General features: G+C 32.0%; 1 protein-coding gene and 2 long non-coding RNA genes across 4 annotated transcripts; 1 reads left to right on the top strand and 2 right to left on the bottom strand.

Annotated features, from left to right (window-relative positions):
• Window positions 1–31,074: 31,074 nt before the first annotated feature.
• LOC141720485 (uncharacterized) lies at window positions 31,075–33,305 on the bottom strand. 2 transcript variants are annotated; one of them, XR_012574394.1, is made up of 4 exons: window positions 33,057–33,305; window positions 32,318–32,484; window positions 31,414–31,797; window positions 31,075–31,303 (listed from the first exon to the last, which is right to left on the bottom strand). It is a non-coding gene; the product is annotated as an uncharacterized LOC141720485 (long non-coding RNA). The 2 variants fall into 2 exon arrangements; XR_012574393.1 differs by having other exon boundaries at window positions 32,318–33,305.
• Window positions 33,306–33,553: 248 nt separating this feature from the next.
• LOC141666070 (uncharacterized) lies at window positions 33,554–37,173 on the bottom strand. Its single transcript, XR_012552175.1, has 3 exons — window positions 36,389–37,173; window positions 35,127–35,608; window positions 33,554–34,918 (listed from the first exon to the last, which is right to left on the bottom strand). It is a non-coding gene; the product is annotated as an uncharacterized LOC141666070 (long non-coding RNA).
• Window positions 37,174–48,847: 11,674 nt separating this feature from the next.
• Window positions 48,848–50,696, top strand: LOC141702675 (uncharacterized). The gene is made up of 2 exons (XM_074506329.1): window positions 48,848–50,586; window positions 50,690–50,696. Exons 1-2 carry the CDS (start codon window positions 48,848–48,850, stop codon window positions 50,694–50,696), a joined length of 1,746 nt encoding a protein of 581 aa, XP_074362430.1.
• The last annotated feature ends 21,393 nt before the right edge of the window (window positions 50,697–72,089 follow it).

The raw sequence follows: 72,089 nt of genomic DNA, 5'->3' as shown, positions 1-72,089 counted from the left end.
GAACTTAAAATAAACAGTAACCTATTGGAACCATCAAAAAATTGATTTCTGGAGCTCCAAATACGATCTCTACTATTCAAAATTTAGATACTGATGCAAAGAAGGCGTGGTTACAATTTCAAGATAATCCAACGGTTGAAACTCCGACAATTATAAAAACAAGTTGGCTGGTCTGAGCAGAATATTTCCTGGGAATTTTCAAGAAACTTTTGTTGTTATAACGTAACTCTATATGTTTAATGATTCAACTAAACTTCCACGATCATCCTTAAATTTGATAATCAAATCACTCCAAAACTACATTTTGAATTATGTTAAGTATCCGGTCTATCTAAAACCTTAAGGCGTTAGAGGAAGGCCCGAACATGATATTATACTCTTTAACACTCTCCCCAATCGTACGATACTTTTCCCTATGATTGACAACGACAAACACAACCAATACCAATATCAAAACCAACACCAAATATTAAAATTAAAAAAATGGGGGTGGGAGGAATCTAAATAAAGTCCCTCCCTAAACCGAGGGGTGGGAGGACTCGAAACTGAGTCCTTCCCTAAACCGAGCTCTAAAACCATAATAGCTTTAGAGATATAATACGAACGTAAAACTTTATTACAATCAACTTAGAATTTATAATACGTGTCTGACCTTATATAGAAAATCCATATAAGCTAAATATCGAAAATAACCTAATATTTATAGTATAAATATATATTCTAACAAGTACAATTGTATTTGACTATGTTGTCTGTAAAATTGTGCTCGAACAAATCTTTGTAACATGAACTAATTACGGTGAACTTGTATTAAGATATTGTAAAATGTATACGTAAAAAGAGTTGGTGAAATTAGAATGTAATAGATTAAATCAATGTTATATATGTACTTTTGTAAACCAAAACTGATTCACTTTATTGAATTTTAAGTATAACAGTTACGCATGACTAAGCTCAAGTATTGCATGAAGAATGTTTGTTATATAATCTCTAAATTAAATTAATAAAGGTCAAGAAAAATGGGTTTGATACGACTTAATTTATTTACACGCTAAGTTTTGATTAAAAACTTTTTTTGTAATGATAAATTGTATCACGTCTCGAGATTGGTTACTTCAAAAATCATACAACTAAGCTTGATTACACACGAATAAAAAATAATCCATCTACTTAATACATGCTCTCTAGTCATACGAAGATATGCCAAATGAATTTTTATGTGCTAGTATCCTTAGAAAAATGAACATGAATATACATAAGAAAATCCTCTTATAGATGATCCCAAGTTACAACATATGATTAAAGATAAATACTTTTTCCATGATATATAATGCATAATTATTTTTGTCTATCTCCCAAATAAAAGGGAAGAGAATTTAGACCCCCATTTCAAATTTTAAATTTTGCTAAATAATTTTTGCTTCTGTATCTTTTTTTTTCAAATCTAACAAAACCCTTTTTGCATGATTTATTCTAGGAGGAGAATCAAGTATTAGTCCTTCAAATGTATGTGCAAAAATATTGTTAAAAAATTCATGCATACATTACGGGAGCACGCTGGAAAATTTAAATTTTAAGTTTGTTTGGCACATAGAAAAAAGGGTAAGATTGAAAAAAGATCTTCGATATATTATTTATTTTGGTAATTTTACGATTAAACAAAAAATTTAAATACATGTAGATGCTCTCCACCTAAATTTAATTGATCGAAACCAAAGTCAAATGGTGGAGAAAGGAATACAACATAAATATTCTTTGGAGGTCTCGTGCTATGTCAAAAATATTAATATTCATATTTCGAATATTAATATTCATTTTATAACCCACTCCATGTATGCTTTAAGTAATGTTTTCTCATTTCGTAAATTTACATTTCTCAGAGAAAATTATTCAAAAATACTCAGAAAAATTTATCATCGTCCAAATACATTTTATGTATTAGGAAATATATTTTAAAACTTTATTGAAGTCAAAACTTTGGTCAAATTTTATTTTAAGACAAACAGTATTATACTCTGTAGCGTAAGTTTACATAACCATTTTAAATCTAGATAAAAATACTTCCACATGCTAAAATGACTTTAAATTTGGTATCATTTCATTTTCTATGTATTGTAAAAGTTTCATAACGTTTCCAAAAAATTTGTCCGGGCACAAAAATCGAGGTAGTTTGTCCCGCAGTTGACCATGTTTGACCCAGTTACCATTGACCAAGGTTAGCCAAAACTTGCACGACACCATCTTATAATATTTAGATATTTATCATAGTTTTTATGGTATTTAATTAAGAGTTTTTAAAGTAGTCATATTTAATGGTGCTTAATGCTTAATTAAGCAATTATTTAATGATTAAAAAAAATATTAAATAAAATTAGGTGAGTTTTGGGAGATCCATAAAATATTTTGTCTTATATGGCAAGTGGTACAGAAACACAACCAGAACACCATGTCATCAATCCATGCAACTTCCATCATACACCATCCATTCTCTTTTAATCTCCACCATTCAAATTACCTATTTTCTCCTATAAATAAACCCCCACCCAACCCATTTTTGACAAGCTAAGAGCCACAAAGTTGTTGGGATTTTCAAGAAGTATACTCCCTTCATCTTTCTCAAATTTCTAAACACATATTTCTTTTAAAAAATCTTCTCTCTTTTAGATATATTATCATACGTACAAGATTTTTGATATACAAGTTTAGCTTTATTCAACAAAGATTTTTTCCACTAGATGAAATCATCCACTATCACTCTCCGGCCTCTCGAAGGGCTTTCAAATTTCGTCCAAAGTGCTAAAATCTGGCCGAGCCTCGGATAAATTTTCCCAGCAAACTTTTTCGGTGAACTTTTTCAATCATTTTGCAAAAGTGGTAACTATTAGCTTCTTATTTGAGTTTTGTACTTAATTTCTCTACTTCATCTTAAGCTCTAATATAAGATCTCCTATAAAGAAAGTTCTCAAAAGAAAAAGGAACAAAGATTCGAACTGAGATTCAAACAAGTACTTGATCTTCGAAAAGAAACATATAAAAAAAAGATCCATACATCAAAGTACTTAATCTCTATAACTTCATGAGATTGAAATTATATTTGACGAAACAAAATCACGAGTTGGACAATTACTTGCACTTTACTTATCTCGATCTTGGCCAACATATATCGTGTCTATAAAATTATTATGAAAAGTATCGTATATTCCCCACTAACATCTTTAGTGTTCCATGGAATTATAAACTGATAAATAGAAAACTTTATAATTTGTCAAATATCAGGAAAGAATAAATTTCACGAGTTGGCCAATTACCTGCACTTTATTTATCTTGATTATGGCCAATCAGTAAATAGCAAACTTCGTAATTCTCCATCAAACTTGAAAAGCATAAATCTAAAAGAACCTATAAATTATGCACAAAGTTAAAAGTATACTTTGACTTTATAGTTGTCAAAATACAAGTATATATCAAATCCTTAAGCCTGCGAATTCAAAGGTTAAATACACATTTTGAGATTTTATTCGAAGTGTGTCTGTAAATACATTTCAAAAGAGGAAGATTACAAGAGAAATCAGAAGCTACATCACTTTATATAAAAAACTTCTCAAATTACTCCAGTAAAACTTATATCCTATAAAGAAGAAGTAATCAAAAGTATACTTGAATTATTATTCAATATCTTAAGTCAAGTATACTTGTTTAATTTTAATATTCATTTTTTTAATATTATACTATCTTGTGAGCTAGTACCGTTACATACTACTTCAAATTATCTTTTCTCTACAAGGTTTATTTCGTACATTGTCTTAGTAGTTATTTAATGAAGTAAAGTGATGTGATTCACGTTCTAAGACCCAAGTACTAGATGTACTAATGTGGAATTAGTAGTCTTTATATGGTGAAGAAGAGAGAAGACCCAAGATCGAATCACTAAGATCGAAGACTGATAAAAGCTAAGGAAGCCAAGTCGACACTGGGGTTCTACATCAACTTTGAACAAATAGCAGAGAGTCATTATCTAAGATAAGTTATGTAGGTATTACATTTATTTTGAGTTAATATTCCAGTTTTCGCACCATGATAATTACTTGTAAGGTTGTAAAGGTTGCTCTGCGTGCTAAAGGAGCAAGTTTATTATAAAGGAAAATCTCGAGTCTAGGAGAGGAGTTTAGCGACGAGACATAGGGGGTGAGCGAATCTATTAGAGGTTGCACCATCATGAACTAGGATAAAATCACTGTATGATATTTTTTTCCTTGCACTTTATTTCCATACATTTAAACTCTATAACTACTCGATAAAGTTTTAAAAAAGATAAGTTATTTTAAAATACTATAATAATCTTAAATTGATAATTAAGCTATTCAACCCCCTTCTAGCTTAATATAGCCCACTTACAAGACCTAACACATTCTAAGCTTATTTTTCATAAAATAAACAAATTCATAAATATATCTCCTAAATTTTCCCCCTGCTCTACAGTGCAGTAGTTCCTAAATTTTGTATTGTACACGTTCTCAAATAAATTGATATTTAATTTTGATGTACTTACTTGAACTGTGAGACAATAGATTTTTTTTAGAAAAATAGAAAAAATTCAATATCCCTGTAAATCGTTACAGGGAAATTCTTTATGAGATCTAAGTCACCCAAAATATAGCCTAGCCCTACACCTAGACATATGCATACTGCTATTGCGATCTATTTTGTGTGACATGTTAAGGGAGAGACTGTTTGATGCTTCTTCTGTAACACTCCCAAATCCCGAGTCAGTAATCTGGGTCGTCATACAATCTTTCAATCATGTACAACTTGTATTACCTAAATAATCCAATTATTCCATATCACAGACCTCCAATCTCTCTCTGTCTCCCTTTCACACACACACGCACACACAAGTTGTTGCCTTAGAAATGGTGTACGTCAAGTACCATTTGCTATTACAACTTAAATGTACTTTACAGGATCTCAAACAATTATTTGTAACCTCTACATAAAGTTACAATAATTACTACTCATATCTTAAACCTATTTGAATGATATAGTCCACATTAAACTAAGCTTTCAGTAGCTACAGAAAGTCTTTGCATCTTTCATGCTTCTTCACCAACATATTAGTTATCAGTTGTGTTGTGACATTTAAAAGAAAGAAAGAGTGAGCAATAACGCTCAACAATAATATAAAATAGTTGAAATTGACTGTTTAATCTAACTGTATTTTCTACTATAATATTATATACTTAGGAGAATAACATTCTTGGTGATATACACCTATTTCAAAAACCATATTTCATTTTCTCAATTATTTTGCAAATACTTTCAGTAAACCCAGCACATAGGCTTGAGTAATAGTATTGTATAACAATTCTAATTGGAAATTTATTAGGACATTCATCGGAGCCCATACTATACGATGTTCATTCATATAGTAAAATGTTATTATTGTTTTCTACTAGTAGAGGGACGACTTCCTTGCTTCTGATTGTCACCCTGGCCGCATTCGGGCATTCTATGCTTCCTCTTTCTCCCGGGTATATTTTGCATACTTCACATGTCCATCGGTATTCATGCTACCTTCTCATGCGGTAATAATTAGTACTCTTCCCCGTACATAAAGTACTCGAGTCTACCCCTTCTTGTTCTTAAAGAATCCTATCATATATCTGGAATTTAATTTGTTCTCCAAGCATAATGCTTGTTGCTAGGTATAAACCGATATAAATATATACATACTTCCGGGAAACGTTGGAGGAAATATTACGATAATTTGAGTTGACTGTTGTCAACAGATAAATATTTAAGGGGGGTTCTTTTTCAAAATATAGTCAAAATATTTAAAAAAGGTGAAATAATATTTTTCGATGATTTGAAAGTACTTGCATGATTTTCTGAAATTCAGAAAATATTTAAAAATATGATTTATGATTTTTAATCTTAGAAAACCTAAAATAAATATTTAATAATACTCAATTATTATTAAATAAATTAAACCTTGAATAATTCTCTTTAAAATGAATATTGGAAATAACATTCATCAACTAAATAATATTTAAGTTGAATAAATAAGATTCTTGGAAATCGTTTGATAAAATTTCGAGGTATTTGATAAACTATGAGGGAACATCGAGTCCCTTGGAATATTTACTTTAATATCAAGTAGAAAATAATTGTTTCAATCGTCTCCGAAATATTTTTGAGTTTTTAATAATTATATATATCGACCGACCCTCGGTCTATAATATAACTTACCACGCTCCTTATTAGCGTTAATAATCTTAGAAACACCTACAAAATGCTTCTGGGTTTTTATCAACTTATACTGACCGATTCTTAGTCTAAATACACATCTCATATATAATACGCTACTCTCGAGTGTTATCAATTGAACTCCGGTAATATACTTATACCAAAATCATCAACATATTAGATGATATTTATATATCACAATTCGTAAAATATTGTAGTACAACATCATGTATATATCACAGTGATTGAAATTATTAACAACCCAACAGTTCATAAAGGTAGGGTTTGAAAACTTGCCTAGAGTTTAAGATACATTTTCTAACTTCCACTTGTTCCGGGTTTTCTAATAAAAAATATCATAATCTTAATTAGTATTCCTAATTCCATCAACGACTTATTATACTAGTAAGTGTAATACTTTACAATTTTCCTTATTTGACCGACTTGAATAAATATCAACCCTTGGTCGTAATGGGCAGTCAAAGTATTCTCCTGGAATTGACTTTTCAGAATGTTACTCTTATGCGACTCACACTCTAATTTTTTTTAAAAATCTAATAATTAATATCTTAATATGAAACCACCTCGAAGATATTTATGAGTACCATTAATATTTATCATAAGAGTATTGGTTTCAAAAGCCGAATTTAATTAGGTGGAAATCATTTTAAAAGTTCGGTCAACTATAAAGTGATACTATTCATACCGCTTTCACTAAAACATCATTTTCTCTCAAACCGTTAACTCAATTGATGCACCATTTTGACATGATGATCTAGACCATATCTAGAACAATTTACTAAATAATTGTTTATCTAGGCAGAGTGAGCAATTTTTATGCAGTAGCTATGCAGTGGTTGTTTTCGGTGTTCTCACTTTGTGCAATCTTGGCCCCGACATTTTAACAAAATTGAAAAATTAACATCTTTATCTAAATTTTATAGAGGGATTTCTCACTGCATAAGTCAGCTACTGACCAAGTTTCGTAATTTTAAATAATATTTGAAGGCTTTATTTAGACTCTCAAAATCAGTTCAATGTAGCAGTTTTGGTTTCATCGCATACGCTCACTAAAACAGACTTTTCTCCTAAACCGTAAGTCGTCTCGAAGCAATCTTTATATGGTTGCAAATTAAAAAGCAAGACATTTATATTCATGTCTGGTGGTGTTTAAAAATATTAAAATTACAGTTCGTATTTCTTGTTTAAAATAGTCCTAAATTCAAACGGACATTACGACGACATATTAAAATTCTAGACATATAATATTAAAATAGTCCTAACACTCGTTTAATCATTTTGTTCCAAAATCTTGTTTTCTGGATTTCATTTTCTCCAAAAATATCAGCTTTGAAATCTTTCCAGATTTATTCCTTTGATTTTGGATTCTTTTCATATTCTTTTATTCTCACTGAGATGAACAACTCTAAATATAGGGGCCACAAGGTATACCTGTCTGTGTGATAGGAGTTGGATGTGATTCTATCACTTGTGTGTATTGTGAATATATGAAGGTTAACAACCATTAGTAGTGTCCTAGTTGGGCACGTAATACCAAGTTTGTTTGATCATATTGATCTCTCAGTTATTCTTTTATTTCAATAATACTTTTTCTCAAATTCAGATTTTGGTCTCGGTATGGTATCAAATTCTTTTCTTTTTGAAATTCCATGATTGTATCATTCCAAATATTCGAAGGTATGTTAATCAAGTTAAGCTCAGTTATCCTGGTCGAGTCAAAGTAATGCTATGTGATGGGATTACCAACAACAACAGTGGATTGCAATGTGATTAAAATATCAGTGGCATATACCGAAGTTGGTCTGTTTCTTTACTTCTCTCTGTTTATCTATCTCTCTCTTTCTTTTCTTTCTCTTTATTTTTCTCTCTGTTCTTCTTTCTCGCGATCAGTAAAAGTGATTCTATTGAGGAATTTGTCAAAGGATGTAGACAGAACAGTGGTATACAGTGAAGCTCCTGTAAAAGTTTTATTATACAAGGAATACAAGATTTGTTTGGGATTATGAAAAATTGAGGTTATTTGGAAATGGAAAGTTGCTTAGAAAACCCTTAGTGCTTTCTTCTGCTGATTCGAAGGACGGAATCCTTAAAAGGGGGGTAGATTGTACTATCCCATATTTTCAAATATTATTATTATTATTATTTGGAATTGTTTATGTCATTTTTATGTGAATTTTAGTGAATTATATGATAATTGTAATTGATGATTGGGTGTTTATATGTGATATTCTTTGAGTATTTTAATTATTATATGTCCAGAATAAAATATAGATAATTCTGATATTTTCCTGGTAATTTTTAGATTGTTATATGATTTTATAATGATTTATGAATTATTAATTATTTTCTGAATAATTACCAAAATTATTTTATAAAGCCGGGAATCGTCCAACTTCAACTGTTTTTACGTTTTTACAACCCGAAACTCTTCCGAAAACTCCTTCCTAACCCAATCTAGTAATTCCAGACATTTTTTGTGTTTTGGCTTTTTCGATCCGGATTACGGTTTGACCCGTGCGCGGCCCGACGCAAGATTTTCAATACGATAGTTATTTCGATAAATCAACAAAACCCGTACTATCGAAAGACGAGATATTATTACATTATTTCCGTATAAAGTATTTTATAAGAAGCCCAGTTTTGATAATTTTCCAAATCTGATACTAAATTGTATCGTTTTAATAGTTACTTAGCGGCTAAATAATCTATTTTCGGATCGAGTTGCAGTTACATAGCGGCTAAGCAACAAATTTATCGATCTAATATGATCCAATGCGTACCAATAATCAATAATTATAAATAGCTTTTTATTTATTAATAATTATTATTAAAAATCAGTTTTTATTTTTATTTTTCAGAAAATCAGATTTTTCTCTCAAGAATTAGGGTTAGGGTTTTGATTTGTTCCTGAAGATCAAAGCAAATTTGGGAATGATTCTGTGGTCCAAATCACAAGTTTGAATATCCGTTGTGAAGCTCTCAACATCCTCTTTCTGATTTCAGCATCAAAATCAACAAAGGATGGGTAATTTATAAAGTCGAATTTTAGGGTTTATATTTAAGCATTGGGGCTTTTGATTTTATGAGTTTTTGATTGTTTCCGATGATATAGTTAGCTTTATTATGATTAATATGATTTATTTGGACAGGTTTTATTGATGTTTTAGTTCAATATGTTAAAAACCAAGCTCTTGAGTTTATTAGATTTTTGAATTGAATTTGTGGATTACCTGGTTTTTGTTTGTTAGTTTTAAGATTGTGATTAGTTTGGATATGAATTCAGGATTATTTTGATACCAGGATTGTAAGTTTTTGTTGAGTATTGGCTGAATTTGATTTTCCGATGTATTCACCGGAGAATTCGACATTTTGGATCAGAAACGTCGACTCATGCAATGTTTTTGATTTCTGGGTTGGCGTATTTGTTCATAGCAGAATTTGGAATCGATTTGGTATTGAAATCGATCGAAACAAGGTTGATTGGATGCGTTCTGAGTGTTGACGGAGTTCCGCCGGGCTTACCGCGGTCACCGGAAAACCTCGTTGATTTCTGGGTTTTCGAGAAATTCGGCGGGTATTCTTGGCGATCCGGCCGGTTTCTTGAGGACCAGGATAAAACCCGACTTTGACCCGGTTTAGATCCTGTTTTCTCCTATTCCAAAATAAAAAACATGTTTATGCAATTTCTATTTTATTTTAAATCAAAATTCAGTTTCGTTTATTCTAAAAATTCATTTTTATTTTAAAAATCATTATTTTTAATTCTGAAAATTTATTTTAATTCAAAACTAAATCCAAATTACTTAGTTAATTAATTTTAGTTGATAATTAATTATTTAGTTATTCAATTGATTTAAATATTAATTGATTAATTAATTTAATTAGTTATTAAATAATTTTAATTCATATTTAATTAGATTTAATTATTTTAAATTGATTTAAAAATTCCGAAAAATAGTTCGAGCTTTAGAATATTATTTTAAATTATTTTCCAGTCTCTATAATTATTATAAAATTATTTTCAGGTGTTCGAGCCCTATTATTTAATTATTAAACGATTTGGAGACCTTGTTTTAATTCCGAAAAATGTTCAAAAATTCATAATAAATCAACCGTTCGTTCGTTTAATACGAAACGAACGCGTACGGACTCAGAAAAATATTCCACTTTCATTAAAAATACTTTCAAGATCCAAATTATTTTGTTTTGAAAGGTCGCTTGTTTTACGAATATTTCTGAGTCGATTTTTGATCGACAAATACTGTTATTGACTCGATTTCAGTTTTAAACGTATTGAGTCAAACCTTTTGAGGAACCAAGTCATATATGATATGAATTATGTGATACACGAGTTATGTGCTTATGTTCTATGTGAATTATGTGTGTATATGGATCAAGAGTCCTGTATTCATTTGTTATATTTATGTCTATCGTATGGGTAGACGATAGGGTGTTGACACGCAGTTCGTTGAGTAATTATCAATTAGATGATTAAAGTGTGATCTTTTAATTATAGATGCGGATCTCTTGAGTTGATCGGGATAAGACGATGGATAAATAGTAAGATGGAATGGCATTGGATACCTGGTTTCTAGCAATCGCAGGAGCAACATATCAGTAAAGTGTTGAAAAGCAGGACAGTGATGCTTTGAGACAGAATGTCAGAATAGATGTGTCTTTGCGAGTGTGACTAACTGCTAAAAACCCAAAGGCAAGTATCTCTATCATCACTTATTATTCAAGTGATATTTATTTTAAATCTTATCATGCAAGTATTGCTTTTCGTATTCTCAGTTCAGAATAGATAAATGTTTTATATATCACTGAATTAAATAATTCTGTTTATGCAAGTACCCTCTGCTATTCTATGTTCAGAATAGTTAAATGTTTTACTTATCAAATTACTGGATTTATAAATATGTTGGATTTTGAGAAAGATGATTTTGTTGGATGAATTCCTACCTAAGTGATTGGGGGAATAAAAATCATTTAGGATGTCAAAGGATTCGGCTCCTTTTTCAATAAAAAGGTTTTTAAGATTGGAATGGTTACTGGTTACTGGTTACAGCGTAGGTGATCGAGATATCGGTCCAGCTGTAATATCTTTCAAGGCTAATTATGCCTTTTCTGGCGCCCTATAGGTACCGTATGTCTTCGGGATATGGGTAGTACCTATATTTACGGTATGGTTGCGGGATACCGGTGTTGTTTCGCGACTGATTACCGGGAATAACATGAAATGTTATTGGTTCCAATCTAAATTGATATCTAAATTTCTTTATGGTTTTGATAATCATAGAATAAATGATTTATCAACTATTCTGTTTTGGATTAAAAGTGAATTGTGGATTTGATTCAGTTCTGATTGATGTGGATACTTAGTTTATTGTTAAATATCAAAGGTGGTATTAGTATAGATGATTGATGTTGACTTCAATATGGAATATTGTGAGCATTAAAGGTCGTATTGATATCTAATTTGATATGACAACAAAATAAGTATTATCGTCAAGAGTTCGGTTTTGAGTAAAGTTTATAATTCAATCTATAATCATTATTTCTTGTTATTGTTGTTTACGAAATATCCGTAAACACGGTTTTACGAGTTTTATTCTCGTCAAGATTCAAAGTATTGCTGAAGCATTTCGCTCGAAAATATGAAAAAGGGTTTTGAATACAGCGAGAAACAGTTATCCGATTCTTTAATAAATTTTTCGATTCAGCAATTATGATTTTAAATGTTCTGCTCTATTACGGATGTCGGTTTTTATATCAAAAGACTTTATATATGCTATAATGAACTTGCTGAGCATTTCTTTCGCTCATACTTGCCTGTTTTCAAATTTAACCTCCAGTGAGGATTAGCTTGCGTTGTTTAGCTGCGTAATTCAAGAAAGCAAGGAATAAGCCTTTGGAAGGTGGTTGTTCCAGGGTTTGCGGACTAGTGTAAGTTTTATTGTGTAAAGTGGTTTATATTATATTATATTATAGTTGTGTATATTATTTGGGCCTAGTATACTTCATTTCGAAGTTATACTAGTGGGTTTAGTTTTGAGTTGGAATTTATTGAAAAGAGTTTTAAAAGGAAGTGAAAATTTTATTTATGGAATTTGGATATCTTGTTTCTAGAACTGTAACCTTAAAAGATCTTGGATTAGTTTGGGGTCATAAATGATAAATATCTTCCGCTGGCATTTAGTTATTGATTAAACAAATTAATTTGGAATGAGATTTTATAGTGACGACCAAATCCTCTAACCCCGGATTTGGTCTGGATAAAATTAATAACATGGATATATTACAAGTCACTCTATTATGGTTCAAATATTTACTCGACCAAACTGTCTGATTTGTTATAGAGAACCAAATAACTACAACTTTTTTCTCATGATTAATTGTGAAAATGTAAGAATGGATGCTTGTAACTTCATAAACCTTTCCCGCAACATTTTTATCATACTTTAAACTCCTCTATTTTTTTCCGCACCTGGTCTAGCACTCTTGGTATTGGGAATCAAATCTCCACAATACCAACCAACAAAATCATTTGTTCTATTGTAAAAAACCTCATTACAAGTTACCCATACATTTATACAAATTTTCAAAGATGTTTTTGCTTAATTTTTGCCATCATATTATTGAAACTCTCTCAAATGTTGTTACTAATGTTGTTACTGAATGTTTGCAACAACTTTTAAGATCATATAAGGCCCTACACAGGTTCTTTGAATCCTCAACCATCAATTGCTCAAAATCTTTAATATTTTTCACCCTCATACTATCCATAATAGTCTCTAGTTAAAACATGTCCACTTAAAATTTATAATTATTGAGAAACTAGGAAAAATTGATGAAAAAGATTTAGAAACTTGACATAAATTTTTTAGAACCCAAATTTCAAAAATTTTTACCGAGACCATCAATATCCATGTTAAAGAGGCATTGATTGCTAGCAACACAAGTTTGAGTAGGATATCTCTTCAAAATAATTTTCAAAATCAATCATTATCATTATAACACTTTCACTTAATCGGTTAGCATTTTCAATTTAATTTGTTAGCCATTTGTATTAGTAGTGAACTTTTTAGGTGTTGCATATCTTTCTACATTACAAATCAAATGCATCTTCCCTCCATAATTATTTTGATAGATGTATAATGGGTGCAATAGCGAACTTAATGGAGGGGAATAAATATGTTAGAAACAACAAAGTGGTCGTTGATTGTAAATGATCACTTAACACCCTAATTGATATGGATACTCTAGTTATATGAGTTAAACATATTCTTAAATATTGAATAAAAGCTCATATATATATGCATAGTGATTTATTAGGTTGTGATATGTTACACCAAATTCCTATAACACATGATTTTATGCATGATAGTTGAAAATATATCAAAATGATTAACATGTATAGACTATAATAACACTCAAATTACAGTGTCTACTATAATAACACTCAAATTACAGTGTCTACTTGGACCATCAAACCATCAGCTAAAGTTTTTACATCTGAAATGTTAAACACCAGGTGTATGTTTGTTTCTCAAGTTATGACAAGTGAGGATAAGATTTTGATATAAAACTATGAAAACACACATACTATTTTTTAAGTTGTTAAATGATTATTATTTCAAAACCATAAAAAACCCACATAATTATTTTGATATTATCTTTGTTCAAAACGTCTCTGAACTAAATGTACTTACTTAGATGATAAAATTTCCAAGACAAGGAAAAACTCAAAGGCATCTATAAATGTATTTGGAAATAAAAGTAAGAAATATGGTAACAACACTCATCCCTTTTAACCTATCATTAATCATGTTATTTTCTTTTTGGAATTAGATTGCACTCTACTTTTATTTAAAAACAAATCATATTAAGAAAGAATATATACACAACATGTTACTATTAGTTGTTCAACTTGTATACACATTTTAATGTATATCGTAAATATAGTTAAAATAGATTAATTTATTTTTTCAATATGTACATAAATTTTTGTATTTATATATAACTATTAAAATTAACACAGTTTTTCAAAAATACGCGTATTGGAGAAAATAAACATTTGCACCGTGATATGCAACTTCAAGTAACCTCCTCGGCAATTTTTGCAACCTGTATGCAATTTGAAAAAACTTTCTCTACACCGAGGTATACAACATTAATAGTATTTTGATAAATAAGTTAAAAAAATGACTATTTTTGACATATTCCGTAAAATTAATTTTAATTACATCTTTACAATTTTACGAAGTAAAATAAAAATTTGAACTCTAAGTATTTACTATGCATTAATTATTGTACCAAAATGAAACTATGTTTTCTACCATTTTTGGTAATTATAAAATAGGGTAAAAGACCCAAATTCATTAATTTAGATTTATCACCAAAGAAAATTTTGAAGAGCCTAATTTTATTTTCTGCAATTATGTGTGACATGATTTAAATAATCATTTTCTAGTATAAACCTGAATCCTATACATGTTTTCCATACATAAAAAAAACATGGGAAATTGGGAGAAAAGATTTTTTATGTTGAGATATATATTAGAAATTGTTGACAAAAAGGTAGTCTGCTCTTTGTAGCTACACAATTCCATATTCCAAAACCTTAATGTGTGGTTCCCTAGTTTCTCAATCATTGCTTTGAATTAATGCTCCTCTATAAATAGCAGAGCTAGAATTACTAAATTTATCACCAATAGACTTAGAATTATGTAATTTAGAACCAAAATAAACACATAGACATGTATATATATTAACATTTTATTATATACAAAAACACAAGCATCCTCTTCTTTTTCAAGTTTAGACTTAACTAGCTAGCATAATTAAGAAAATATTTAAAATAAATTCCTTGAACAATTGTAAGAGAGTATAAATCGGTGTGAGCCTGAATAAGATAATCACAATTTTGAATAAAACTTCGTGGATCAAATAAAAGAATTGGAAAAGTCCTGGTCCATATAATTTTTTTAAAGTCATTGCTAATATCAGAAGTTCAAGGTAGATAACTAAAAGGATTTCTTGATGTGACTTATCAAGGAAATATGAATGATACAAAGTTTGAAGGGTGTAGCTTGACGAGGAATAAATGACAAAATAAATCACCGATTATCCTAAATCTCACAATTACCCATTTGAGGATGATCCCACCTCCTCGCCTTCATAGTTACATATTCCAACTAGTGTGTCTCTTAACATCATTTAAGTCACTCATTAATTCGGTATCACAATTATATATGTTATTCCAGTAATTTTCCTCGAAGACCTTACTCCACATTATTTTAAAGGCATATATTAAGCCGATAGGGTCCAACTACATGTATTCGTCATAAATTACAAGTGGCCAGTTCCTTTTGGGAACAGATCAAAGAGATCTCTCATGGATCTTAATGTAGTCCATAAGTTCAGGTCCATGTGTGTGTAAGTAAACATATGCTACCAAATTGATAGAGGTTTACGAATATATATCTATAATCTCTAATAACAATTCTGCCGAAAATTTTTACTTTAGAGTCACTAGTCTCTCCATTTAGTAGGTTTCAAGATTGAACCATCATTCATTGTAGTCCTATGCAATTCCATTGCGGATATATCATCAATTTTATAAAGTCATCGATCTCTGGGTTGACCCATCATGGTCTAACGTATGAAGCATACTCATAATATCATGATATAGCTTGCTCGTCTTACGATAACGTCCTCATACAGAGTTGAACTCTTTTTTAAGGGTAATAAAATCATCAAGGGTGTAGTGGATACTATCTTGGGCGAATATAATGTTTATAGGGTATTGGATCCTTATAAGAAAATAATACATCTAAATATAATCCGTAACTTATTAACCCATTAACCTTAAATCTGTAATCATAATGAGACTTCACGGTTCTCACGTGTAAAATCCCGAATTTTTGACATCGGTAAAAGACCTTTATGAATAGTAACCTTGTAGTTCAATAAAAACTTTTACGAAAACACCTATATATGAGCTTTTAAAATAAAATTTCTAGTTGATAGTGTGATTTTACGTACCAAATGAGTGTATGTAAAAGCCCTTCGTTTTCGGAGAAAATGAACTTTCTAATCTTACGGACTATCGAGGAATACGAGAATCACATTACGATCAAGAATTTAGAATTCTAAAAATGAAAATCCAAGTATAAGGTTTCAAAGCATAAATGATTTATAAGAAAGGATTTACCCAATGAATAGATTACGAAGATTTACCATAAAAATGAATAAGCGACCAAGCGAATCCGTAAGTGAATGAATCAACGAACTAAGGCCATACAAATCCCATGCAAAAATATGCCAACCAAATTAGTACAAGGAGAAACCAAATTGGTTGATCAATTTGAACGAAGTTCGAAATATGGTTCCTTAAAACAAGGATTCTTGTTATTCATCATTAAAAGTTTGACAAATCCATGTACTAGCCAATGGCTAGCCTTAGAAAATAGATGCATCTTCAATTATTAAACATACATACATATTACATATCACACATATCACCGAATACTTCTAAAGGAATCCAATCCAAGCAACGCTCTCTCTCTCGAAGAACACAATGCTGATTTTCAAGAACACCACGGAAAGAAGAATTCAAATCTCATGTTCTACTCATTCATAAATCATCAAATTTTAACCAAATCTCCTCCATATTATGGGTAAGCTACTTACCAAATTTGGAGCATATCAATGAAGTTTTCAATTTTATAAAAATATTTTAAGTTGAGGGTAAATAGTAACTCCGAAAATTACTAACTTGTTTTCTTGATTTTTCATGGAAGTTTAAGTCTCCTAAACCTAGACCAAGGCTTTATCAAGGATATTAGGACTTAATCAAGTATTATAAAGCTTCAAGGAAGGTATAAACATCATCAACCCTTTGATTTGCTTGAGTTATAAGATTGAGTATGAGTTATGTTTAAGTAAATGCTGATTGATTGAGTTTGGATTGTAAAAAGTTAGGTTTTGATGGTTGATTGTTATGGATTTATGTATGTGATTATTTCATATAGTTTAGGGAATGATCTTGCAAGAAATATGAAATAATTGGTGTTTGAGTTGTTGTCAATGAAATTAACGTAATTAAAATCGGGAATCATTGCGCGTATAGCCGTCGTAATGTCTGTTTATATTTATGACTATTTTAAACAATAAATACAACTATAAATTTAATGTTTTTATACACCACTAGACATGGATTTAATTTCTTGTTTTTTAGTATGTAAACATATAAAAATCGTGCTGAGAAGATTTACGGATTAGGAGAAAAGTTCGGTTTAGTGAACGTAATCGAGAAAAGCAAATTCCTACCTAGTTCTGACTTTAAGGGTATAATTGAGGCCTTTAAACATTTTTTAAAATCATGAAACTTCGTCAGTAGCTTAGTTATATAATGGGAAAGCACTCTTTAAATATTTAGTTAAAGATGTTAATTTTTTGATTTTATAAAAATGTCGGAGCCGAGGTCCCGCAAGGAGTTATCACCAAGAACACCTACTACTATTAAACCGTCACTTCGGGATTTTCACCCCTGCTACCAGAAAACCATTTTCAATTATTTGGTTCTAAATTTTTTCTAGATCATGCACGAGAAAATGGTACATCAATTCAGTTATCGGTTTGAGAGAAATCAATGTTTTAGTGAAAGCAGTATGAATAGTAAAACTCTGTAGTTGACCGAACATTTAAAATGCTTTTGACCTATTTAAATTCATTTTATCAAAATGAAACTTTTATGATAAATATTAAAAACACTCCAGAATCTACACGATGTGGTTTCATAATAAAATATTAATTTTTTGATTTATTTAAAATGTTAGAGTGCGATTCGCATAATAGTAACATTGGGTAAAGTCAACTCTTGAAGACCACTTTGACCGTCCGTTTCGAACAAGGATTGATACTTATTTCGATTTGGTAGATTATTGAAAATTATGAAGTATTGTACTTATTAAAAATATTAGTCGGTGATGGGATTAGGAATGATGATTAAGATTATGATATTTGTTGATTAGAAAACCCGAAACAAGAGCAAGTCGAAAAACCACTACAAGAAATATTGAATCAGACAATGATTTTCCACCGTTGTCTAAAAGATGAATTTTTCGTTGTCTATCCGGGGGCGGTGTGTATGGCACTCATACAATGGTTACGCATCATTGTAACAAATACATCACACAACTGAATATAAAACCTTTGTCTCATTTTATTCACACAACGCATATGACCCTTTCTAATATTCTACAAATAACAGTTTCTTAGCCGTTGTAACAATTTAGAGGCACAATAGTTAAAAATAGTGTTATGCGAATTTACTCCTACAACAGTTTATGTATAAATTTCATCTAGTTAAACAATGGTTTTTATTAAGAAAACAATACTTTAGACAACAGTTTTTTATTTTTGGGGTATTGTGTTTTAGCTATGCTCACAACAGTTTTTGTAATGACCAAGATATTGTTAGAAGAAAATGATTTTATAAAGTAAGACATACAATGGTTTTAATAATTTTTAATGGCTTTCACACAATTGTGTACCAGATCAAACTCATTTAAAATAAATCAAATAGTATTGTTAAAATAAAACTGTGTCTTAATCCTATTGTAAAAATTACAAATAATTGAGTAAAAGGACCAAACACAAAACTCTTAGACAGATGCCTCTGCTGCTGCTTCATTGAGTTCTCATCATTTTCTTTTTGTAGATTATGTTGCTTGGCATATGTTGGCATAATTACGTTCTCACTGGACCTGCACTTGGATAAAGAATTGTCCTTGAACCTCTTTGAAGCAGTATTCGTAATTTCACTTCCAAACACCCTCCTCCTGGTGTCATATGAATCAGAACCAATACTGGAATTCTGTTTTATCACCAACCGCCTTAATGCTGGTTCCCCACATTCTGGATCCTTAGGCAGATTCCCTTGGTGCTGCTTTGATGAGTTCTCATCATCTTCAGTTTCCACATTAATTTGCTTGGCATATATTGGCACATGTACCTTCTCACTAGACCTGCAGTGGGATATAGAATCTGTGAATCTCTTTGAGGCAGTATTTGCTATCTCAGTTCCAAACACCCTCATCATGGTGTCATTTGAACCAGAACCATGCTCATGTGCATTACTAGATTTCTGTTTCATCCCCAACCACCTAAATGATGGTTTCCCACTTTCTGGATGACGGACCTACAAATTCACAATATCGTATTTAGGAAAAATTAGATTCATTTTACAACTATCTTAGGCCTTTTCTCACATCAGTAAATCCTGAATATACCTAACCTTTTCAATAAGATTCATAGATGCAAAGACATTGGTAATATCATAGAGGCGCCTCGCTTTAGCTGTAGAATTTAATTACATGAGGAAAATAAATGTACAGTAGATCATCTACAATTTAGATTGTATGGTGAACAGTGGCAAGGGCATTTACTTCGCATAGCTGTTGAATCATGCACATCACCGGGCAATGCTGTTGCAGCACTGTCTAGGGAGATAATATCCGCCTAAGACAAGAAAGTTTAGAACATATAATTGAAATAACAACTAGACCTTGAAAAAGGCATGTAAAAGATTAGCATAACTTACACCAGAACGAAGGAAAAGCTTGACAAAATTCTGAGCAAGCAGTGCCAGAGATTTTTCCTTGTGGTTTTGTAGAAAAAATGCCAGAAACTAATGTAATTAGAATAAATCTCATTTAAGGGTAGCCCTTAATCAACATGAAAATACCATTTCCTTTAATTAAGGGATGTATTTGAGCAACAGGTATCAACACATATTCCAACCCACAATCATAAACATACTTATTTCACAATACGAAAGTAATTTTACCAGTTTTAGTACATGAAATAGACTTCCCTTGCTAGAAGAGATTCAAGAAACTTGGCAACATACTTCTCTAACTTTGTCAAGTTCTCTCCATCAGCAGTAAGATTTATCAGGCAGCCTTCCTTTGAAAATAGACATTTACTGATCTCCCCAAGGATGATGAGATTTAATTCCAGTCAAGATCAATTTTCTCTTCAAGAGATTGCAGATACTCTAGATAACTGAAAGTACACACAATATACAAATTACATTAAGCGCACCAATAATGATACAATACTTAATTTCTTGGATACACTGAAGAATTGAAAATATTGTATATAGGCATTTATGTCCTTACTAATACCATAGTCAGCATTACAGGGCGGAAAATTACCCCACCATCAAATTCTTATCATATTTTTTTTCAAGTGCCAAAAGATTTATTCAATTTAACAGCTGTCGTTCAACAAAATTACAAAAACTATTCGGCATTTCAACATATCAACCAAAGTAAACAAATTATAAAAACAACCAAATCACAAACCTACGATCCAAACAAAATCCAAATCATATACAAATACAGAGGGAGAAGGGAGTGAGGGAGAGAGAGAGAGAGATTAGAGAGAGAGATGAGCGAGAGATGTATGTACTTGGAAACAGTCTCTTTATGAACCTGAAAAAAATGAATAGACATGCTACCAACATTAGAAAGCTTCTTCTAACAAAGATGACATTTAAAGTGTTTAGCTTTCTGGTGTTGTTCCAATATCTTCTTATCATCAAACTCTCTATAGGCTGTAATCTTCTTCTTCCCCATCCCAGACTGATATTCAATTCTATTCAATACCCATTCCCTATCTAGATTACTATCAACAAATGAGGCGATTGATGAAAATCACTGCATCGATGTGATTTTAAAAAAAATAGGTAAGAAACTGGAGAGGGAAGAAATCGGAGATGAAAGAACGGCACAAGAACAATGAGGGAGAAGAGAAAGTCAGAGATAAGATAAGACAGAAATCAGTGGAGATAAGGGGGAGATATGGGGGGAAATGAAATTTGGTGAAAGGGGGAAATGAAATTTAATGAGAGGGAATGGGAAAATTGGGTTAAAATGTGTAAATAGGTTAATAAATTCTTTAATTTAAAAATATTATTATTTAATTATATTTATCGTATTACATATTAGTGTAAAAGAATTAATTAAAATTTTCTTATTTAAAAATAATAATATTTTTATACATGAATGTTTTTAATATTATATAATTACCTTGTAAATCGGGAACTAATCTCGTTGTTTGGAGTGATATTTTTACTAGATTTTTCTAATTCTGTCGTGCAAGATGAATTTCAAATTTTTTAATAATTTTTTCATATGACTAAAATTGATATAACTTAACATCTATACGGTTGGATCGTCAAAAAAATCATTTTAAAAAATTATTTGGTTAATTGGCAACGAATCTTGTTTTAGGGAGTTGTAATTTTACCTCATTTTCCTTATAAAGTCAAGCAAGATAAATTTTGAAATTTTTTATTATTTTTTTACATGGCTAAAATCAATATATTTTAACATCCGTATGGTTGGATCGTCCAAAAAATCATTTCAAAAAATTATTTCGTTAATCAGCAACGAATCTTGTTTTAGGAAGTTGTACTTTTACCTCATTTTCCTTTAAAACACAAGGAAGATAAATTTTGAATTTTTTTTTACATGGATAAAATCAATATATTTTAACATCCGTACGGTTGGATCGTCCAAAAAATTATTTGAAAAAAATATGTTGTTAATCAGCAATGAATCTTATTTCACGGAGTTGTACCTTTACCTCATTTTTCTTATAAAGTCAAGCAAGATAAATTTTGAAATTTTTTATTATTTTTTTACATGGCTAAAATCAATATATTTTAACATCCATACGGTTGAATCGTCCAAAAAATCATTTCAAAAAATCAATTCGTTAATCAGCAACGAATCTTGTTTTAGGGAGTTATACTTTTACCTCATTTTCCTTTATAACTCAAGGAAAATAAATTTTGAAATTTTTTATTATATTTTTACATGGCTAAAATCAATATATTTTAACATACGTACGGTTGGATCGTCCAAAAAATCATTTGAAAAATTTATTTCGTTAATCGGCATCGAATCTTGTTTTAAGGAGTTGTTTACCTCTTTTTCCTCAAAAACGCAAACAAGATAAATTTTAAATTTTTTAATAATTTTTTCATATGACTAAAATTGATATTTCTTAACATCCGTACGGTTGGATCGTCGAAAAAATCATTTTAAAAATTAATCTTGTAAATCGGGAATGAGTCTCGTTGTCGGGAGGGGTACTTTTACCGAATTTTTCTAATCCTGACATGCAAGATGAATTTCAAATTTTTTAATAATTTTTTCATATGCCTAAAATTGATATATCTTAACATCCGCACAGTTGGATCGTCCAAAAAATCATTTTAAAAATTAATCTTGTAAATCGGGAACGAGTCTCGTTGTCGGGAGGGGTACTTTTACCGGATTTTTCTAATCCTGACATGCAAGATGAATTTCAAATTTTTTAATAATTTTTTCATATGACTAAAATTGATATATATTTCGAAAGTAATGACGGGATCTACGTATGTATATGATTACGATACAACATATTATAACGAAAAAATATAAGTTATTTATTTTGTATAACCTTAGTGATATTTAAACATGTATTTGATAATGTGAGTTTTTACATGTCAATCACTTCTCTTGTAGCACATTTTGAAAGCGTACGGTATCGATTCAAGTTCCATTCAAGTCTTTGGGATTGTCAAGAAATTTGATGTCAATAGACAATGGTTTGAACGAAAAAGACTTGTTTGTACATGTTCTTACAATGGATTTTCGCCTAAACCGTTATCTTATATTTTGTTAAAAAGGTTGATGTCATGACACAATGGTTTCCTAAAAAAGGCTTGTTTGTACACTTTCGTACAATGGTTTAATTTTAAAACTGGTGTCTTATATTTTAGAAAATCATTCTTCCAAATTTTAAACCCCTATATCGAATTAAATTAAGAAAAAATGAAATATTCAAATGGATCGACATTAAATGGCTCGTTTCACTTTTCTTTACTCATACGGTGTCTCTATGTAATATTGTAAACTTAACAAGTCCCGAAATATTCATATGTATAGTTATCGACTATATTTCGAAAGTAATGACGGGATCTACGTACCTATATGATTACGATACAACATATTATAACGAAAAAATATAAGTTATTTATTTCATATAACCTTAGTGATATTTAAACATGTGTTTGATAATGTGAGTTTTTACATGCCAATCACTTCTCTTGTAGCACATTTTGAAAGCGTACGGTATCGATTCAAGTCCCATTCAAGTCTTTGGGATTGTCAAGAAATTTGATGTCAATAGACAATGGTTTGAACGAAAAAGACTTGTTTGTACAGGTTCCTACAAAGGATTTTCGCCCAAACCGTTGTGTTATATTTTGTCGAAAAGGTTGATGTCATGACACAATAGTTTCCCAAAAAAGGCTTGTTTGTACACTTTCGTACAATGGTTTAATTTGAAAATTGTTGTCTTATATTTTAGAAAATCATTCTTCCAAATTTTAAACCCCTGTATCGAATTAAATTAAGAAAAACTGAAATATTCAACTGGATCGACATTAAATGGCTCGTTTCACTTTTCTTTACTCATATGGTGTCTTTATGTAATATCGTAAACTTAACAAGTCCCGAAATATTCATATGTATAGTTATCGACTATATTTCGAAAGTAATGACGGGATCTACGTACCTATATGATTACGATACAACATATTATAACGAAAAAATATAAGTTATTTATTTTATATAACCTTAGTGATATTTAAACATGTGTTTAATAATGTGAGTTTTTACATGCCAATCACTTCTCTTGTAGCACATTTTGAAAGCGTACGGTATCGATTCAAGTCCCATTCAAGTCTTTGGGATTGTCAAGAAATTTGATGTCAATAGACAATGGTTTGAACGAAAAAGACTTGTTTATACAGGTTCTTACAAAGGATTTTCGCCCAAACCGTTCTGTTATATTTTGTCGAAAAGGTTGATGTCATGACACAATGGTTTCCCAAAAAAGGCTTGTTTGTACACTTTCGTACAATGGTTTAATTTGAAAATTGTTGTCTTATATTTTAGAAAATCATTCTTCCAAATTTTAAACCCCTATATCGAATTAAATTAAGAAAAAATGAAATATTCAAATGGATCGACATTAAATGGCTTGTTTCACTTTTCTTTACTCATACGGTGTCTCTATGTAATATTATAAACTTAACAAGTCCCGAAATATTCATATGTATAGTTATCGACTATATTTCGAAAGTAATGACGGGATCTACGTACCTATATGATTACGATACAACATATTATAACGAAAAAATATAAGTTATTTATTTCATATAACCTTAGTGATATTTAAACATGTGTTTGATAATGTGAGTTTTTACATGCCAATCACTTCTCTTGTAGCACATTTTGAAAGCGTACGGTATCGATTCAAGTCCCATTCAAGTCTTTGGGATTGTCAAGAAATTTGATGTCAATAGACAATGGTTTGAACGAAAAAGACTTGTTTGTACAGGTTCTTACAAAGGATTTTCGCCCAAACCGTTGTGTTATATTTTGTCGAAAAGGTTGATGTCATGACACAATGGTTTCCCAAAAAAGGCTTGTTTGTACACTTTCGTACAATGGTTTAATTTGAAAATTGTTGTCTTATATTTTAGAAAATCATTCTTCCAAATTTTAAACCCCTGTATCGAATTAAATTAAGAAAAACTGAAATATTCAACTAGATCGACATTAAATGGCTCGTTTCACTTTTCTTTACTCATATGGTGTCTTTATGTAATATCGTAAACTTAACAAGTCCCGAATCTTTCATATGTATAGTTATCGACTATATTTCGAAAGTAATGACGGGATCTACGTACGTATATGATTACAATACAACATATTATAACGAAAAAATATAAGTTATTTATTTCGTATAATCTTAGTGATATTTAAACATGTGTTTGATAATATGAGTTTTTACATGCCAATCACTTCTCTTGTAGCACATTTTGAAAGCGTACGGTAATGATTCAAGTCTCATTCAAGTCTTTGGGATTGTCAAGAAATTTGATGTCAATAGACAATGGCTTTAACGAAAAAGACTTGTTTGTATAGGTTTTTACAATGGATTTTCGCCGAACCCGTTGCCTTATATTTTGTCAAAAAGGTTGATGTCATGACACAATGGTTTCCTAAAAAAAGGCTTGTTTGTACACTTTCGTACAATGGTTTAATTTTAAAACTATTGTCTTATATTTTAGAAAATCATTCTTCCAAACCTAAATCACGCCTTCAATAAAAATTCAATTTTTTTTTAAAATTTCAGGCGGGAATCTAAATAAAATAGAGGGGGAAACGAAAATTTTAATTTTTTGTAAATCAACGGCTCAGAATAGTCTATTCATAATCCAACGATAAAGAAAATGTGACTTTTTTTAATTTTATATAAATAAAATTTACAGTAAAAATAATTCAAACCCTCTGAAAATTAGACACCGATTTTTCATGAAAGTTGTTGTAACATATTTTCTAATGCAGGTTATTCAGACAACGAGTAAGACACCATTGTCTGAAACTCTTTTACTCAACAGAGGTGATAAACTATTGTCTGTTATGCTTTGTTTCTAACATTGGTTTTTCTGCACCATTGTCTCAAATAAATAACACATTGGTACCGGATAACCATTGTCTAAGTTGCACAACAGTCCTTAAAACCCATTGTGTAAAACAATAGAAAGCACACCGGTTTATTGTGACCTAAACAACACTTGTACCAATAGAAGTCACACAATGAGGATGAATACAACCATTGTCTCATTGGAGCACATGAGCACCATTTAGACAACATTTTTGAATAAGTTGAATCACCATTGTGTGAAACATAATGATACAAGGCTTTTTGGTCAACTACTAATTAACCGTTGTCTAATTTTTTGTGACAACAGTTTTTTTGGCCACCATTGTGTAATAGGTGTTGTCTGATTCAGTTTCTGGTGTAGTGAACGTATCTTGGACTCTAGGCAAGTTTTTAAACCCTACCTTTTAAAATTGTTGTGTTGTGTTTATTTTCAAATAAATGCTATATATACATGATGTTGTATTACGATATTTTATTAATTGTGATATGTAATATCATACAATATGTTAATGATTTTGGTACATGAATATTGTCGAATTCAATAGATAATGCTACATAGTAGCGTTGTATATAGGAGGTGTATATTTTATACCGAGGATCCGTCAGTATAATTTGATAAAAACGGGAAGTATTCAGGATGTGTTATATTTAAGAATATTAATGCCATAGTAGAGCGTGATGAACAATTGTAAGACCAAGAGTCGGGAAACTTTTATAAAGTATAAACCCGAGAATCATACTGGAGATGTTTTGGACGATTAAAAGTCCATAGGTATTTTATTCTGAGGGACTCGATGTCCCCTCGCAAAGCATTAAGTACCTCAAACTTTTATTAAAACGATTTCCAAAGATCGTGTTCCCTCAACTTATATTATTTATTTAAACGATGAATATTATTTTAAATACTCATTTTAAAGAAGAAGTATTCTTGGAAGAATACTTATTTAAAATTTTTGAATATTTAACATTTACTTAAGATTTAATCTATTTACTTAAACATAAATCATTCAGGGAATATTATTCAAATATTCTTTTAAAATAGAATTGTTCGAGGTTGATTATTTTAATAAATATTAATTGGTTATTAAATATTTATTTTATGATTATATATGGTTTAAAAATCATAAATCTTATTTAAAAATATTTTCTGAGTTTCAGAAAATCATTTTGGTATTATCCGAACTTTGAAAAATATTATTTCAATATATATTAATTATTTTGACTATAGTGTCAAAGGAAAATTCCCCTTAAATACTTATCTGTTGATAACGGTCAACTCACACTATCTTATTACTTCCTCCGGAAATTCTCGGAAGGACATATATACATATATAAGATGAGTTGTATCTATGAACAAGCAAAAGACTTGAGGAACTTCGATATAATTCAAGTTCCTGTTTTATAATAAGATTTTTTAAAAGGACAAGGAGAGGTAGACTCTAGTACTTTGTGTACTAGAGCGACTACTGGTGTGCCACATGTAAACATGTGGAGTATGTAGAAAGTCTGGATGTATGGGACACACATAATATGCCCGAATGCAGCAAGGGTGACAACCGGATGTATGGTAGTCATCCTTCTACTAGTAGAAAAGTTTACAGATTTCCATCTTATGACTGATCATTGTATGCGGTGGCTCCGTTGAATGTCCTATTCTTCCAATTGGAATTGAGATGCAATATAGTAATTCAAGCCTATGCACTGGGTTTACCATTAAGGTATTTGCAGACTAATAAGTCAATTGAAAACATTATTTCAAAAAGAGGTGTATATCACCAAGAAAATAATTATCCTTAGTATATAAATCGAGAACATTGTCAAGATATTTTGATATAGATAAGATATCTTATTTGATTTAAAAAGAAAAAGGTGTATACCACCAAGTTTTCAAATTTTCATATTATACGATGAAGTATTATATTAACAGTTATTCCCAAAATGTTTTATACATTATGGCTGAGCATTATTGCTCAATCTTGCTTTCTTTTAAATGTCACAACACAACATATAACCAGTATGCCAGTAAGACACCTAGTCGACTGCACCTGCGAGGAGAAGTCCTTGCATCATTGCTTCAGGAAAGCCAGAACATATAAATAGGCTTCAAATAATTGTAAGATTATTATAACTTCATGTAGAGGTTATGAATAATAGTTTAAGATCCTGGAAAGTACATTTGAGTTGTAATAAAAGAAGATTACATTTTGTACATCGTTTCTAAGGCTATAATTGTGTGTGTGTGTGCGCGTGAGATTGAGGTTTGTTGGATTATTGAGTTAATACAGGTTAAACATGATTGAAGGATTGCGTGACCACCCAGATTTCTTACCCCGAAGTATGGGGAGTTACATCACGTGTAATGCCCTCTCATGGGAAACCTATAAAAAAGTACGAGTAACAAGGCTCGTGTTGTCGAAATCGACATATGGTGTTGGTAATGACGTTTCAACCTCAAATGCGCCGGACACTCAGCTCCGTGTTTTATATCAAAATATTTTCTAAATCATGTAAGATTTTCAATTCTCATCTTCCATTCTAATTATCTCTAGTGATTCCATTGGTCTTATTATAATACCTCAATTATGTTTTCCAATATAACTTACTCATAGGTACTACATCCGGTAGTCCTATAACGAACTCTATATGAACTCTTACGCTATGCTCATATCTAGCTTTGCTCCCAATACTCTCATCTTTAAGTACTATAACTTATTATTCTGATACCATTTCTATAACACCCCCAAATTCGAGATCAGGAATCTGGGTTGTCATGCAATCCTTCAATCATGTATAACATGCATCAACTTAATAATCCAATAATTCCACATCAAAGAACCCCAATCTCTCTCTCTCTCACACACACACATGTTATAGCCTCAGAAATGATGTACAACAAGTACCATTTGTTATTACAACTCAAATGTATAAAGGATCTCAAACAATTATTTGTAACATTTACATGAAGTTACAATAATTACTACTAATATCTTATACCTATATGAATGATATAGCCCACCTTAAACTAAGCAGCAGTAGCTACAGAAAGTCTTTCCATCTTCCAAGTTTCTTCACCAACATACCAGTTATCAATTGTGTTGTGACATTTAAAAGAAAGAAAGAGTGAGCAGAAATGCTCAGCAATAATATAAAATAGTTAAAATTGACAGTTAAATCTGACTGTAATTTCTAGTATAATATTATATAATTAGGAGAATAACTTTCTTTGTGATATACACCTATTTCAAAAACAATATTTCATTTCTCAATTATTTTGCGAATATTTTCACTAAACCCAACACCTAGGCTTGAGTTACAGTATTGCAAACAATTTCAATTGGAAATTTATTAGGACATTCACCGGAGCCGTACTATACGATGATCAGTCGTATAGCATAATGTTGTTATTATTTTCTACTAATAGAGGGATGACTTCCTTACTACCGGTTCTCACCCTTGCCGCATTTGGGCATTCTATGCATCTCCTTTCTCCCAGGTATATTTTGCATACTTCGCATGTCCATCGGTATTCATAGTACCTTCTCATGCGATAATAATTAGTAATCTCCCCAGTACATAAAGTACTGGAGTCTACCACTCCCCATCCTTAAAGAATTCTATCATATATCTAGATATTATTTTGTTCCCCAAGCATAATGCTTGTTGATAGGTATATACCGATACATATACACACTTTCAGAAATTTTGGAGGAAGTATTATGATAATGTGAGTCGAAATAATAGTTTTTGACGTTTTGTTGGAGTAAATACTGTTGTCAAAGGATAAATATTTAAGGGGGAGTTCCTTTTGAAACTATAGTCAAAATATTTAAAACAAGTCAAAATTTTATTTCTTCACAATTTGAAAGTACTTGAATGATTTACTAAAATTCAGAAAATATTTAAAAATTTGATTTATGATTTTTAATCACTTAAAACCTAAAATAAATATTTAATAATACTCAATAGTCATTAAATATATTAAAACTCAAATAATTCTCTTTTAAATGAATATTTGAAATAACATTCATCGACTAAATAATAATTAATTTGAGTAAATAAGATTCTTGGAGATCGTTTGATAAAAAATCGAGGTATTTGATAAACCGTGAGGGAATATCGAGTCACTTGGAATATTTACTTTAATATCAAATAGAAAATAATTATTTCAAACAAATCTGGAATACTTTCGGATTTTTAATAATTATATATATCGACCGACCCCCGGTCAATAATATAACATAATATACCACGCTGCTTATTAGCGTTAACATTCTTGGAAACACCTCAGGAATGCTTGTGGATTTTTATCAACTTATATCGACCAACACTCAGTCTCAATACACATCTGATATATAATCTGCTCTTCTCTAGCGTTATCAATTGAACTCCGGTAATATATATTTATACCAAAATCATCAACATATCGGATGATATTTTTATATCACAATTATTAAAACATCACAATAAAACATTGTGTCACTACAAGAAAAAAGTCCATAGACATCGGTTTTTGGCCGATGTCTATGTTGTTTGGCAACCGATGTTGATGTCGGTGATGTCTATTCTAGACATCGGCCATAACCCGCTGTCTTTACTTGCTTAGACATCGTTTCTGGCAAAAAAACTGATGTTCATGCATTGTTTTTTTACAAAAAATATTAGAAATAAATAATTTAATAAATAAATTACACCTATTACAACAGATTAAACATATTATGAGCTATGTTTTTTTCCACATAGACATCGAGTATTTTCATTTAGGTGATGTAAAATCAGATATTAAACATCGATTTCTTTAGTGAAAGGTGATGTCTATATCGGCACATAGACATCAGTTTTATCCCAAACAAAGTGTTGTCCATGTTTAATTTAGACTTGAACATGTCAGTCTTTGACATCAATTATTCATCTAAAAGCGATGTACATTAACTTTTTTGACATCAGTTTTTCTTCTTTAAAAGTGATGTCTATATTGTCACATAAACATCAGTTTTATCCCAAACAAAGTGATGCCTATTTTTAATTTATACTTGAACATGGCAGTCTTTGACATCAGTTTTTTATCTAAAAGCATGTACATTAACATTTTTTGACATCAGTTTTTGTTCTTTAAAATTGATGTACAATTGCTTTTGTAACTAAGATATATCAAATATACGGAACTTGCACTCAAGTAAACTAAAGAAATAATAGATTTAAATACATGCTTAAATATATAGTCTGGTCCTTTATCATCATCAAAATAAACTGCATCTTACATTGAAAAGATACTAGTTTATTTTCTGATATGCCCATCAATTCATCATCTATATATTTTGGTGAAACATCTACATTCTGAGGAAGATTGGATCCAAGTTCCCGCTGTGTTTTAGAGTTTTGTCCACCAGTTGACTTCTGCAACACGTCTAAATAGATGCATGTTCCAGCTAATTTTTGGCGAAAAAGATTTAAAGGTGGCCTGTAAAATAGTGAAGTACGATGCTCAAGGTTTTTATGGAGTATACCCAAAATCAAAGCAGGGACAGAGAAAACAAATATCAGTCTGCGGAAGTTCTTTATAGTTTATACCTCTCAGCAGAAATGTGGTGCATTCGCGATCTGAGATTAGTATATGAATTATAAGATGCAGCAAACTCTAGAGATGCCATGGAACTCTAGAGAGTAAAAAGCTGTGGTACCATTAAGGGGAATAAGTTCCTTAGATCAAGTGGCTGCAAACATGTGTTTACACTTCATATGTTAAAAAATTATGAGCAATTTTTAGGAAATGTACGACATTACTAAAGGCTACAGCTACCGCAAAACCTATTGTATTAACATATCTGAAGCGGTGAGTTTCATATTGTACTGGGAAGCTATCATGGCTATCATCACTCGTGATGATCTTTCAGAACAGTAACAGGACAATCTACATTATTAACCACATGCTTGCTAATGCTGCCCATGATAGCCCTGCAAATCAAACATAACTCGTATTATCACATAATTAGTTAAATGCCTTGGGAAATAAAAATGGAAAAAGGATTCAGCCAACTCTCTGAAACTTAGAAAATTAAAAACATGACCGGCTGAACATTGTAACATCCTGAGAACCCTCTTTGAACAACTTAAGGATTAGATTGAGCATGGATATAACTGTAGTCATCTTATGAGCAATTGTACAAGCAGAGAAACCAACACCATTAGTTCTTTAGGTCTGCCGATGCTTGTTACATCAGATTATAATCCCCAATTTGTTAACCTACTCACTCTAAATATCTATTATATTTCATATCTATAAGGTTCTTGTGGACTACATCACAAAATATTGTGTAATTCATTTCCCAGCAACTCTAAAGGTTGTGTCGTGTATGATGCATCCGTAATAAATGTCAACAATATGTGCCAAGTTAATAAAAATTATACAGATTGATTAATTTATATTAGTAATATTATTCGTGAAAGCATCATCCGAAGAATGAACAACATGCACCTTATGCTCTTCAACAACGTATCCCAGTCAGTTTCACTGAATTGGTGTCCTCCAACTTCTATGAGATGGACCAATGCCCCCAAAGAAATTGACAGCACTGACTGATCTATCTTTTTGGCACATTCTAAGAGCAAACTAAGTAATGGAGGCAGCACAAATGACACTTCCTAAGAGAAATAAAGAGAAATGTCACCAAATGACATGTATTGACAAGAACACAATCTGGATTAAGTGCAAAACTAGCTACGAAACAGGAGGACTACTTCTCACCAATTAAAATGGAAACCATAACAGAAAATAGATAATTAGCTTAGCTACATTAAGATCAAAAGGAGTGTTATAAGAAAAATCATAAGCAGAGTTAAAACAAGCAAGAATGCATATAAAATCCTTGATTCTCGGTTAACAGGGAAAGGATTGGAGTTCAGTGATATTATCTCTAAGCCAAGTGCAGCTTAAATTCTGGATTCCGCAAGATGTTTAGATGCATGATATCATCCATATTGGGTCACCAGTGACATTATTTACTGTCACAACTATCGTGGCAAAACAGCCACTAAGTTTTGTAGCCCCTCTATATATAGCCTGCTGCCTACTTTATAATATGCAGTTTTAGTTATAATAGTCTGATAGATACACTTACATATTCTCTGCAGTTCTCCTTAACAGATTGAATGGTTCAGAAAGTATCAAAAAGATGAAGAAGGTTAGAAATATTGAAAGTAGATGAAAAAATTACAAATATAGAGTTGGCAAGGTACTAGTTGTTTCTTGTGTTCCTCCTCAGGCTCAGACTCGGTGTCCAACTCAGTATGATACTCGGTATCATTGTTACGAGTGTCCAGGGCTAATGCAAGTGGAAACACGTCTCCATTTTTCAGGAACCAAAGAGAAACATGGGTCAACACAAGACAACTGCAAAAAATACAAGACAACTATAAAAAATTACAAACAATCAAAGTACCTTAAAAATAAACCGAAGATTACCTCAAATAATAGTTGTATCATATAGAAAAACAAAATTAAAAAATTAATAAATGAAAGATAAATCCAATTAAACAAAAATAACATGCTAATTATTACCCAAACCATATTCCTTATAACCAACAAAAAGTATTAAAATTAAAAACCCCAATTTAAAAAATTAGGGTTTCGATTTTAAAAATCCCCAATTTAAGAAATTAGGTTTTTGATTTTAAAAAACGTAACTGTTAAAGCAGAGAAGACCATAATAGTATTCATGTAAAGGAGACACCAAGAGATTGTTAGCAGACCGGTGAAGGTGATTGTGATGGTGAACCCATCGGACCAGGTGGAAATGGTGGTTACTAAAACAGCAGAGCTGGTGGCGGTGGCCATTAGAGTAGCGAAGGTTGTAGTGGTGAGAGACGAGTGAGAGATGAGTGAGAGAGAGAGAGAGATTCAGTGGGGGGTTGATAGACGAGAGAGAGATTTGTGAGAGACTTTTTTTTGTTTTTAGTTTCTCTGGACAGGGGGATTAAGTTTGAGGGAAAGTTTTGAAAATTTCACTAAGGGGGAAACAAATTGAAGTGGCCCGCGCTGATTTATTTTAGAGAACTTTAGATACCGGTTTTTAAATAATCGATGTCTTCAAATAACAACGACATCAGAAAAACACGGGGTGATGTTATTACCTCTTTTAACATTAGTGGCATCCGCAACCGATGTCTAATGTGTGATGTCTATTCAACTTTTTCTCGTAGTGTGTATATATCGCAATGATTGAAAATATTAACACAACATTTTGTAAAAGGTAGGGTCACTACAACAAATCTGGCCATTTACGACGGTTTTTTTGAACTGAAATCGTCGTAATTGAGCCATTTACGACAGAAAAAAATCGTCATTTTTGGTCGAGTAGTAAGTTCATTTTTTCGTCACAAGATAAAATTGCGTCGCAAGTTAGGAAGAAGGGGCCCACATACTCAATAAAATAATAAATGTACTTACGACGGAGTATATTCCGTCGTAAGTTATCAACATATGACGAAAAATAATGTCGTATGTTCTCTTGCTGGACCCACATTTAATGAAATTAAACATAAATTTACGACGCAACTATACGTTGTAAGTTAGTAAATTACGACAGAAAAAATGTCATATTTTGGGAATTAGGGCCTATTTACGACGGAATTTGCGATGAACAACCGTCGTAAGTTTGTATTTCCAGGTTTAAAAAAAATATCTAGCCGGATTCCGCTCACTTTCCGGCAACCCCAATTCAACTATTTAACCACTAGTATTATCCCAATTCGGGAACATATCAGGTTCCCTAAATGAATCCTACAATAGGAAACCGCCAATTTCTTTGCTTGCTTAATAACGGAAACCATATCATCCCTCAAATTCTTATCTTTCAAAGATAAAACCTTCTTCCCCTCATCATAAGCATGATGATAACAACCTAAAAAATAACAAAAAGCCGGCAACAAAATTCCCCGATAAGCGATCAATCAAAACCCTCTCCATTATATCACGAGACAATTTCAAGTTCGCGGCCTCGGCGCATTCCACATTGTATAGTATGGACTCAAATAATGAATTCTTCCTTGACTATCCTGATGTTCATCCTATGCATGCCTTCAACAACACAGGCATTAGAAATAAATATTAAAATTAGTTGCATACCAAGTAGTTGGAAAAGAATATATATAAATGCAATTGCAATAAAAATTGGACGGTACAAAAGGAATCGAACCAACTCCAAGAGAAAATAAGTTAACACATACAGTATAGTGGAGAGGGAGGGTGGACAGAGAAAGAGGGGGAGAGAGAGTTGTCCTGATACCTAAATTTCAAGAGTTATGCTCAGTGATCAGGGATGGCAGAGACTTTCGAACAAATTCCAAATCACCAGTTTTGTTATATATATCTACTATCATTGCACTTAAAAGTGGAGGCTGGCTGCATGGGTGCAGAACAGTTTTCCCCGGATCAGTACTTAGAACAACAACAATTAATTAAGCTCAACAAAATGAAGCACAAAAGTATTACAAGCTTAAAGAGAAGCTGGACTAGTTATGCTACAGAATAATATTGCAGGTTTGCCTTATGCATAATTAGGACAGAAGTTAGAGAAAGGAACATGTTCAACTACATGCTTCTAGGGGAGTTGAGCCGGACCTCCTCGGAACCTCAACGTCTGGCTCGAGATAGATGTTCCTTTCTGGTAAAAATGTATCTGGCTCAACTCCCCTAAAAGCAAAGATTACCGATAATAAGCGCACTCTTAGGCTGTAGCTGAACATAATCCTGTACAACTTAGCGCACCTGAACCAAAATTGAACAAAGGGTTTTACGTTGATGAAAGAATTTCTTAGCCCCCGTTCTAAGAAATTATACCGGGGCTAAGAAATTATACGTACATACATATACAAAAACCTATGAGATTGATTGCTTTTTTGACAAAAGAATTATAATTGGTGTTACAGAACATTTAGTACAAAATTAGATACATAATTACAAAATTTAAAATGAAAAAAAAATCAGAATTTGCTTAGTGAGAAGTGAGTATATAAATGGATTATTTGTTATGTAATATATAGATCATAATTCATAAACAAGGCGAGGTCAAGCCAAGTCAAGTTCTAAGTGTAAACGAGTTGTGCTTTAGTATGGCTTCGCTTCAAAATTTGTTTGATCTCGCCTAGTTTGTGAACTCTAGCCAACTTGTGAACATCTCAGCTCTCATATTACAGGTCCATATAGGCTACAACTTATATTTAATGTTCGATAGAGCATTCAGTTACACCAAGTTATTTTTAATGTTAAATAGAGTACTCAAGTGATTTATGTTTTCTGTATGCAAGTGATTCAAAATCTTAAGAAGCAACTAGTTATTGCTTTTACTATGAAGCAAAACTTATTTTCTTGCATAAGCACAAGGCCTTGTTACTAGATTCCGTGTGGATTAAATTTTAAAATAAAATGCAGGTGACATCTAAGAAGAAAAGTATAGCAGGTGAGGCAGGAATGATTTTACAAGAAAAAGTGAAGCAATTGGCTCCTGCAACATAAACTGTAGTGGATAGGTAAACTGTTATTCTATACCTTAATAGGGGAGAGATTTTGACCAATAAAAATGTATCTGGTAAGCCAAACACCAGCTGCAACACTATCTTCCTCAACAATAACCAGATGTTCATCACCATTATTTTAAATTCCCAACCCACCTCTATCTTCCTCAACAATAACCCCCTAATTTCACTATTCACACTCTCAACTCACCCCTTTTCTCTGTTACTTCTGAAGCAACTAATAACAGCAACAACAATTCGCCTTCTTTGAATAAAACTGGTGAATCTTCTTCACCACCCATCACTCTTGTTTCTCATGACTCTGTTCCTCTTGCAGGTGTCATTCAGTTTGAAAAACCCAGCTTTTCTGCTCGGATTATTTGTTGGCTTCTAGTAAAAGCTGTACTAGATCAGGCCGATTTTGACTAATGGCCAAATGAAGTAAAGTTTGACCATCAGCATCAGCTGACTCAACAGCCTTCCAAGAAGGATCACTTTATCTAATACATCTCTAATTTCATCCATATCATCATCGATAACAAGTTGAATCAGAGCAGGATATCCAACAAACATGATTTTTATAGCACTATCAATAAACACTTGTTCGTGCAATTGAAAACTGACTGAAACTAGTAAAGATCTTTCCGCAAGTGGGTTGTCTGATTGGATCGAAAAGTAAATGGGTTGCATCAAATTTTGGTTTTTGTTGATGTATGGGGATTAAGATTGTAGATCTGGGCAGTGAGGCCAAGAGAGAAGAGATGTATGTGTTTAACTTTGTCCAGTGTGCTGTGTTTGTCAATATTATCCAAAGGCTGTAAGTTGATTGCATACTAGCAATCCGTGTTAGACCCCTTCATCAAATAAATAAGTGATACCTAGTCTATTATGTAGCTCACATTACCATCTCCACCAGATACAAGGTAATAAAATTATTAAAAGATAAATTAGCGGAGGTAGAGATTTTGATATGAAAAACTTTCAAATTTCAAGTGATTTTTATTTAATTTTTAAAATTCAATTAATCCTTATATGATTTCTTTATAGGAGTATATATAAAAAGTTAATAAATTAAAATAGTATATCCAAGATCAACTAATATTTAATTGATCTCCTTATCACGCTAAACTACGATTACGGCTATTTTCTAATTTTTTTATAATTTTTATTATAAATCTATAATTATTATATATTTACATAAATATATTAAAATTAATATATGATTGAATAAATAAAATTTAAAATTTATTTATATATTAACGCAATTCATGTATTGCACAAGATATAAAATATTATTATTCAATAGTGAGTTTGTGGACTGCTCTTGCAACCTAAAGTTACCACTTACAAGTCACACACAATCAATGGTTGAGTTATAATAGACTAAAGAGAGAAAAATGAAGTAATAAATAATTGAAGAGTTTGTGAATGACTTTTTTAATGATATAACTAATTATTTTAAAAATATTTGTCAACGATTCAACCGTGTGAAGTTTAATATATATATATATATATATATATATATATATATATATATATTAGTGACATAACTAAAGTTACATATGAAAATAATTTTATTTGGTTTGTCATTTGACTATTACATCTAACTAGTATTTAATCCTCAATTGGTGTTTTGATTATTTTAAAAATATTTTTCAACGATACAACAATATGGATTTTAATAGATATATATTAGTGATATAACCAAAATTTCATATCAAAATAGTTTTATTTGGTTTGCCATTTTAACAGTTAAGCGTTTGAGTAGTACCACTAACTAGTGTTTAATCCTAAATTAGTGTTTCGATTATTTAAAAAATATTTTTCAACGATCCAACCGTATGGATGTAAATATATATATATATATATATATATATATTAGTGATATAACCAAAATTTCATATCAAAATAAATTTATTTGGTTTGGCATTTTAAGAGTCAAACATCAATTCGACTAGTACAACTAATTAGTGTCTAGTTCTGAATTTGTGTTCCGATTATTTAAAAATATTTTTCATCGATCCAACCGTATGGATAACAATATATATATATAGATATATATATATACATATATATTAGTGATATAATCAATGTGTCATATTAAATTATTTTATCAAAATATTTAATTTTTTTCTGAAATTCTTGAAATGTCACCCAAACAAATTAATGTTGACATTAATATGGTTGGATCATGAAATAATATTTTTTATAAATTGAAATTATCAAAAATCATGTGTTAATTTACGACGGAATCCGTCATAAATTGTTATCTGCAAAAAATTTGAGAAAAGTCAAATTTACCGCCAAAATTTTGGGAAAAAATTTAAATTTCCCTCTTTGATAACTTACGACGAATTTTAATTTTCGCCGTGAATTGGATGTTCTAATATTTTCCGTGACAAATATTTCGTCATAAATTTAGATGAAATATTTTTTTATATTTATTTCAAGTTAAAAGTTTAATAAAAATATTTAACTTACGACGAAATGTTCAAATCGTCGGAACTTCAAATGATTTTTATTTTCCCGCCAAAAAAATGGGAAAAAGTTAAATTTCCCTTTTTGATAACTTACGACGAATTTTAATTTTTGTCGTAAATTTTAATAAAAATAATTAACTTACGACGAAATGTTTAAATCGTCGCAACTTCAAATAATTTTTATTTTTGTTTAATCATGTCGTCCAGAATTTTATTAATAAAATAATAAACTTACGACGGTTTTGGGTTTCGTCATAAATAATTACGACGTTTTACTTTTTTCCGTCGTAAGTTTGGCACGCATTTTTTTCCGTCGTAAGTTGGGCGTCGTAATTGGCCTATTTTGTTGTAATGGGTTTAACAACTTGCTTTGAGTCCAAGATACGTTTTTCGACTTCCACTCGTTCCACGTTTTACAATCAACAAAGTCATAATCTTAATCATTATTCCTAATTCCATCAATGACCTATTTTACTAGTAAGTGTAAAACTTTACAATTTTTGAAATTTTACTAGTAATTTGTATACATCAACTTCGAAATTTGGGGTTGTAACATCGTGCTTTGTATCACTTGTTTGAAAAGTGAATGGGATTTAACCAAAACTCCGCTAATATTATTAACATAAATTGAAAAATACTTTTATTTCACTGAATAACAAAAGTACAATTATATATTTTGTTACCACAGACCTACATCCTACATCACTCTCTCTCTCTCAAATTCACTCCGTACATGTTATAAACTTGTTAGGGTGGTGTATTTACATTCCCCTCATAGCATTACCTCAATGCTTGCTTATGTAATCTATCAGCTGTCCCAGGTGATTAAATATACATATAATTGTAACAAGCTTAACAATTTTAAATATGTGAGATCCTGCATCTACAAGTTTCAATAAAGTCTTTCCTCTTTCTAAGATTTAATTTTATGAACCAGCTAGTCCACCTTCCATATAGTGCGGAAGAATTGACAATAGTATGCAACATTAATCTTCCAACCTTGAATCTTAAGCGTATATAGCTGCTGCATCCATGCATGGTTTTATTTCTTTCATTCATGTTTCTCCTTCACAATTGTTTTGTTTGACCATAAGCGCAATAGGTTTTTCTTAACCTTGAATTGTGTAACATTCTGGTGAGCAAATTTTTGAGGCAGAAGTGCATTTTCGAGTGTGTTAGTAACATGAGGTCTAAATTATTAATTGATTGGTAAAATATTACAAATGTTAAAATCGACAATATCTCGACAATATCTGGGAGGAACTAATCCTATACCTTTTCATACTTTTCAAGATTTGTCTCTTTCATGTTAGGTGCACTTGTGACCAAAGGGTGATAATTAAATTTATTATTTGGCCTCGAAATTTAATAAATATCCTAAAATTAAATAATGGAAAAATAGCAAGGAAGCATAACATATATTCCAACTTTTTTTGGATTAAGATCAAGAAAGCCAGCATAAGATGATTGGTAATTTATTTGTGAATGGTTTATTACAGATGTCTAGTAGACTATGTAGTGAAATATAATAACATATGATATTTTTTAATATGACCCATTTTAAAAAGTGATTTACAAATTTGTTCAACTTTTAATATTAATTATAAAAATATCCTAAAATTTATTTTTTTCATAATTTAAATGTAATCATGATTTACTTTTACTTGCACGCATTTTTAAGAATTTTTTTATCAAATCTCCTAGAAATCATTTAATCAATCAATCAATGAATGGTACCCAATAATACTGCCTATGGCAGTGTCTGAGGAGAGTATATAGTACGCAACATTACCCTCATTCCAAAAAATAAAGAGGCTATTTCCTCAAAAGACCCACGCCTTCTGTGTGTGCACAAATATGTGTGTCATAGGTAAGCAATGATCCATAAACATAAGTATAATAAGCGAGGCAACGATAAACAATGATACAATACCTCATCCCATGACCTTCTTCACATGGGACTTGCCATAAAAAGTTTCGTTTTGGTTCATTGTCGTAAGCCCCCTTCTATTTCTCATTTTGCACTCCTTTTGATGCCTCAAACTTAATATTTCCCTTGGAGATCACTCTCCAAACTAAATATTTGAATTACCACAAACCTGTCCAAAAAAAGCTAAAACAGCACACAACTCATCTACCATATCATATAATTAGTCATATAGCTTTAAAAAGGGACATTGTAGCACCTACACGAGTAACTAAGACTATTAATAACTATGAGAACAAACTACCACCCTTATTAAGTCTAAGTACTAGACAAAGAAAATTATAACAAGCTACCACACTACAAGAAATATTGAATCAGACAATGGTTTTACACCGTTGTCTAAAAGATGAATATTTCGTTGTCTATCCGGGGGCGGTGTGTTTGGTACTCATACAATGGTTACGCACCATTGTAACAAATACATCACACAACTGAATATAAAGCCTTTATCTCATTTTATTCACACAACCGATATGACCCTTTCTAATATTCTAGAAACAACAGTTTTCTAGCCGTTGTAACAATGTAGAGGCACAATAGTTAAAAATAGTGTTATGTGAATTGACTCCTACAACGGTTTATGTATTTATTTCATCTAGTTACACAATGGTTTTTATTAAGAAAACAAATGTATGACATACTTTAGACAACAGTTTTTTGTTTTTGGATATTGTGTTTTAGCAATGCTCACAACAGTTTTTGTAATGACCAAGATATTGTTAGAAGCTAATCTAACAATGGTATGTAGTGATCCCAGAGTGTTGTTAGGATTTGTACATACAATGGTGTTAATAATTTGATCTATTGTGCAAATCATTAAGGCACAATGTTTAAGTTCTACTATTCAGTTGTATAAGTTTGGTTCATACAAGTGTATGCCTTTTAAAACATCATTGTCGAATATCTTTAGCACAATGGTTTACTTTTGTGCCAAATATTGTCTGATATAGCTTAGGACAATGGTTTACTTATGTACCAACTGTTGTCTAGTATAACTTAGCACAATAGATATTTTTATTTTACTAAACAATTGTCTATCAAACATAGCAATGGTTCTATACCTATTCTATTTATAAATAAAGCCTTTACAAATACAAATTGCAAAATCAAATACCAAACCATTCAAAAACCAAATGTACCATGCGATAAATACCATAACATCCGATAAACTTCATAATTTACCAACTACACCAAAGATCCACTTCAACCATAAGTACATACATCCACCAAACTTCAACAACCATAAAAAGTTCAGAAAAACTCCACTTAAACACCATACCAACAACGTCAATATAACTTAAACTAGTTCATCTTACCATCACAAATTACATATAAACTATTCGCGAGACTAACTTAACATGAATAAAACTTCATGAAGAATTTGGTGAAGTCCATCTTGATCACGTTTAAGTCATCCTCATTGTAAGCCAGATTGCCTCTACGAATCCACTGAAAATCAAATAAAGTTTTGACAGTTTTGTAAGCCACTATGTTGATAGTGAAAATAAAGTACCATCCGACATAAAGTTGTAATTTAAAATTAAAAACAAGAAAAAATCATACCTTAGTTGCAAATTGAAGCTCTTTGTCATAAATTTCTTTCATATATCCCATGACAAAAAGGCCACAGTCCCGGACCCCTGTCTGCAAAGGAACTCCCTGAAAAAAAATAGAAAATAAAATTAATCACATATTTTACTTGCAAATATGAGAAATTATAAAAAAAATATTATTACCGCCATATTCTCCCAACAAATTTTCTTCCTGGCAACCTTATTCACCTTATTCAGCCTCTCTTTGTACATCTTTATCGAACTGTTAGAAAGTAGTACAAGTCAACAAAAAACATTTTGCGTAAATTACCTAAAGCAATTAAAAATATTGACTCACTTATCAACAACTTCTACCCATTCATCGCTTGCAATACGACGCTTAAGAGGATCCATGTGGTATACTACCTCCGTCGTTGGAACAACAACGGTTAGTGACCAGTGATTCCTATCAAAGCATGAGAAGATGTGTCTTTCAGAAATTTAATTATGCAGTTAGATGTTACCTCAAAAATAACCAAAGGTAACTTGAAGAAATAATTAAATAAATTACTTATATCTCATTTAATTATATATTTAACAATTTACAAGTTAGCAAATTAATTTACAAGTTACCAAATTTAAAGTTCCATCCATACAAATATATTCTACAAATTTCTAAAATTCACTAAAAATATAAAAAAAATGAAAATTAAATTACAAGTACTTAAACATCTTAATGAGATCATAAAATATGAAGTGTACTTATAAAGTGAGAAATGCTTACACGTCATTGAAAGGAATAAGAAAGCATTGTCCTTCCTTAGCATTCATAAAACGGTTGGCAAGCGCACGTGACCTCTCCCCTGCATTGCCATAACCAATGGCTCCAACAATACCCGGATCCACAAAAGCAATCATATTCGTCATTTTATTCTTTCTCAAAAACTCATACAAGAAGCTGTAAACAAATTAAACAATAGTTGGAATCTAATTTAATTTTATTTAGAGAACAATTAAAATAAGAATGCACTCATTTTTAATTCAAGATAATTAACAACAAATTGAAAAAGCTAATGTACGTGGAAACTTACTGAATGAATATGGTAATGATCGATCCGGATATTTCACCTGTACCACATAGGGAATGTATATCTTGCAGAAAGATCACCTGCTTCTTTGTGACAGCAAATGCTTGTTCATATAACTGAAAACTTACGGTTCTTCCATCGCTTAAAGCATCCTTAGCCCACATCCACAACCGTTTTAAAGATGATGGATAATTTACACCCATCTCTACATGAAGCTCATCCTCCACATCATCAGTTTCTATCACTACATGCTTCTTTGTTTTCTTGGAACCAACTTTCTTCGCACCACGCTTTTTGACATTCTGAAAATAAAAACATGCACGTCAACACAGTAAAAACATAACAAAATATATCAATTACACACACACTATCATCAATCTTTACCTTTGGAGTAGACAAAACTTGGGTACTGCTTGTGTTCCCCACCACGAGATCCCTTGGCCATGCAATAAAAGAACCTATTGCTTGTTTCACAGTTACAATTTCATCTCCAACGGGAAATGGGATCTTAGCATCCTCTTGAATTGCATAAGAAATGGACACTCTTGCATTTTCCTTCGAAAGGCATATTCCGTGAAGAGTTGGCTCACATCCTTCAGCAAGAGGGATTTCATCAACCCAGCCATATGCTACGATGTTGCTTACTGATCCTATTGCCAGTTGACAAACACCGGATAAACCATCCAACTTCAACCTTTTAGGATGATTCTCAATTTCAACAAACTCATTATCAGCGTCAACCATAAAGGCCTCCTCACCTTTGAAAAAAACATTATGCTCATTCTCCTCTTCAATATTTTTATATCCAATATTGTCCTTAGAAAAACATTCTACATTCTCCTCATCACCATGATCTGAACCTTCATCCCCAGATTCCACGTTCAGCTTTTTCCTCACAATATCATTCATATCATTCTCGTTTACGAACTGAGGCACGCCCTTTAAATCTGAGCAGCTTCCTTGTTGGGAAGCAATGATTGGGCTACCCTTTTGACCAATACCTTTAGCCATTTTCAATTCTGCTCTGATCTTTTCAATTTCAGCAGTCCAAAATGCATCTCTCTGTTTTATAATTTTCGGAGTCTCCTCAGCCATAAAGTTTTTAACCCCCTCATGTATCCTCTCCTCAATAGTCCTTGATTTTTTCTGTCTCGGCAGATCAAAATAGATAGACTGTTTCACGTGGCTCCCCTGCCCACGTACTCTGCCTCCATGCTCAGGCTTACCGAGCGCCATGGTTAACACATCATTTCTACCTTCTTCTACCAATTCCCCTTCTTTAACCTTCTTCTTGAGCAACTCCTAAAAACACCACAGTATAGAAGAAGTTATATATCAAATTGGAACTATGATGAATATTCTCGGTTGAATTATAAATGAATAACTTACTATTTTCTCAGCTTTTTCTTTAACATTCTCATTTTTAAAATTACCATCTTTGTCTTTCCTTGCAAGGACCCAGGCATCCGATCGATCTATCGGTTCTTCTGGATGTTTTTTCAACTGCATGTACGACATGTTTTATTAATGATTCAAAGATACAAATTCATATTAACCACACAAAGTATATAAAAAGACTAAGTAGATTTAGGCTGTCATCACTAACCCATTCCATTTCTAGGTTGGCATAACCTTTTCGAGACATTAGATGATGATACTCATTCATCCGGCTTCTTTTCACCTGTTCTTCATGAATTTTCTGTAGAAAAAAGCACCAACAAGGTTAAAACATCACGCTAAATACCTATCCAATTATTGAAATTGATAAATAAATAAAAATAATAAAAAGTTTACCTTAAAATCATCTCTGAGACGATCAGCAACAAACATCTCCCAGTGCGACTTTTCTATGAACGTGTAGTCAACCGGAGGAAAAGTGAGCTTTTCTGGTTGATTCCGGTGTGGAAGGATGTACTCTGTCGTGAGCCGGGATTTGAACTCTCTCCACTTTTGACAAGCGGATTCCCATACCAGTTTCCTTACTGTCGGAGGTACAATAAAGGCCATCTACGTACATAAGAAACAAAAAAATTCAAATATGCAAGTTAACGAATGAACAAAATCTATAGAAAAAAAAAGAAAAAAACCAATATCAAAGAGAAAGATAGGCATGTGTGTGTAGACAATTTACTATACCTGCACACAGTCCCAAATTTTATTCTTTGTCTGCTCAGGAACTTGCTTCCAACTATCATGCCAAATGGGGACTTTGGTCCTTGCCAAAACTCCAATGTACGACTGCATCTCTCCAGCTTCATCACCATACGGCTCCCCTTTTGCATTGAAGGTCACAGTAAGCTTTTGATTCATTATCTTCCATCTCAGAATTCTGTGCATCGTGACACAACCACGTTTCAATAGTTTTAGTCCTTCCGGTATTTCTGGATTTTTCTTAGAATCCACTTGCTTTTTCTTAGAATCCACTTATTTTTTCTTCTTTGACAACTTCTTCTTTAAATTTTCAGATATCGGATTCTTCTTGACAGATATAGGAGAAGAATAAGAGGGGTTAACTTTGTTCAATGATTGTGTTTTCCTTATAGCCTTCACAACTCTCATCGTTGTTCTGTTTGGAGAAGACTTTGCTTTTTTATGAGAAGCTTGTGTCTTCTTCTTTGGAGGAGCCATAATCTGTGTACCACAAACCATTATAAGGAAGGATTTGCCAAGCTAAGAAATTATATGGGTTTTATGAGAAACAAAATCTAACCAGCAAAAAATATCTAATAATGTGGGTTTTATGAGAAACAAAATCTAATAACTAACCAAGACATCATCAAAGTGAACCATTTAAATCAGTAGCAAGTAACAACAATTAAAAAAATACCAAAGAAACAAGTCATATGAGAGTTTTATAAAAATCCAACAAGAACTACGTAACATACGAGGGTTTCACAAGAATCGAACCAAAATATAAAAGAATCACAGCAGAAGAGCATAAGAATCAAAACAAACAAGTAAAAACATTACAAATCAAGAACAAGCAAGAATTGAACATAACCAATAAAGAACAAGCAAGAGCAAACAAGAACTGAACATAACAAGCTTAATCAAGTAACATGCAACAACAAGCAAGAACTGAACAAATTAAAACATGCAAGTACCTTTCTTAGATTTGCTTCGATTAGAAATTGAGAAAAGAAAATGGAAGAGAAATAGGAGGGGAATGAAGTGTTATCGGGTAAGAAAAGAGAAATCACAAAGGGGGGAACAAAAGGGGGGAATGAAAATGAAAAGAAGAGCATAAGAATCAAAACAAACAAGTAAAAACATTACAAATCAAGAACAAGCAAGAACTGAACATAACCAATGAAGAACAAGCAAGAGCAAACAAGAACTGAACAGAACAAGCTTAATCAAGTAACATGCAACAACAACCAAGAACTGAACAGATTAAAACATGCAAGTACCTTTCTTAGATTTGCTTTGATTAGAAATTGAGAAAAGAAAATGGAAGAGAAATAAAAGAGGGGAATGAAGTATTATCGGGTAAGAAAAGAGAAATCACAAAGGGGGGAACAAAAGGGGGGAATGAAAATGAAAAGAGGGGGAAGTGAAATAATTTTGGGGAATAAACCAACGGCTTGGATTGTTAGTATTTTACCAAACCAACGGTGTATTTTAATTGATTGATGAGTGAATTATTCATAATTTTTAGAAATTAATTGAGAAGAAGAGAATATTAAATATTTTTTAAACAACGGTTACTATTAAATCTATCCTTAATCTACGATTGGGAAAATTTTGAAGTAACATTTTGATTTTTTTTCTAAATAATTTCGATATTAATTAATTCATAATTTTGAATTTTCTCAGTTGTGTATCTCGTGTCGTGTACCTTATTGTGTCGTCCTTATCATGTCGTGTACTCAAAATCCAAACTCAAATACTAAATTATCGTGTTGAGTTAAAAATTGTCGGGTGTAGCTTATATAAACAGCTTTTTAGATATACTTAATTTATACATGACCTCGTTTACTTACTAATTCATTGCCTTTTTCTAATTTTTGGAAAATTACTTTCGGGCATGATACTCAAGAATCCTGGTATGTTATGAAATATTCTCCTGGTATGTTGGCAAAATTTAGGGAATATTTTATAACATACCAGGAATCTTGAGTATCATGCCCGAAGGTAATTTTCCAAAAATTAGAAAAAGGCAATGAATTAGTAAGTAAACGAAGTCATGTATAAATTAAGTGTATCTAAAAAGTTGTTTATATAAGCTACACCCGACAATTTTTAACACACCACGATAATTTAGTATTTGTGTTTGGATTTTGAATACATGACATGATAAGGACGAAACAATAATTTACATGTTCTTACAATGGGAAATTGCAAAAACCGTTGTCTTATGTAAGAAAAAATTATTCCACCAAACCCTAAACCCTAAACCCTAAACCCTATAACCCTAGATCAAACAAAAATTAACAAAAATTAAAGGCGAAATATTCAAATTTGTCGACATTAAAATGACTCGTTTCGCTTTTGTAATGGATATAGTGTCTATTTAAAAACTTAACAAATCCCGAATTTTTTATATAGAGTTATCGACTATATAGTTCGAAAGTAACCACTGAATGCACATATAGTATATGATTACAATGTAACAAATTAAAAGAAGACACTTGTAATTTATTTCATAAACAATTAGTGATATTTAAATATATATTTAATAATGTAAGTTTTAACATGTCAATTGTTCCTCTTGTTGCATGTCTTCGAAGCCTACAAAATCATTTATAGTCCTTGTGTTTGTCGAAAAAGTTGATATAATACGACAATGGTTTATTGAAAAAACACTTGTTTGTAGGTGTTACTACAATGATAAATTGTTGAAACCGTTGTCCAAGATTTTAAATAAACTATGCTACAAACCATTGTGTTTACATTTTTTTACAATGCAATATTGTTGAAACGATTGTCCTGAGTTTTAAATAAACCAAGAAACGAAATTCTTTTACTTTAAGAAAATTTCTATTTTTTTCAAAAAAAATATAAGTGGGAACACTGGTGAAAGAGGGGGAGAGTGTAAATAATTTTGACTAGCAATAAAGTAGTTTGACTAGCATTATTATACGTGATCATTGTCTGTCTGAAGTATCTATGTTTTATTATGCCTCTTTTACTGTCTCCTTCATACACCATTTCTTAACCATATATTTGTCTCAGTTCTTTGATGTCTGAAGTAATCCAGGGGAACTTCACTTTGCTGAACTCAGGTAAGTTTCTGCTGAATTCATATCAATTTGGGGATTTGCTGTTCATATCGATTTGGAGAACTTGAAATTAGGGTTCATATCTATTTGGAGAATTTTAATAAGGGTCCATATCGAGTTTTATGGAATATATATGTTTGTGGAATTTGAGCAAAAGAATGGGTTTAAACTTGGTTGAGTAAAAATGGATAGATCTTGGTTGAAAGCAGATAGAAGAACACAAGAATTTAAACTTGGAGTGGATGAATTGTTAAATTTTGCATTTCTGAATGGGTTTAAAGAAAATAAAATTAGTTGTCCATGCTTAAGATGTGCTCATAGTAAATCTTGGAATGCTCAGACTGTTAAGGATCATCTTTATCAATATGGTATTGATCAAACCTATACGTGTTGGATATGGCATGGAGAGTCAAATTATGTACAGAGTCATGTAGTTTCTGAACAGGAATCATCCGTTGATCCTACAAACATGAGAATGGGGCAGGATATTGTCGATGATGAGGATATTTCGTTAGATTCTTCTGATTTTATGAATCATGTTCAAGGTGAAAATGAACCACTTTATCCTGGATGCGAGAGTTTTACAAAAATGAGAGCTTTAGTCAAGTTGTATAATTTAAAAGCAAAACATGGTATTTCTGATAAATGCTTTTCCGATGTCCTTCTTTTGCTTGCATCAATGCTTCCGGAAGGCAACAGTATGCCTTCATCTTTTGGTGAAACCAAGAAAACTTTATGTACTCTAGGCATGGATTATGAAAAAATACATGTGTGTCCGAATGATTGTCTCTTATACCGCGGTGAGAGGGACGAAGATGAGACGATTTGCCGAATATGTGGGGCATCTAGATGGAAGTTAAACAAGAAAGGAGAAGAATTGGAAGGGATCCCTGCTAAGGTTCTATGGTACTTTCCATTGATACCAAGATTGAGAAATTTGTTCAATACAGCTCAGATTGCGAAGGACATGACTTGGCATAAAACCGAGCGACAAAATGATGGTAAAATTAGACATCCGGCTGACTCAAAGACATGGAAGGATGTCGATCAAAGGTGGCCTGAGTTTGCTGCAGAGGCTAGGAACCTTCGGTTAGCTTTATCCTCCGATGGATTTAATCCTTTCCATGGACCAAGAAGTGATCACTCAACATGGCCTGTGTTGCTTTCAATTTACAACCTCCCACCTTGGCTTTGTATGAAGAGAAAGTACATTATGCTAAGTCTATTGATATCCGGACCAAATCAGCCTGGAAATGATATTGATGTATACCTTCAACCACTTATAGAAGATTTGCAGAAATTATGGCATGGGAAACAAGTTTATGATGCATTTAAGAAAGAGTCTTTCATACTAAGAGGAATTTTATTGTGGACAATTAGTGATTATCCAGCCTTAGGAAACTTGTCGGGTAACATCATTAAAGGATATAATGCTTGTGTAGTTTGTGTTGATAAAACAAAAGCTACCAGGTTGGCTACTTACAAAAAGACGGTGGTTTTGAGACATCGTAGATGGCTGCCCAGAAATCATCCATATCGAAGGCAAAAATCAGTCTTTGATAACACCATGGAGAAGTTATCAGAACCTATTCCTTTAACTGGAGAGGAGGTGTTAGAAAGGGTACTACCACTAGCGGACCATGTTTATGGTAAGACACAAAACCAACCTCGGTGGAAAAAAAGGGAACCTCGACCAATTTGGAAAAAGATGTCTATATTTTTTCAGCTTGAGTACTGGAAGTTTTTGCCAGTTCGCCATACCCTCGATGTGATGCATATAGAAAAAAATATATGCGAGGCTTTAACCGATACATTGCTAAATATTCTCGGGAAGACAAAAGATAGAGAATCTGTTCGTATTGATATGGCTGAAATGGGAATAAGAATGGAGCTGAGACCAAAAAATTCTGGAAAAAAAGAGAAGTTACCGATGGCATCTTGGAACTTATTGCATAAAGAAAAAAAGATTGTCTGCTCGTCCTTGATTGACATGAAGTTACCTGATGGTTTTTGTTCGAACCTTAAGGGTATAGTATCAATGGACACTCTGCGACTTGTTGGAATGAAATCTCATGACTGTCACACAATGTTGCATCACTTGCTCCCCATCGCACTTCGGTCAGTACTTCAAAAACAGGTCAGGTGCACTATTATCAGGTTTTGCCTTTTTTTCAAGGCAATTTGTAGTAAAGTCATTGAGGTCGATAAATTAGAAAAAATGCAGTCTCAATTTGGTTGAGACCTTATGCCAGCTAGAAAAGCACTTCCCCCCTTCCTTGTTTGATGTAATGATCCATCTCTCAGTTCATCTTGTAAGAGAAGTTGAGCTTTGTGGTCCTATCTTCCTACGTTGGATGTATCCTTTCAAGAGATATATGAAGACGTTCAAGGGATATGTTCGAAACAGGGTTCATCCGGAAGGTTGCATCGCTGAGGCCTATATTGCAGAAGAGGCGGTTGAGTGTTTAGTTAATTTTGAAGAAGCAACAGTTGGGTTACCAGGAAGGGATAAGAACAAGGAGAAATACAGACCCTTATCTGGTGCAACAATGATAAAGCCGAGCATCAAGGATTTGCACCAAGCACATCTGTGTCTTCTTCAAAACAGTAATGAATTGACCCCATATTTTAAGTAAGTTTCTTTATTTAGATTTCTGATTTTTCAGTAATAAATACATCTGTTTTTTGTTCCATGATTTTATGATTTTTTTCAACAAAAGCTGAAATTGATTTACTCACAGTGAACATATGGCCTTCTTGGTGGCAAGATATCCATTACATGAAAATGATGAAGAATGGCTTAAGAACAAGCAAAATGAAACATTCCCTAATTGGTTTCAAAAGAAGGTAATAGCTAGACAATAATTTTTTTCTAATTTAAAGAAATCAAGTAAATGTCTAATTGCTTTAGTATTTTATTTTTTGGACAGATTTCGTCAGAATTGCTTGATGTGAAAAGTATGGTATGTAAGGAGGTAATGTGGCTTGCAGAAGGGCCTAACAAGTATGTCCCTACATTCAGTGGCTACAAAGTCAATGGTGTTACCTATAGCACAAAAGATCGTGATGATACGCGGCAAGTTCAATGCAGCGGTGTTTGTGTTCATGCTGATACAATGCTCGTGCAGGATAAGGATAAGAACATTGAGCATATTTCACATACATTTTATGGAGTAATCACAAGTATTTGGGAGTTGGACTATAACCATTTTCGAGTCCCTATCTTTCGGTGCAATTGGGTATATATGAACAAAGGGGTTAAGATAGATGATTTAGGATACACAGTTGTTAATTTACACAAGTTAGGTTTTCTGAACGACCCTTTTGTGTTAGGTAAACATGTCAAGCAAGTTTGTTACATTGACGAACCTCTTGAAAAATTCTGGTCAGTTGTATTAAAATTACCAAACAAGTTCGATGATCAAAGTGACGATGAAAATGAGGGATCCGTAGAAATTGAACTTGAAAATGAGGTAGATGTCACCATGTTCCCAACTGTTGATGAAGTCGAGGAAGAAAATAGAAGTTACATGCGGGAGGAAGAAGAGATGATTCAACTTCCATAATTATATCAACTGATCAGATGTTGCCTATAAGTGCCTATGTCATCCCCTTTGCTTATAATTTGTACTAAATCAAATTTGGTTGGACAGTTTATTGTAAGATTTGTTTTGGCATTGTTCTTGAAGGATTTGGTTTGATTTTTATCCAAGAATTCTTATATGTAATTTATACCTTTCAGTTAGGTTGAGAAGTTTTTTGTACATCTGGTTTGACAACTTGTTGGAAGCATTTATTTGACAATGTTCTTAAAGCATTTGGTTTGCTTTTTGTCTAAAGATTTATGTTTTAGGCAATTTTTTTAAAACCCTCTGAAAATTAGACAACGGTTTTTCATAAAAGTTGTTGTAACATATTTTCTAATGCAGGTGATTCACACAACGAGTAAGACACCATTGTCTGAAACTCTTTTACTCAACAGGGATGATAAACTATTGTCTGTTATGCTTTGTTTCTAACATTGGTTTTTCTGCACTATTGTCTCAAATAAATAACACATTGGTACCGAAAAACCGTTGTCTAAGTTGCACAACAGTCCTTAAAACCCATTGTGTAAAACCATAGAAAGCACACCGGTTTATTGTGACCTAAACAACACTTGTGCCAATAAATGTCACACAATGAGGATAAATACAACCATTGTCTCATTGGAGCACAGGGGCACCATTTAGACAACAATTTCGAATAAGTTGAATCACCATTGTGTGAAACAGAATGATACAAGGCTTTTTGGTCAACTACCAATTAATCGTTGTCTGATTTTTTGAGACAACAGTTTTATTGGCCACCATTGTGTAATAGGTGTTGTCTGATTCAGTTTCTGGTGTGGTGCCAAAAAGCGCACTAAATTACAAACTACACATGCAAACTAGGAAAGTCCAAACTAATCTGCCACCCTAATCCTCCTGTGCCAAGATCTCCTATCCGAGGTCATGTCATAACTGAGGTTTAGGGCCTTTAAGTCCAGCGTGATTAGATCAGACCAAGTCCTCCTTGGCCTCCCTCTCCTTCTCGATCCCGATACCACTAAGTCCTCCACCCTGCGCACTGGAGCAGCTACCCTTCTTCGCCTAATATGCCCAAACCAACGCAGTCGGCCTTCACTCACTTTTTCTGCAATAGGCGCAACTCGTATTTATTCCTGAAAAAACTATTTGACAATCTATTCAATCTGGTATGTCCACAGATCCACCTTAACATTCTCATTTTCGCCACCTCTAAACTATACTCTTGAGCCTTTTTCAATGCCCAGCACTACTACCCTTATAACAAGGCTGGTCTGATCGCTACCCTATAAAATTTTCCGTTTACTATGAAACATACCCTCCTACCACACAATACTCCTGTAGCAGCCCTCCATTTTAGCCATCCTGATTTGATACAATGTGTAACATCCACATCTATCCCCCTTCCTTATGCAAAATGGAACCCAAATACCTGAAATTATCTTTGGGGGTAGTACTTGATCGCCCATCAGAACATCCACCCCCATCATTCGGTTGATTACTAAAGTTACACCACAAATATTCCGTCTTAGATCTACTAACCCGCAATGCATTAGACTCCAATATAAACCTCCATCGCTCTAATGTTACATTAACTGCAACCATTGTCTCCTTAATTATGACTATATCATCCGTGAATAACATACACTAAGGTACAATATCCTTAATTCCCCTAATTAGAACATCCATTATATCTGCGAAAAGAAATGGGCTTAGCGAGGATCCTTGGGGAAGTCCTATTCCTACCGGAAAATAATGTGTATCACCAACCGATGTTCGAACACATGTCCTTAAGTGAAAATACATCTCTTTTATCGCCCTTAAATATATCCATGACACCCCTTTAGCCAACAAACTTTCCCAAATTACCTCACGCGGAACACTATCATATGCTTTCTCCAAATCTATGAACACCAAGTGTAAATCTTTACTATGTACACAATATTTCTCCATCAACTGTCTAAGAAGGTGAATTGCTTCCAAGGTCGACCTGCCCGACATAAAGCGAAATTGATTTTATGACACTTCCACCATACTTCTTAAGCTATTTTCAATCACTCTTTCCCATAATTTCATAGTATGACTTAAAAGTTTAATACCATGATAATTGCTACAGTCTTGTGCATCTCCCTTATTTTTATAAATCGTCACTACCATGTTAAGCCTCCATTCCTGCGGTATGTCACTAGTCCAAAGTATATTATCGAATAACCTCGTTAGCCATTGCTCTCCCTCTTCACCCAAACACAACCATACCTTTATAGGTATTTAATCCGGCCCCGTAGCTTTACCTCTCCCCATCTCATGTAATGCTCCCTTAACTTCGGCTCTGCTCATAGAAGGCTGAACACCGAAGTCAAAGCTAGACTCACTATCTGCTCCTATCTCCCTAACACTGATTCTCTCCTTATTAAATAACTCCCTAAAATAGTTATGGCATCTATTCCGAATATCCTTATCATTCACTAGAACATGTCCATTAACATCCTTTATACACTTAACAAAACCTAAATCTCTTCTCCTCCTTTCTTAAACCTTCTCCAATCTATAAATACCATTTTGACCCTCTTTTGTACCAAGGTGATTATACATAGCCTCATACGCCTTTGATTTTGCCTCCTCTACTATCTTCTTACCCGTACGTCTAGCTTCCTTATATAAAATTCTTCTCATGTCAACTTGTTCATCATCTTGGCAACACAAAAGTTCCCTAAAATTATCATGTTTAATTTTTACTCGCTCCTACACCTCCTGGTCCCACCACCAAGCTTCCTTCTGCACCTGAACCTTTCTTGAGGTAACACCTAAGATATCTGTAGCTATATTTATGATTGTACATGCCAATCGATTCCACATTTTATTAACATTCTCATCATAAAATCTGTCTCTTGCCAAACCAATCCTTTCTTTAAAAATACCTACTTTGTCTCCCTTTAGATTTTTCCATAAAATGTTTCGGTGTCACCTCTCTATTATCTTGTACTACTCTTTTCCTCATACATATATCCATTACCAACAAAAGATGGTGCGTAGTACATGCCTCACCCGAGAATACTTTACAATCTTTACAATCCATTTTGCCTTTTCTCATAAGAAGATAATCGATTTATGAGTTATAACCTCCAATCCTTAAATTATTCAGATGATCATCCATTTTTTTAAAAAAAGAATTAACAAACAGTAATTCATGTTCCAATGCAAACTCCAAAAGATCCCACCCATTCTTGTTCCTCGTCCCAAAACCAAAACCCCCATGAATGACTACATAACCATCCGACTATTCGCCAATATGACCATTAAAATCACCTCCTATATAAAAAATCTGGTCCCTAGGTATCAACCTAACTATTTCATCCAAACAATCCCAGAAATTCTTACCAAATCCAAACTATCACAACCACCGCCCCTACTTCTTACCAAATCCATCAATCAAAGATAACTCTATGACACGAAAACACACAACTTAAAAATGAAAAACACACACTATATAACAAGAAACTATAAAAAATGCAAATAAACTAAAAATAAATAAACAAAAAGGAAATATATGTAATATCCCATATTTTCAAATATTATTATTATTATTTGGAATTGTTTATGTGATTTTTATGTGAATTTTATTGAATTATATGATAATTGGAATTGATTGGGTGTTTATATGTGATATTATTTGAGTATTTTAATTATTATATGTCCAGAATAAATATAGATAATTGTGATATTTTCCTGGTAATTTTTAGATTGTTTTATGATTTTATAATGATTTATGAATTATTAATTATTTTCTGAATAATTACCAAATTTATTTTATAAAGTCGGGAATCGTCCAACTTTAACTGTTTTTACGTTTTTACAACCCGAAACTCTTCCGAAAACTCTTTCCTAACCTAATCTGGTAATTCCGGACATTTTTCGTGTTTTAACTTTTTCGATCTGGATTACAATTTGACCCATGTGCGGCCCGACGCAAGATTTTCAATACGATAGTTATTTCGATAAATCAACAAAACCCGTACTATCGAAAGACGGGATATTATTACATTATTTCCGTATAAAGTATATTATAAGAAGCCCAGTTTTGATAATTTTCCAAATCTTATACTAAATTGTATCATTTTAATAGTTACTTAGCGGCTAAGTAATCTATTTTTGGATCGCTTTGCAGTTACTTAGCGGCTAAGCAACAAATTTATCGATCCAATATGATCCAATGCGTACCAATATTCTATAAGTATAAATAGCTTTTTATTTATTAATAATTATTATTAAAAATCAGTTTTTATTTTTATTTTTCAGAAAATCAGATTTTTCTCTCAAGAATTAGGGTTAGGGTTTGATTTGTTCTTGAAGATCAAAACAAATTTGGGAATGATTCTGTGGTCCAAATCACAAGTACGAATATCCGTTTTAAAGCTCTCAACATCTTCTTTCTGATTTTAGCATCAAAATCAACAAAGGATGGGTAATTTATAAAGTCAAATTTTAGGGTTTATATTTAAGTATTGGGGCTTTCGATTTTATTAGTTTTTGATTGTTTCTGATGATATAGTTAGCTTTATTATGATTAATATAATTTATTTGGACCGGTTTTATTGATGTTTTAGTTCAATATGTTAAAAACCGAGCTCTTGAGTATATCAGATTTTTTAATTGAATTTCTGGATTACCTGGTGTTTGTTTGTTAGTTTTAAGATTGTGATTAGTTTGGATATGAATTCAGGATTATTTTGATACCAGGATTGTAAGTTTTTGTTGAGTATTGGATGAATTTGATTTTCCGATGTATTCACCGGAGAATTAGACTTTTTGGATCGGAATAGTCGAGTCGGGCAATTTTTTTGATTTCTGGGTTGGCGTATTTGTTCATAGTAGGATTTGGAATTGATTTGGTATTGAAATCGATCAAAATGAGGTTAATTGGATATGTTCTGAGTGTTGCCGGAGTTCCGCCGGGCTTACTGCGGTCACCGGAAAACCTCGTCGGTTTCTGGGTTTTCAGAAATCCGACAGGTATTCTTGGCGACCCGGCCGGTTTCTTGAGGACCCGGATATAACCCGACTTTGACCCGGTTTAGATCCTGTTTTCTCCTATTCCAAAATCAAAAACATGTTTCTGCAATTCCTATTTTATTTTAAATCAAAAGTCAGTTTCTTTTATTCTAAAAATTCATTTTTATTTTAAAAATCATTATTTATAATTCTGAAAATTTATTTAATTCAAAACTAAATTCAAATTATTTAGTTAATTAATTTTAGTTGATAATTAATTATTTAGTTAGTCAATTAATTTAAATATTAATTGATGAATTAATTTAATTAGTAATTAAATAATTTTAATTCATAATTTAATTAGATTTAATTATTTTAAATTGATTTAAAAATTCCGAAAAATAGTTCAAGCTTTAAAATATTATTTTAAATTATTTTCAAGGCTTGATAGTTATTATAAACATATTTTCGGGTGTTCGAGCCCTATTATTTAATTATTAAACGATTTGGAGACCCGTTTTAATTCCGAAAAATGTTCAAAAATTCATAATAAATCAATCGTTCGTCCGTTTAATACGAAACGAACGCGTACAGACTTAGAAAAATATTCTGATTTCATTAAAAATACTTTTGAGACCCAAATTTTTTTGTTTTGAAAGGTCCCTTGTTTTACGAATCTTTCTGAGTCGATTTTTGATCGACAAATACTGTTATTGACCCGATTTCTGTTTTAAACGTATTGAGTCGAACCTTTTGACGAACCAAGTCATATATGATATGAATTATGTGATACATGAGTTGTGTGCTATGTGAATTATGTGTGTATGTGGATTAAGAGACCTGTATTTGTCTGTTATATTTATGTGTGGGCTATCGTATGGGTAGACGATAGGGTGTTGACGCGCAGTTCATTGAGTAATTATCGATTAGATGATTAAAGTGTGATGTTTTAAATATAGATGCGGATCTCTCGAATTGATCGGGACAAGACGATGGATAAATAGTAAGATGGAATGATATTGGATATCTGGCTTCTAGCAATCACAGGAGCAGCATATCTGTAAAGTGTTGAAAAGGAGGACATTGATGCTTTGAGACAGAATGTCAGAATAGATGCGTCTTTGCTAGTGTGACTAACTGCTAATAACCCAAAGGCAAGTATCCCTATCATTACTTATTGTTCAAGTGATATTTATTTTAAATCTTATCATGCAAATATTGCTTTTCCTATTCTCAGTTCAGAATAGATAAATGTTTTATATATCGCTGAATTAAATAATTCTCTTTATGCAAGTACCCTCTGCTATTTTATGTTCAGAATAGTTAAATGTTTTACTTATCAAATTACTGGATTTATAAATATTTTTGATTTTGAGAAAGATGATTTTGTTGCGAGAATTCCTACCCAAGTGATTGGGGGAATAAAAATTATTTAGGATGTCGAAGGATTCGGCTCCTTTTTTAATAAAAAAGGTTTTATGATTGGAATGGTTACTGGTTACTAGTTATTGGTTACAACATAGGTGATCGAGATATCGGTCCAGCTGTAATATCTTTCAAGGCTAGTTATGCCTTTTCTGGCGCCCTATAGGTACCGTATGTCTTCGGGATACGGGTAGTACCTATATTTACGGTATGGGTGCGGGATACCGGTGTTGTTTCGCGACTGATCATCGGGAACATCATAAAATGTTATTGGTTCCAATCTAAATTAATATCTAAATTTCTTTATGGTTTTGATAATCATAGAATAAATGATTTATCAACTGATCCTGTTTTGGATTAAAAGTGAATTGCGGATTTGATTCAGTTCTGATTTATGTGGATACTTAGTTTATTGTTAAATATCAAAGGTGGTATTAATATAGATGATTGATGTTGACTTCAATATGGAATGTTATGAGCATCAAAGTTCGTATTGATATCTAATTTGATATGACAACAAAATAAGTATTATCGTCAAGAGTTCGGTTTTGAGTAAAATTTATGATTCAATCTGTAATCATTGTTTCTTGTTATTGTTGTTTATGACCTTTCCGTAAACACTGTTTTACGAGTTTTATTTCATCAAGATTCAAAGTATTGCTAAAGCATTTCGCTCGAAAATATCAAAAAGGGTTTTGAATACAGCGAGAGACAATTATCTGATTCTTTAATAAATTTTTTGATTCAGCAATTATGATTTTAAATGTTCTGCTCTATTGCGGATGTCGGTTTTTATATCAAAAGACTTTATATATGCTATAATGAACTTACTGAGCATTTCTTTCGCTCATACTCGCCTGTTTTCAAATTTAACCTGCAATGAGGATTATCTTGCGTTGTTTAGCTGCGTAATTCAAGAAAGCAAGGAAGAAGCTTTTGGAAGGTGGTTGGTCCAGGGTTTGCGGACTAGTGTAAGTTTTATTGTGTAAAATGGTTTATATTATATTATATTATAGTTGTGTATATTATTTGGGCCTAGTATACTTCATTTCAAAGTTATACTAGTGGGTTTAGTTTTGAGTTGGAATTTATTGAAAAGAGTTTTAAAAGGAAGTGAAATTTTTATTTATGGAATTTGGATATCTTGTTTCTAGAACTGTAACCTTAAAAGATCTTGGATTAGTTTGTGGTCATAAATGATAAATATCTTCCGCTGGCATTTAATTATTGATTAAACAAATTAATTTGGATTGAGATTTTATAGTGACGACCAAATCCTCTGACCCCGGATTTGGGGCGTTACAGGTTGGTATCAGAGCTGAGGTTATAGTAAACTAGAAACGAGAGAGTGTAGGAGTGTGTATAGCTATGTGAGGACGCTTGAGCTCATATCGAGTTCTTGTTGGACTATTGGATATAGTACCAACAATTAAGTTAAGATAAGGCGTATTCGTTTGAGATGATTGTGCTGAGCTGGATGGAACTCCGGGAAGCTGCAAAGTTCTATTGTGGAATCTTCCGAGGCTACTACGATTCAACGACGATGATGATTATCGATATCCTCAGAATATGAAGAAGTGTCAAGAATCAGATGGCGAGTCAACATAAGAGCTCAAATAGAAGATAAGTATTAAGACTTTGGTAATACCTTCTCTTTCTTTAACTTCTTTTGACCTCTCTCAAAAGAGGTATCTGTTAGAGGATATATTCCCTAACACTCGTTTAATCATTTTGTTCCAAAATCTTTTTTTCTGGATTTTATTTTCTCCAGAAATATCAGCTTTGAAATCTTTCCAGTTTTATTCCATTGATTTTGGATTCTTTTGATATTCTTTTATTCTGACTGAGATGAACAACCCTAAATATAGGGGACACAAGGTATACCTGTCTGCGTGATAGGAGTTGGATGGGATGCCATCACTTGTGTGTATTGTGAATATATGAAGGTTAACAACCATTAGTAGTGTCCTCGTTGGACACGTAATACCAAGTTCGTTTGATCATATTGATCTCTCAGTTATTCTTTTATTTCAATAATACTTTTTCTCAAATTCAGATTTTGGTCTCATTATGGTATCAAATTCATTTTTTTTTTGAAATTCCATGATTATATCATTCCAAATATTCGAAGGTATGTCAATCAAGTTAAGCTCAGTTATCCTGGTCGAGTCAAAGTAAGGCTATGTGATGGGATTACCAACAGCAACAGTGGATTGCAATGTGACTAAAATATCAGTAGCATATACCGAAGTTGGTCTGTTTCTTTACTTCTCTCTCTTTATCTATCTCTCTCTTTCTTTTCTTTCTCTTTATTTTTCTCTCTATTCTTCTTTCTCGCGATCAGTAAAAGTGATTCTATTGAGGAATTTGTCAAAGGATGTAGACGAAACAGTGGTACACAGTGAAGCTCCTGTAAAAGTTTTATTATACAAGGAATACAAGATTTGTTTGAGATTATGAAAAATTGAGGTTATTTGGAAATGGAAAGTTGGTTAGAAAACCCTTAGTGCTTTCTTCTGCTGATTCGAAGGACGGAATCCTTATAATGGGGGTAGATTGTAATATCCCATATTTTCAAATATTATTATTATTATTATTTGGAATTGTTTATGTGATTTTTATGTGATTTTTAGTGAATTATATGATAATTGGAATTGATGTTTGGGTGTTTATATGTGATATTCTTTGAGTATTTTAATTATTATATGTCCTGAATAAAATATAGATAATTGTGATATTTTCCTGGTAATTTTTAGATTGTTATATGATTTTATAATGATTTATGAATTATTAATTATTTTCTGAATAATTACCAAAATTATTTTATAAAGCCGGGAATCGTCGAACTTCAACTGTTTTTACATTTTTACAACCCGAAACTCTTCCGAAAACTCCTTCCTAACCTAATCTGGTAATTCCAGATATTTTTTGTGTTTTGGCTTTTTCGATCCGGATTACGGTTTGACCCGTGCGCGGCCCGATGCAAGATTTTCAATAAGATAGTTATTTCGATAAATCAACAAAACCCGTACTATCGAAAGACGGGATATTATTACATTATTTCCGTATAAAGTATTTTATAAGAAGCCCAGTTTTGATAATTTTCCAAATCTGATACTAAATTATATCGTTTTAATAGTTACTTAGCGGCTAAATAATCTATTTTCGGATCGGTTTGCAGTTACTTAGCGGCTAAGCAACAAATTTATCGATCCAATATGATCCAATGCGTACCAATAATCTATAAGTATAAATAGCTTTTTATTTATTAATAATTATTATTAAAAATCAGTTTTTATTTTTATTTTACAGAAAATCAGATTTTTCTCTCAAGAATTAGGGTTAGGGTTTTGATTTGTTCTTGAAGATCAAAGCAAATTTGGGATTGATTCTGTGATCCAAATCACAAGTGTGAATATCCGTTTTGAAGCTCTCAACATCCTCTTTCTAATTTCAGCATCAAAATCAACAAAGGATGGGTAATTTATAAAGTTGAATTTTAGGGTTTATATTTAAGCATTGGGGCTTTTAATTTTATGAGTTTTTGATTGTTTCTGATGATATAGTTAGCTTTATTATGATTAATATGATTTATTTGGACCGGTTTTATTGATGTTTTAGTTCAATATGTTAAAAACCGAGCTCTTGAGTTTATCAGATTTTTGAATTGAATTTGTGGATTACCTGGTTTTTGTTTGTTAGTTTTAAGATTGTGATTAGTTTGGATATGAATTCAGGATTATTTTGATACCAGGATTGTAAGTTTTTGTTGAGTATCGGTTGAATTTGATTTTCCGATGTATTCACCGGAGAATTCGACGTTTTGGATCGGAAATGTCGACTTATGCAATGTTTTTGATTTCTGGGTTGGCGTATTTGTTCATAGCAGGATTTGGAATCGATTTGGTATTGAAATCGATCGAAACGAGGTTGATTGGATGCGTTCTGAGTGTTGACGGAGTTCCGCAGGGCTTACCGCGGTCACCGAAAAACCTCGTCGGTTTCTGGGTTTTTCAGAAATCTGGCGGGTATTCTTGGCCACCCGGCCGATTTCTTGAGGACCCGGATATAACTTGACTTTGACCCGGTTTAGATCCTGTTTTCTCCTATTCCAAAATCAAAAACATGTTTATGCAATTTCTATTTTATTTTAAATCAAAATTCAGTTTCTTTTATTCTAAAAATTCATTTTTATATTAAAAATCATTATTTTTAATTCTGAAAATTTATTTTAATTCAAAACTAAATCCAAATTACTTAGTTAATTAATTTTAGTTGATAATTAATTATTTAGTTATTCAATTAATTTAAATATTAACTGATTAATTAATTTAATTAGTTATTAAATATTTTTAATTCATTATTTAATTAGATTTAATTATTTTAAATTGATTTAAAAATTATGAAAAATTGTTCGAGCTTTAAAATATTATTTTAAATTATTTTCCAGGCTCGATAATTATTATAAAAATATTTTCGGGGGTTCGAGCCCTATTATTTAATTATTAAACGATTTGGAGACCATGTTTTAATTCCAAAAAATGTTTAAATATTCATAATAAATCAACCGTTCATCCGTTTAATACGAAACGAACGCGTACGGACTCAGAAAAATATTCCGCTTTCATTAAAAATACTTTCGAGACCCAAATTCTTTTGTTTTGAAAGTTCGCTTGTTTTACGAATATTTCTGAGTCGATTTTTGATCGACAAATACTGTTATTGACCCGATTTCAGTTTTAAACGTATTGAGTCAAACCTTTTGAGGAACCAAGTCATATATGATACGAATTATGTGATACATGAGTTATGTGCTTATGTGTTATGTGAATTATGTGTGTATGTGGATCAAGAGTCCTGTATTTGTCTGTTATATTTATGTGTGGGCTATCGTATGGGTAGACGATAGGGTGTTGACGCGCAGTTCGTTGAGTAATTATCGATTAGATGATTAAAGTGTGATATTTTAATTATAGATGCGTATCTCTCGAGTTGATCGGGACAAGACGATGGATAAATAGTAAGATGGAATGGCATTGGATATCTGGTTTCTAGCAATCGCAAGAGCAGCATATCAGTAAAGTGCTGAAAAACAGGACAGTGATGCTTTGAGACAGAATGTCAGAATAGATGCGTATCCCTATCATCACTTATTGTTCAAGTGATATTTATTTTAAATCTTATCATGCAAGTATTGCTTTTCCTATTCTCAGTTCAGAATAGATAAATGTTTTATATATCGCTGAATTAAATAATTTTTTTATGCAAGTACCCTCTGCTATTCTATGTTCAGAATATTTAGATGTTTTACTTATCAAATTACTGGATTTATAAATATGTTGGATTTTGAGAAAGATGATTTTGTTGGATGAATTCCTACCCAAGTGATTGGGGGAATAAAAATTATTTAGGATGCAAAGGATTCGGCTCCTTTTTCAATAAAAAGGTTTTTAAGATTGGAATGGTTACTGGTTACTGGTTACAGCATAGGTGATCGAGATATCGGTCCAGCTGTAATATCTTTCAAGGCTAGTTGTGCCTTTTCTGGTGCCCTATAGGTACCGTATGTCTTCGGGATATGGGTAGTACCTATATTTACGGTATGGTTGCGGGATACCGGTGTTGTTTCGCGACTGATCATCGGGAACAACATGAAATGTTATTGGTTCCAATCTAAATTGATATCTAAATATCTTTATGGTTTTGATAATCATAGAATAAATGATTTATCAACTGATTCTGTTTTGGATTAAAAGTGAACTGCGGATTTGATTCAGTTCTGATTTATGTGGATACTTAGTTTATTGTTAAATATTAAAGGTGGTATTAGTATAGATGATTGATGTTGACTTCAATATGGAATGTTGTGAGCATCAAATGTCGTATTGATATCTAATTTGATATGACAACAAAATAAGTATTATCGTCAAGAGTTCGGTTTTAAGTAAAGTTTCTAATTCAATCTATAATCATTGTTTCTTGTGATTGTTGTTTACGAAATTTCTGTAAACACTGTTTTACGAGTTTTATTCTCATCAAGATTCAAAGTGTTGTTGAAGCATTTCGCTCGAAAATATCAAAAAGTGTTTTGAATACAGCGAGAAACAGTTATCCGATTCTTTAATAAATTTTTCGATTCAGCAATTATGATTTTAAATGTTCTGCTCTATTGCGGATGTCAGTTTTTATATCAAAAGGCTTTATATATGCTATAATGAACTTGCTGAGCATTTCTTTCGCTCATACTTGCCTGTTTTCAAATTTAACCTCCAGTGAGGATTAGCTTGCGTTGTTTAGCTGCGTAATTTAAGAAAGCAATGAATAAACTTTTGGAAGGTGGTTGTTCGAGGGTTTTCGGACTAGTGTAAGTTTTATTGTGTAAAGTGGTTTATATTATATTATATTATAGTTGTGTATATTATTTGGGCCTAGTATACTTCATTTCGAAGTTATACTAGTGGGTTTAGTTTTGATTTGGAATTTATTAAAAAGAGTTTTAAAAGGAAGTGAAAATTTTATTTATGGAATTTGGATATCTTGTTTCTAGAACTGTAACCTGAAAAGATCTTCGATTAGTTTGGGGTCATAAATGATAAATATCTTCCGCTGGCATTTAGTTATTGATTAAACAAATTAATTTGGATTGAGATTTTATAGTGACGACCAAATCCTCTGACCCCGTATTTGGTCCGGATAAAATTAATAACATGGATATATTACAAGTCACTCTATTATAGTTCAAATATTTACTCGAGCAAACTGTCTGATTTGTTATAGAGAACCAAATAACTACAACTTTTTTCTCATGATTAATTGTGAAAATGTAAGAATGGATGCTTGTAACTTCATAAACCTTTCCCGCAACATTTTTATCATACTTTAAACTCCTCTATTTGTTTCCGCACCTGGTCTAGCACTCTTGGTATTGGGAATCAAATCTCCACAATACCAACCAACTAAATCATTTGTTTTATTGTAAAAAACCTCATTACAAGTTACCCATACATTTATACAAATTTTCAAAGATGTTTTTGCTTAATTTTTGCCATCATATTATTGAAACTCTCTCAAATGTTGTTACTGAATGTTTGCAACAACTTTTAAGATCATATAAGGCCCTACACACGTTCTTTGAATCCTCAACCATCAATTGCTCAAAATCTTTAATATTTTTTACCCTCATACTATCCATATTAGTCTCTAGTTAAAATATGTTCTCTTAAAATTTATAATTATTGAGAAACTAGGAAAAATTGATGAAAAAGATTTAGAAACTTGACAGAAATTTTGTAGAACCCAAATTTCAAAAAATTTTACCGAGACCATCAATATCCATGTTGAAGAGGCATTGATTGCCAGCAACACTAGTTTGAGTAGGATATCTCTTCAAAATAATTTTCAAAATCAACCATTATCATTATAACCCTTTCACTTAATCGGTTAGCATTTTCAATTTAATTTCTTAGCCATTTGTATTAGTAGTGAACTTTTTAGGTGTTGCATATCTTTGTACATTACAAAACGAATGCATCTTCCCTCCATATTTATTTTGATAGATGTATAATGGGTGCAATAGCGAACTAAATGGAGGGGAATAAATATGTTAGAAACAACAAAGTGGCCGTTGATTGTAAATGATCACTTAACACGGTAATTGATATGGATACTCTAGTTATATGAGTTAAACATATTCTTAAATATTGAATAAAAGCTCATATATATATGCATAGTGATTTATTAGGTTGTGATATGTTACACCAAATTCCTGTAACACATGATTTTATGCATGATAGTTGAAAATATTTCAAAATCATTAACATGTATAGACTATAATAACACTCAAATTACAGTGTCTACTATAATAATACTCAAATTACAGTGTCTACTTGGACCATCAAACCATCAGCTAAATTTTTTACATCTGAAATGTTAAACACCAGGTGTATGTTTGTTTGTGAAGTTATGACAAGTGAGGATAAGATTTTGATATAAAACTATGAAAACACACATACTCATTTTTAAGTTGTTAAAGGATTATTATTTCAAAACCATAAAAAACCCACATAATTATTTTGATATTATCTTTGTTCAAAACGTCTCTGAACTAAATGTACTTAGATGATAAAATTTCCAAGACAAGGAAAAACTGAAAGGCATCTATAAATGTATTTGGAAATAAAAGTAAGAAATATGGTAACAACACTCATCCCTTTTAACCTAACTTGTTAGGGTGGTGTATTTACATTCCCTCATAGCATTACCTCAATGCTTGCTTATGTAATCTATCAGCTGTCCCAGGTGATTAAATATACATATAATTGTAACAAGCTTAACAATTTTAAATATGTGAGATCCTGCATCTACAAGTTTCAATAAAGTCTTTCTTCTTTCTAAGATTTAATTTTATGAACCAGCTAGTCCACCTTGCATATAGTGCGGAAGAATTGACAATAGTATGCAACATTAATCTTTCAACCTTGAATCTTAAGCGTATATAGCTGCTGCATCCATGCATGGTTTTATTTCTTTCATTCATATTTCTCCTTCACAATTGTTTGGTTTGACCTAACTAGTTGCTGCTCATGGGATTTCAAGAACTTTGACTATTTTCTGTTTTATTATTTTATCTATATTATTAATATTTCACGGGGAAGAGTTTGAATTCTGACAATCACACATAATGCTAAAAAAACTGCTTCTTCATCGAGAAAAGCTAGCTAAATGTAGCAAAATAATTTTATTGTAATGATTGATACGCGAATGCCTCTGTGTGTTTGGTTAGATTTGTCATCATGTGCTCACTCAGATTCATACGTTTCATGGTCTTCCATCATGTTCGAGGAGAACACTTGATGCTCTCAGCTCTACTCTCAATCCTCATAAGAAATGTACATGATACTAAATTATGGTAAGAGGATAAATGCGGACAATAAAGTCTGTGGATAAAATTTAATTACTTGATACATTATTTGTCTTCTCCCAAAAAAAACTCAATTTTCAATACATTCTTAGTGGTACCATAAGCCCAATAGGTTTTTCTTAACCTTGAATTGTGTAACATTCTTGTGAGCAAATTTTTGAGGCAGAAGTGCATTATCGAGTGTGTTAGTAACATGAGGTCTAAATTATTAATTGATTGGTAAAATATTACAAATGTTAAAATCGACAATATCTCGACAATATCTCGGAGGAACTAATCCTATACCTTTTCATACTTTTCAAGATTTGTCTCTTTCATGTTAGGTGCACTTGTGACCAAAGGGTGATAATTAAATTTATTATTTGGCCTCGAAATTTAATAAATATCCTAAAATTAAATAATGGAAAAATAGCAAGGAAGCATAACATATATTCCAACTTTTTTTGGATTAAGATCAAGAAAGCCAGCATAAGATGATTGGTAATTTATTTGTGAATGGTTTGTTACAGATGTCTAGTAGACTATGTAGTGAAATATAATAACATACGATATTTTTTAATATGACCCATTTTAAAAAGTGATTTACAAATTTGTTCAACTTTTAATATTAATTATAAAAATATCCTAAAATTCATTTTTTTCATAATTTAAATGTAATCATGATTTACTTTTACTTGCACGCATTTTTAAGAATTTTTTTATCAAATCTCCTAGAAATCATTTAATCAATCAATGAATGGTACCCAATAATACCGCCTATGACAGTGTCTGAGGAGGGTATATAGTACGCAACATTACCCTCATTCCAAAAAATAAAGAGGCTATTTCCTCAAAAGACCCACGCCTTGTGTGTGTGCACAAATATGTGTGTCATAGGTAAGCAATGATCCATAAACATAAGTATAATAAGCGAGGCAACGATAAACAATGATACAATACCTCATCCCATGACCTTCTTCACATGGGAGTTACCATAAAAAGTTTCGTTTTGGTTCATTGTCGTAAGCCCCCTTCTATTTCTCATTTTGCACTCCTTTTGATGCCTCAAACTTAATATTTCCCTTGGAGATCACTCTCCAAACTAAATATTTGAATTACCACAAACCTGTCCAAAAAAAACTAAAACAGCACACAACTCATCTACCATATCATATAATTAGTCATATAGCTTTAAAAAGGGACATTGTAGCACCTACACGAGTAACTAAGACTATTAATAACTATGAGAACAAACTACCAACCTTATTAAGTCTAAGTACTAGACAAAGAAAATTATAACAAGCTACCAAAAAGTGCACTAAATTACAAACTACACATGCAAACTAGGAAAGTCCAAACTAATCTGCCACCCTAATCCTCCTGTGCCAAGATCTCCTATCCGAGGCCATGTCATAACTGAGATTTAGGGCCTTTAAGTCCGGCGTGATTAGATCAGACCAAGTCCTCCTTGGCCTCCCTGTCCTTCTCGATCCCGATACCACTAAGTCCTCCACCCTGCGCACTGGAGCAGCTACCCTTCTTCGCCTAATATGCCCAAACCAACGCAGTCGGCCTCACTCACTTTTTCTGCAATAGGCGCAACTCGTAATTTATTCCTGAAAAAACTATTTGACAATCTATTCAATATGGTGCGTCCACAAATTCACCTTAACATTCTTATTTCCGCCACCTCTAAACTATACTCTTGAGCCTTTTTCAATGCCCAACACTCCTACCCTTATAACAAGGCTGGTCTGATCGCTACCCTATAAAATTTTCCGTTTACTCTGAAACAAACCCTCCTACAACACATTACTCCTGTAGCAGCCCTCCATTTTAGCCATCCTGATTTGATACAATATGTAACATCCACATCTATCCCCCTTTCTTATGCAAAATGGAACCCAAATACCTGAAATTAACTTTGGGGGTAGTACTTGATCGCCCATCAGAACATCCACCCCCATCATTCGGTTGATTACTAAAGTTACACCACAAATATTCCGTCTTAGACCTACTAACCCGCAATGCATTAGACTCGAATATAAACCTCCATCGCTCTAATGTTACATTAACTGCAACCCATATCTCCTTAATTATGACTATATCATCCGCGAATAACATACACCAAGGTACAATATCCTTAATTCCCCTAGTTAGAACATCCATTATATCTGTGAAAAGAAATAGGCTTAGCGAGGATCCTTGGTGAAGTCCTATTCCTACCGGAAAATAATGTGTATCCCCAACCGATGTTCGAACACACGTCCTTACGTGAAAATACATCTCTTTTATCGCCCTCAAATATATCCATGACACCCCTTTAGCCACCAAACTTTCCCAAATTACCTCACGCGGAACACTATCATATGCTTTCTCCAAATCTATGAACACCAAGTGTAAGTCTTTACTATGTACACAATATTTCTCCATCAACTGTCTAAGAAGGTGAATTGCTTCCAAGGTCGACCTGCCCGACATAAAGCAAAATTCATTTTATGACACTTCCACCATACTTCTTAAGCTATTTTCAATCACTCTTTCCCATAATTTCATAGTATGATTTAAAATTTTAATACCACGATAATTGCTACAGTCTTGTGCATCTCCCTTATTTTTATAAATTGTCACTACCATGCTAAGCCTCCATTCCTGCGGTATGTCACTAGTCCGAAGTATATTATCGAATAACCTCGTTAGCCATTGCTCTCCCTCTTCACCCAAACACAACCATACCTTTATAGGTATTTAATCCGGCCCCGTAGCTTTACCTCTCCCCATCTCATGTAATGCTCCCTTAACTTCGGCTCTGCTCATCGAAGGCTGAACACCGAAGTCAAAGCTAGACTCACTATCTGCTCCTATCTCCCTAACACCGATTCTCTCCTTATTAAATAACTCCCTAAAATAGTTATGGCATATGTTCCGAATATCCTTATCATTCACTAGAACATGTCCATTGACATCCTTTATACACTTAACAAAACCTAAATCTCTTCTCCTCCTTTCTTAAACCTTCTCCAATCTATAAATACCATTTTGACCCTCGTTTGTACCAAGGTGATTATACATAGCCTCATACGCCTTTGATTTTGCCTCCTCTACTATCTTCTTACCCGTACGTTTAGCTTCCTTATATAAAATTCTTCTCATGTCAACTTGTTCATCATCTTGGCAACACAAAAGTTCCCTAAAACGATCATGTTTAATTTTTACTCGCCCCTGCACCTCCTGGTCCCACCACCAAGCTTCCTTCTGCACCTGAACCTTTCTTGAGGTAACACCTAAGATATCTGTAGCTATATTTATGATTGTACATGCCAATCGATTCCACATTTTATTAACATTCTCATCATAAAATCTGTCTTTTGCCAAACCAATCCTTTCTTTAAAAATACCTACTTTGTCTCCCTTTAGATTTTTCCATAAAATATTTCGGTGTCACCTCTCTATTATCTTGTACTACTCTTTTCCTCATACATATATCCATTACCAACAAAAGATGTTGCGTAGTACATGCCTCACCCGAGAATACTTTACAATCTTTACAATCCATGTTGCCTTTTCTCATAAGAAGATAATCGATTTGTGAGTTATAACCTCCAATCCTAAAATTAATCAGATGATCATCCATTTTTTTAAAACAAGAATTAACAATCACTAATTCATGTTCCAATGCAAACTCCAAAAGATCCGACCCATTCCTGTTCCTCGTCCCAAAACCAAAACCCCCATGAATGACTATATAACCATCCGAGTGTTCGTCAATATGACCATTAAAATCACCTCCTATATAAAAAATCTGGTCCCTAGGTATCAACCTAACTATTTCATCCAAACAATCCCAGAAATTCTTACCAAATCCAAACTATCACAACCACCGCCCCTACTTCTTACCAAATCCATCAATCAAAGATAACTCTATGACACGAAAACACATAACTTAAAAATGAAAAACACACACTATATAACAAGAAACTATAAAAAATGCAAATAAACTAAAATAAATAAACAACAAGGAAATATATGTAATATCCCATATTTTTAAATATTATTATTATTATTTGGAATTATTTATGTGATTTTTATGTGAATTTTATTGAATTATATGATAATTATAATTGATTGGGTGTTTATATGTGATATTATTTGAGTATTTTAATTATTATATGTCTAGAATAAATATAGACAATTGTGATATTTTCCTGGTAATTTTTAGATTGTTTTATGATTTTATAATGATTTATGAATTATTAATTATTTTCTAAATAATTACCAAAATTATTTTATAAAGTCGGGAATCGTCCAACTTCAACTGTTTTTACGTTTTTACAACCCGAAACTCTTCCGAAAACTCTTTTCTAACCTAATCTGGTAATTCCGGACATTTTTTGTGTTTTGACTTTTTCGATCCGGATTACGGTTTGACCCATGCGCGACCTGACGCAAGATTTTCAATACGATAGTTATTTCGATAAATCAAGAAAACCCGTACTATCGAAAGACGGGATATTATTACATTATTTCCGTATAAAGTATATTATAAG

Source organism: Apium graveolens, chromosome 1, assembly GCF_009905375.1.
Source record: "Apium graveolens cultivar Ventura chromosome 1, ASM990537v1, whole genome shotgun sequence".
NCBI classification, from domain to species: Eukaryota; Viridiplantae; Streptophyta; class Magnoliopsida; order Apiales; family Apiaceae; genus Apium; species Apium graveolens.
The sequence above is the reverse complement of the archived record's forward strand: the minus strand, read 5'-3'. Positions and strand labels throughout refer to the sequence as shown.

Coding starts and splice junctions, on each gene's coding strand:
- LOC141702675 (XM_074506329.1), top strand. CDS start 48,848: ATGGATAGATCTTGGTTGAAAGCAGATAGAAGAACACAAGAATTTAAA.